The 72,089-nt window shown below is 40.7% G+C and overlaps 3 protein-coding genes across 3 annotated transcripts in view; 1 reads left to right on the top strand and 2 right to left on the bottom strand.

The window, feature by feature from the left end:
- Nucleotides 1–13,582: 13,582 nt before the first annotated feature.
- On the bottom strand, nucleotides 13,583–49,650 carry LOC128743830 (zinc finger protein 177-like). The gene is made up of 5 exons (XM_053840509.1): nucleotides 49,459–49,650; nucleotides 26,945–27,227; nucleotides 26,403–26,863; nucleotides 26,115–26,280; nucleotides 13,583–13,854 (listed from the first exon to the last, which is right to left on the bottom strand). The coding sequence occupies exons 1-5, from the start codon at nucleotides 49,648–49,650 to the stop codon at nucleotides 13,583–13,585; spliced, it is 1,374 nt and encodes a 457-aa protein (XP_053696484.1).
- A 14,615-nt stretch (nucleotides 49,651–64,265) lies between these two features.
- On the bottom strand, nucleotides 64,266–68,505 carry LOC128740863 (very-long-chain 3-oxoacyl-CoA reductase-like). Its single transcript, XM_053836434.1, has 5 exons — nucleotides 68,457–68,505; nucleotides 65,212–65,346; nucleotides 64,923–65,156; nucleotides 64,416–64,864; nucleotides 64,266–64,343 (listed from the first exon to the last, which is right to left on the bottom strand). Exons 1-5 carry the CDS (start codon nucleotides 68,503–68,505, stop codon nucleotides 64,266–64,268), a joined length of 945 nt encoding a protein of 314 aa, XP_053692409.1.
- Nucleotides 68,506–71,034: 2,529 nt separating this feature from the next.
- LOC128740862 (hydroxysteroid dehydrogenase-like protein 1) overlaps nucleotides 71,035–72,089 on the top strand; it is a 1,105-nt gene continuing 50 nt past the window's right edge. Inside the window, exons 1-4 of the mRNA XM_053836433.1 lie at nucleotides 71,035–71,200; nucleotides 71,266–71,499; nucleotides 71,554–72,002; nucleotides 72,053–72,089. The exon at nucleotides 72,053–72,089 is cut by the window's right edge and continues 50 nt beyond it. Of these exons, the coding sequence (XP_053692408.1) occupies nucleotides 71,035–71,200; nucleotides 71,266–71,499; nucleotides 71,554–72,002; nucleotides 72,053–72,089 (886 nt within the window). The remainder of the gene's footprint in view (nucleotides 71,201–71,265; nucleotides 71,500–71,553; nucleotides 72,003–72,052) is intronic.

Raw genomic sequence — 72,089 nt, 5'->3', positions numbered from 1 at the left:
CACAGTCTATACCTTTAGTATAGCCTAATGGATTGCAAAATACAGCCGTTCGCTCCCGATTTTCAAAATTTCGGCGGGGATGCCGTCCTTTCCAGCTGCTTTGCCGTTTTGCAGCTCTCTCGCTGCTTTCCTAACTTTAAAAAAACAATATCAATGTGAAATTACAGAAAAATTGCAGTTATTTTTCTGCATTAAAATTATCAATTTTAACAACCTCAACTTTGAAAATACATTACTTTGTACTTGGGTCGAATATTAGAACACGCTAGGGGTGAAAATTAGCCCAATGGGATATTGAATTGAAACGACAAAATGAGTTCATGTTGTTATTTTTACATTGCAGGAATCCTTGAAAAGATTTACATAAATCCGAAATCGTGTCCATCAATAGTTCTTCACCAGACTTTAGGGCATAATTTAAGCTATCTTTGAAAAAACAATTATGCAAATTTTTATCATGAAAACTTTCGATAAAGTTTGACATTTTGCCAATGTTTGTCACGCAAATTTCTAATTCACTGTATTGTAATAAATGCTCTGAAACATTTCAATAAATTTGATACAAGAAGACAAGTTTAAATTTCCTAAATGCTCGTGCTCTGTATATCAGTTATATCCGTCCTAGAGTTTATAGTTCCACTAACAGCTTCATCAGGCCATAATAACACTTCTTCTGGTGATTGGGGACGATAAAACATTTTGAAAAATTTTTGTGACTCGTATCACTAGATAACTGGCTTGAAACGAATGTTAACTGAGTTGAGGATCTTGCTCAAAGCATAAAATTTTTGTCATTGGACGCACAACTTATGGTTGAACGGAAAAAATAAATAAATAATCTGGTTTATCATTTACAACTGGTCCACTTTCGTCAATTTGCTTGAAAATAGTCGATTTATAGCACCATTTATTGTGACAGGTTGATTTGAAATATGATTGCCTTTCAACTAACATACGAACAACGAGTTCAAATTATGACATTTAAACTTTAAATTTAAATTTGAACTGATCGTCAATTAAAACAACATATTAAACGCCGAAAACCTATTTTCGGATCAGACAGTCGCTAATTCTTCATCACTTTGAAAATTGCTACATCACGTCACCTGCATGAATATTCCGTCAACCCCTTTTTCATTTAAGACATCAGTTTTGAATAAATTCTTTCAGTGTATGGATACAATCGGGCGAAAGATAGGGACGCTCACTTTTTATAACTGTTCACTTTCAGGGCTTCAAATTGGACTAGGTTTATACTAGGACCACGGTCCAAAGAAATCTTGGTGCGATGAGGAGACTTATCACTTTCTCCGGCGTACTTCCTTAACACAGACATCAAATTAATATAGGTCTACAGCGATCCTAAGAAATTTTGTTAGGACGAGTGACGAGAGAACTTTATCATCTTTTATGAAGTCCTTCCCAAGCACAAATATCAAATTAGTATAAGTCTGAACGTCGTTATGAATCTTCGACCTGTTGGGACGAGGGGGCTTTGTCACTTTTATTTATAAAAATAAAAGAAAAATGTAACGAGAATCATTAAATGCAAGTGTAAGTGTAGAAACTAGAATTAGTGTAAATTTAGGTATGATTGTATACAAGATGGTGGTGGGATACTCCCGGAGGGATGTTCCACACTTTCCAACCTCAATGTTGCGGGATTGCTGAAAGTACCCTATGAAGATATAGGCCTTCGGCAGGACCTTCGTATTGTAGGCCCGTAGTTGTGCCCCTTCCCACGGGACGAGAGTAGATGCCGTTTGCTCCAGCCATTTGACCGTGTTCTGGTCAGAACAAGCCTTCTTGTTCTTGATCAAGTAACCGTTCTTGAACTGGCAGCTGCTGAACTTGCGCCTAATATCCCGAGTCTCCTGGTCTGCTACGTGATCTAGAAGAACGGTGCGGACAATCTGGAGCTGATCCGTAGTGAGCAGGGAAACGAGATAATCAGCCGTAGTTATGACTACGCTGAAAGCATCCACTATTTCCCTGTATGTGCACGCCGCGGGTGGTTTTGGTGCCAAAGGACTCGAGCAGGTTCGGTTGCTTAGTCTCTTTTTAGTAGGACCTTTTTTGCTAATATTCGGGAACGCCGTATCACCGGATCGTTGCCTGTTGGTAACGACCAAGTCCCGCTGGTCAGGCTGGCAGGCCGGCAGAAGGGCGAGTTCCTCCGCTTCCTTCTTTGAATAGCCCTAGCTACGATTACACTTCTGCCGTCGCCACTGGAGAATCGCTTGGCCACATCTCCGGAAATCTCAGGTCAGTCCTTGACTTCAGGTAGCGTCGCCGGATCGAGAAGGTTAACCGGGCCACTCTCCGCATTCCCTGTTGGCGAATTCTGGATCAGGAATGAAGCCGAGAGTTCTCCTTCCAGCGACATACTGTCGAGGTTGAAGTCCTCTTCCATCCTTGTATCGATCGCTCCGCCAGAATCGTCCATGCCGATCGGACTGCGCACTTCCGGTCTACCATCGTGCGCCACCTCTACTCCTACTCCAATGTTTAGCATCAATTCTTGGGGGTCTTTGGTTCCCCATCAATTGTTTTTGTTAAGTTTTCCATCGCGATGTTTGTACTCTGCTGGGATGAAAAATCAACTGTCCTTTACCAACTTGGAACAGAGGGAGCAATTTACTACACAGGGTGCTCTGGTACCATGTCGGCTCCGTTCGATCTTGAGATTCTTTATTATACCCCTCAAGCATTCATCGTTAGGCACAGGTCGCATTACACTGAGGATTGGGGTCCTCTTCCGCATTTCGCTCAGAGTGTAACATGCTCCCCAACTGTTTGCTACATTGAGAGCACTAGATTTTTACAAGATTTGCCGCGGAAGAGACTCGATGTGCAGTTCGGTCGGTGAAAATTTGGGTCACCTGATCTTCAAACGAACTTCATAAATATTTTTACCAAAGTTTAAAGAGCACGTGGCCCAGTGCGCCCCATCCTAGGTACGCCAATACAATCCTGAATCATAATTCTAACTGTACGAGCTGTTGTGACAATTACAAAATGACTAGATTGTACATAATAATCGTGTGAACCATTCGTATAGGTATAGATTATTCCATAATCGTTAAAACTTGGGTTTCTACGATCATTCCAAAACCTAAACAATTCGTTAACGTTGAAATTTCAATCCACTTCAATTCTATTATCACGTACATGTGTCGCAAAGTTTAATGTCCAGTCAGTCAACGCCAACAAACTATACACATAGTCCATACTCCACCCTCCAACGACATGCCAAATAACCGCAAACAACAACCTCACAAATATCGATGTCACGAATCAAACATATTTCGGGACACGACAGCTACAGTCATACTCGCTAAAAACCAAAAAAAAAAAGACGGGGGACAGTAAAATTCCGAATTTTAATTGACATATTTCGGCTTTTTTTCTCCTGTCGTTGTTGTTGGTCGCGTTCGATATCGTGCTTGTTGGTACGCCGATTTCATCTGAATCTGACGGTCGGTTCATACAGATTGAGGTTATGCCCGCCGCACAGCTTTCAGCTGCTCGCATATTGCGCTGCGCCGAATCGGAAAGGGGACGGAAATCTATCGAGATTCGATCTCGGATAGTGACCACCGCGTTTCGTCACGCGTCAATTTCCTTCCTCGTCTGCGATCGTGCCGGTATAAAAAAAAAACTTTGTCACACAGTTCTGATTTGAATATCGCATTTTACCTTTCCGTGTATGTTCCACTCTTTCCGAAAACCCACGATCCCCGAGGAGAATATCGAATTTTGACACACGATTGAAACCAGTATATTTCAAAGGTTGATCGATTGGTTTCGTTTGAGGGAATTGGTGAGGAAGTGCGGATGAGGTAAAGGAGCCATCAGAAGAAATCTTACAACGGCTAATTGCTTTCAACTCTCGACCGAGTGGAGGGAGATAAGACACCGTGAAAAATATGCCCCTCGCCGCTCAACCGACAGCAGAAATCCCGTGGAACAATTGTGTGCTCGATCGGGATTGTGGGAACTTCGTTCCATTGATAGTCGATACGATTGAATGGTGGGGATACAAGGTATCACATTTGGTTATCTTTAGTTATGATCTATATAGGTTCAATGCGTCCTGGAGTTGAACTATAGGGCAGGATGGGAAGGGTGGACCGGTGGTGATCTACAACCGATCAAATTCTGAATAACCGAAATAACGAGTCTCGTGAGACTCGTTGGAGCAGCTGAGATGTTGAGTGTGCTGCTGCGATATACATTTCAATCGTCAGTGGTCCAGAAATTGTACGGTTGAAAGGATTAGACGTTTGTGGGCACTCTGGTGACCGTGCGGACTTGTCTCGTTCGGAGCCAAAAAGTGAGTGACAAAATTATGAATCAAGATCAAATTGATTTCAGTATGCCGTGCCGCACTGCTGAACGACTGACATCGAGCGAGTGTGTGCCCCATCCGTGACAATCCGGCTGTGCGGGGTCTGATCGAATCAAACCGCAACCGACGTGTCTCACGCGTTTCGGGAAAAAGGTTTCTTCGGGGCGGGCAGTCAGGTTCGCCAAATGCGGCCGGTGAGGGAGCTTCAGTGTACAGCTTCAGTACACGAGACGCATTTGCGAGACGCGCCGCGGCCCGTAAGCATAACGATCTGACGAAAGAAACATCAGTAATTTCGCATGGTTGTCGAATTAGATTAAGCCGGCCGAATGTAATTGAAACTGATTCCGGCCGGTGAAGCGGACGGTTTTGTTTGAGCTTATCTGGAGCGAGCTTTCGCGGGGGTGAATTTTGGCGCTGTTGAGATCAGAGCAGCACAGTTGATGGTTTGGTTTGCATCAGTTTATATCGAAACATTGCTTATATTAGACACATTGCAATGTTTCCAAAAATCAATGTAAGAAGTGCTAAAGATTGTATAATAGCAACTCTCTTTTTTAAATTTTTCCTCTTTTTAAGTTTAGCTGATTCTTTAAGTAAAGTTTCTTCAAAATTTTCAAGCCGTATATTCTATTGGAAAAAGGCAACTTAGAGACGTAGAAGTGTACATTATCATGGGATTTCGAATATGACATGGTTCGATTTTGGCATGCCTTGATTTTGACAACAAAAGTATTTGTTTTTGGCAACAATATTTTACTTCCAAAAATATGCTTAAATATCAGCCAGTTTCGCATACATGCTTTAAATGACGAAAAAATGATGCCCTGAATGTGTTCATGAAAAAAAGTTTGCGGTTTTAGAATGTTTCGAACAATAAAATTTTTTTGCCATACTACATCTTGCCGCAAACTTACTTGCACCGGACGGATAGCTCTTGGTGGACTTTTTAAACATAAAATGGTTGCAGTCGTTAATTAATATTATTTAGTTAATTTCTAACGCATTTACATTCAATTTTTTCACATAAAAATCGTTTTTGGCAACATTGGCGACACGCTTTTGTTGCCAAATTCGAAATCCCACTGTATTATATAATTCTACTAGCTGAGTGCCCGATCTTACTCGGGGAGCCTTTGTCTCACAGCCTAAAATGCTTATAATGACTTTCGGGCGTTCCATGCTTTAATGCTTTCGGATGTTCCTCCCCATTTGTTACGGAAATCCCTATAAAACCCTATAAAGAAAGCCATTTTTCCTATTTGCACCTTCCACTTTTAACAATGGCCACCCCACCCATAGGAAATGAATAGTTTTGTTATTGTACTTTTCTAAACACAGCTTTTTATTTATTTATTAGTTTAGTATTACATGCTATCCTAATAAAAAAACCCGATTTAATCCACCTAGTGGTGAAAGGAACCTTTGTTATACGGTCTTACTTGCTGTCTTGCGGTCTTACTACTTTGAGATAGAAATCGACACGTCTTCGAAACATAATTCATCTATTGGTTAACGTTGCGTGGTGCGTTGGTTTTCATTAAATTTTTGGAAATTTAATAAGTTTACAAAATTTGAACAAAATAGCAGCACCTATAAATTTTGATAGATCCTTTTTTCATGAAATTACTGAGTAAGGGTAAGCTGGTTGTTTCTAATTTGAGTAAGTGCAAGTAAAAGCAAGTTATAAGAGGAAATATTATTCTTTAACATATACATTGCGTAGTAAAAGTCTAGTTCATAGGGTTTTGAACTACGCATAAATTTCTGTAACGCCATTATTTTTGATTGACATCAATAAAGTTTTCTTGAATAAATTTCATCAATTTCTATTAACCTTCGATTACTCACGCTGTTGCATTTTGTACAACACGTGTAGGTTTTTGAATGCCATATTGTTATAAAGTTACAAATCTCTGCTTAACTAACGTATGTTCTTCAATTACCTTGTTATGAGCAAAATGTCATAATTATGCATTAATACTTTAAATTGTTGGGCAAATAGATCAGCATAAACTGACATCACAGAAACGAAGCAATCAGCATGTGAGTTGTACCGCGATTGGTCCTGGAAGTTTCTCTCGTTTCTTCATTTGTAAAAATGGTGTCTGTATGCAGCAACACAATTAGCAAATATAAAATGTTTAAAATGTATCTGTTGGTAGTCGAGTCATTCGGGGTCAAAATTAAGGTTTTTTTTAATCAAAGTTCTACAGTACCTAAACAAACAAACATAGTATACTATATTAATCAAAGTTGTGTATTTTTACTATTTATACAATTTTGTAATACACGAAAAAGGAATGCAACAATTACAAAAAGAGCTAAAATAGAAAAAAACTGATCTTACAAATTCATATACAATGAATAAGATTTTTCTCTCTTCGCTTAATAGATAGAAGGTTACTGTATTCAACAAAATTTCTTGTAATAATATGTTCTAAAACTTTGCAGAACACATCAATGTGTTATATTGAAACTGAAGAAAAATAATTTTTTTATTTCACTTATAGGGGGATTAATCAAAATTTAAATTGCACCAGACGATAGAACTTTCAATTTCAAGAAATTCTTCCGAAGGTTCCATAAACCTAAAATCAAGTTTTCCCAGTCAAAATTCTAATGCGCATGTCTTTTTGGCTTTGGACCATTGTGCGCACGAGTAACCGAATTACAAAAGTCGGCGCGAGTGTTGGAGGGTTAATATCTTTTGATCGGCAAAACCGATACTTCTGAAATTTTGCAGATATATTTGTAGCATTGAAATCTCTAATTTGATGCCAAAATAATTCAAACTAGATAAATCATCTTAGATGAAATCGTTATAAATTATTGTAAATTTTAATGTGTTGTATTCAATTGATCATAACTCTCAAATTAAACGTGCAATCAAAAAACAAATCAATAGTGATCTATTAGGTTATGTTACCTGTCAAATGAGACTAATAGCGTCTAAATCGCTTTAGTCATTTCTAAGAAACAGGCGATAATTATTACCTTGTCAAAACAGGTTTTTTAAGCATAACTTTTAAACTGTTTGTTTGTTTTCAATAAAATTTATCCGAAAAATTTAGTGTTAACAAGAGCTTTCATTCGATACCAAGATCGTTGAAATCGGTCATTTGGGTACGGAGAAAATCGTGTCACGTAATTTTTACTTTTTTACTTATAACTTTTAAACGAAATGTCGGACCTCGAAACAATTCAATAGTGATATACTAGGCAATAATACCTTTCAAACAAAAGTAATAGCGAACAAATCGGTTCAGCCATCTCCGAGAAACAGGCGATAGAAAAGTTGCGCTCCGCACATACATACACACATACACACACACACACAGACATTGCTCAGTTCGTCGAACCCTGTCGATTGGTATATGTGGCTCGGCCCTCCGGGCCTCGGATCAATTTCGTGTTTTTCGACCAATTCCTAAACCTTTGTTATAGTATAACAAAGGTAAAAAGTAGAAGGTGCAACAGTGTTTCTTCCATGGATACAATAAACCTGTCATTCCTTTTATCTCACTTGAAGACAAAACTTGTTTGTAGACAATGTTTTCAGTGTCATCACCAGGAGCAAATATGCACAAATTATTGGCTGAGCCCACTCTGGAGCATGCCACATAAAGTTTACCATGGGAAAAACATGGTGTTCTCAGATGAACTCCACGCTGTTTGAATGATCGTCCCGGTGATTCAAATAGAGTCGGCCAAAAACAATTAGCACTAATGATCGAACACTGTTTATACAGGTCACTTTGATTCGGTGCATAATTACACTTGACAAATCTACAGCTGCGAGCATTGCAGTTTAGTGTTTCGTATTTTGATTCTTTCTATTGTACGGATAAATTGTTACAGTCATATGGGCGTTACTCCCCCCTTCTCGTCAGCTACCTCCGGTCATCAGCTCCTCCTTTTGTCCTACCGTCACTTATGGGAGAACCGTCTAAATATTTCGGTTCCCCTGTTGTCAACCCCTTTAGTGCTGATTCTCGTATGTCAAAGAACATGTGTACCAAGTTTGACGAAGAACGGTCAAGCCGTTTCGGAGTTATGCGCCCCCTATTAGGGATCCTCCCCCACCTATTAGGGAACCTCTCCCCCCCCTTTTTGTTGACCCCACAGTGCTGATTCTCTTATGTCAAGAAACATGTGTGCCAAGTTTGAAGAAAAACGGTCAAGTCGTTTCAGAATTATGGCCTACCCCCTATTAGGGATCCTCCCCCACCTATTAGTGAACCTCCCCCACCTATTAGTGGACCTCCCCTCCTTTTTTGTTGACCCCCTAGTGCTGATTCCCTTATGTCAAGAAACATGTGTGCCAAGTTTGATGAAGAACGGTCAAGGCGTTTCGGAGTTATGGACTCCGCCCTATTAGGAACCCTCCCCCACCTATTAGGGAACCTCCCCCCCTTTTTGTTTACCCCCAGTGCTGATTCTCTTATGCCAAGGAACATGTGTGCCAAGTTTGAAGAAAAACGGTCAAGTCGTTTCGGAGTTATGGCCTCCCCCCCTCATAGGGAAACCTCCCCCCCCCTATTAGGGAACCTCCCCTCCCTTTTTTTTGACCCCCAGTGCTGATTTTCTTATGCCAAGGAGCATGTGTACCAAGTTTAATGAAGAACGGTCAAGGCATTTCGGAGTTAAGAGCTCCCCCCTCTTCTCTTATATCAAGGAACATGTGTGCCAAGTTTGGTGGAGATCGGTCAAGGCGTTCTGGAGTTATGGTGGAACATACAAACATACAAACATACACAGATACTCGCGCTCACTTTTATATATATATAGATAGATAGATAGATTAGATTTTGTTATTGTTGCGCAATACTTAATTCAACAATATTTTAGGAAATAATTAGCTCCACAATAGCCCCGGACTCTCTCTCTACCTCTCTCTCTCTCTCTCTCTCTCTCTCTCTCTCTCTCTCTCTCTCTCTCTCTCTCTCTCTAAGTCTCTCACTCACTCTCACTTCTCTCTTCTCCCTCTTCCTATCTCTTTTCTTCTCCCTCTTCTTCTCCTTCTCCTTCGCTTCATCTCTCCATCTCTCCATATCTACATCTCTCCATTTTACTTCTCTTCATCTTTCTCTCTCTTTCCACCTCTCCAACTCGGCCTCTCCCTCTCTCTCACACACACTCTTTATCTTTCATTCTTTCCGTCTTTCATAATTTCTCTCTCTTTTTTAACCTCGCTTTTATATTAATTCTGCTAATCTCCTTCTCTTTCATTTTCTCTCTTTAATTCGCTCTCTCTCTCATTTATCATTTCCTCTTACTCTCTTCCATTCTCACCCCCTATCTCTTTCTCACTTTCTGACAGCTACCATCATAATTTAATAAAGATTTTTGTTATAAAGCATACAACTTGCTCTGGTAAAAAGCTAAATCAGGCCGCCAGCTTTGTTAATACACCCGAGAGCAGTTTTACTGTCAGATCATCCTGATCGATTTGGTTTATAGTGACCATAATAAAATATGCCATTGAATAAATAATTAATTTTCAGTAGTTTCCGTAGTTGTAAGGCATATGCGCATTAAACTTTATCGTGCATATTAATATTATAGGTAGATAAAATCAACTCCCAATTTCCAAGGGGAGTAACAAAAACTTTAAAAATTATTTGCAATGGCCTTACTAGCATCTTTTTCGCATGTACCGTCTTGGTCTCTTTCTTGCACTTTCTGTATCTTCTCACTCGCTTTCCTCTTTCTTATTATTACCTATCTTTAGTTGGATTCTCGTTGGTTCTGTAGCTTCTGCTCTCGCTTTGTTCTGATTTTTCTGGTTTTTTTTTCTCATTTTTCGTTATTTTCTTTCATGTTCACATTCTTCCGTCATCTTTTTCGTTCATTGTCTCACGTTTGTTGCTTCACTATTCTCTCGTAGTTGACTTCGTTATTTCATTATTGTTTCATATTTCAATGTCAGTTTCGCTCATTTTCACTAGTTTCATTTCTTCTCTCCCTTTGTACGATTCTCCGGTCTAGTTCCTCCATGTTTTCTCCTATTTTCTTTCGTTTTTTATCGTTTTCTGTCTCATTTTTTCATTTTGCTCTATTTTTGCTCGCATTTTCTTTCTCGCAGTACTGTCTTTTTATTTCGAATTCTTTCTTGTTTTCTTCATGTTTTCTTTATCATTTGTCTGCAATTGTTTCTTTCGTTTGTCTCTTGTTTACTGTGTCGTTTTTTCATATTTTTCCGTTTTTTCTCTCGTCTATTCTGAAGCTTTACTTTTGTGTCCATTTTCGTTTTCATGCCCATCCGCTCTATCCAGAGGCTTTCATTTTCAATTGTTTTCTCTCATGCCTTTTATTTTCTGTCTAGTCTTTTGTTTAGTAAAATGTCTTTTTACATTTTTTCTATCCCTCGATTTTTGCGCACTTTTCTTTTATTATTTCTCTGGTTTACAACTTGTTGTTTGCCTATTTTTTCTAACTATTCCCTTGTTTTTTCATTTACTACTTTATTTTTTTCCCCTTTTTTATCTCATTGTTCTAGTTTTTTCTCTTGTGTTTCTGTCTTATTCTCCTTCACTTTTGCGCTCTTACTTATGTTTCCCCTATATTTTTCTCTCGTTTATCATTCTCATTTCAAACTCTTGCTTCCCTTATCTTTTACTTGTTTCAACCCCGAATCAATTCTTCTTTCTTGGTGGTTTAAGGGCTTCTAAATGAAATAAAATCTCGGGTAATTTTTCAAATAGACCTATGTGACAATGAGAGATTCTCCTCACGTCTCCTCTCTTCCGCTTTTTACGGCTACATAAATGCATAGAAAAGAAAATGTGGGGAATTTTGGAGGCATGAATTTATTTTATGATGGTTTGACACCCCTCATCCCTGTGGTAGGAGGGGAGGACTCTCATACAAATGAAACAGAAATTTTTGCGTAACACAAAAACTAATCGAACTCGAGAAATTTTAGACTCTTCCATCAAACATTAGTCAATAATCAGACCACCAAAAACTACCTATAGTAATACTAGATGATTCAGGGCGAGACGACCGCAAGCCGCGAGTGTTGCCGATGACCCGCCGGCCACTGCGGGGGTGGCAAAAATCTCCTCTGTCTAAGTATTCTTAGGTCTACTGACCTCTATTAGTTTCTTTCAGCTGGGTCCGAACAAGCGGCGGCGAGTTAGGAGGGGATCACATCCGCGAAATGGTACTTTCCGAGAAAAGTTTTTTCGTGAAATAGCATATTCCGCGAACAAGTTTTTCGCGAAATGGCATTCTGCGACACAATATATTCCGCGTTATGGTCAACCGAGAATTCGCGAAATGTTATACAAAAATGGCGAATATTTAAATGCTATCCGCTTTATTTTATCTGGCTAAGCAATGGGGGATTTATTCTCTAACGGGTGGCAACTAAAATTTTGGAATTTTTTTCTCAAGCTGTCAAAAAAGACACGGCCATCATGTCAACTTTGCGAGTGCATCTCTTGATTCTACTAATCAACTGTTTGCAATTCGTGGCTCTCCAGTTATTTTTGTACACCAAGGAACTCAAAAACCAGAAAAAATCTTAGACTGGGCGCACTGAGACAGATTTTCGTTTCGTAGATTTTGGGTAAAAATAGGATCGAACGGGTATTCAGCAACGATTGTGTTTTTTTGGCGTAATGCGATGATGCTCTATCCGGCCAAAACGCGTATTGTCCACCTGCATGATGTTTTTGTAGAAATGGGATCAAAATTTTCGTCAAACAGTCGTCTGGTGCATCTTAATTGATAGTCACACCAGAGGGCTTGTTGTTGAAGAAACGAAAAAGAGAACGATGTCCTTCTGCGCCTATAATTTTGGCTGGTCTTCCACTACCTTGCTTGCGAATTGTTGTTGAATATCTTAAGATATGGTAAACAGTCGAAGCCGCCACATATTTGCTTTTTAAATGTTGTACCGCATACTTTTTGCCGAAATTTCTGTGGCAGTTCGTACAACGCGCTCCCGAAATGCTTCTTATTTCGACGTCATTTTTAGCAAAACTGGGCACGCATAAACAAAACAAAAAATATTAACAACAAGAGGAGTGAGAGAGCTAACACATACATACTCTCATTTCTCTCTAAGCTCGTTTGTTGTTGAGCATAAGCCCTGCAAAAAAATTCCAAAATTTTAGTTGCCACCTGTTACTTTATTGTTTGGAAAAATTGAAAATTTGTATATTAAAATAGCCATGGTTTCATAGTTACGTAACTGCCAAAATGAATCATCTAAGGTTGAACTACTCAGAAACTTGCAAAACTCGAGATTGTGACGAAGGTCATCCGAAATTCACTGACAATATACTTACTCGTAATTTCGAGCTGAATAGGCTAGTACTGTAGCCATTTTTTTTTCAGTGGATCTAATTCTCGTACCACAAAGTCATTCGTCATTAATTCATTAACAAAAATTAAACCAAAATAAGATAAAAGGGCGGGAGCTGCTAGCCCCTTTTTCTCTTCTTGACTGCGGGCTGGGAATAGGTAATCAGCTAAATGTATTTATAGACACCATTTGAACATGTTTTCACATCCGTTTCCAAACCCATTGCCTAGGGCAACCATTGAAGCTCGCTCATTCCTGCTCACCAGTTACTTCCAGTTCCATATAACTTACCATTCGTATATTTTTCCTACGCAGTACGTTGGTCAACTGCCCAGCGTGTGAGGAGTTTCTCAAATATTCCATCAACAAAAAAAGTACATCGGTTAAACATTTCGACAGTAACTGTACAGATTTATTACAAATTCAAGGTTAAAATTCTTTCGCTCTCAGATACTGATACGGAAATTAATCACACAGCTTAGTACTTTTGACGTCGACATTTTCTCTATCTACAGCAGTGCGTCCTGCGACCTAACTATTAAACACAGTGAAAAGAAACAAACAAAATTTGCTTTCTTTCTTGACTCGGAAGAGTAGCCTTTTCGAAGTGAATTTCTTTTTACATTAGAAAATTAATGTACACAAAAAACACGCAAGATTCAGGTGACAAACTATACACTCAGTGCATGACGATAAGTTGTTTTTTACATTACGAGTAAGTAAGATGTACAGTGCTCAAAACCGCGAGCCGAGCGCGAACGTCAGGCGTCAGGCGCGAAGCCAAACCCACTGTCATCGGGGGCCATCCTAGAGTCTGCGGCTCGGCGCGATTCTGCATTTCCCGGCAATCGCCGGGTCGTGTGTTTTGCTTTTAGTTGTTTTATTTACTGCGTCGTCCAGCTCGCTCCCTGAACTCAACCGACCCCGGACAGCATCTGTTTGGTGTAGTTGGAAAACAGCAGATGCTTGGAGAAATTCAGCCGCTCCTCGGCCTTCTCGAACGATAACGGTGGGCTGGACTCTTCGCCCTCGCTGTGACTGCTGCCGGGGCATCCTCGCTGCGATTCGCTCTCGTGTCCGACCGAACCGGAGCCGCCGCCCTCCTCGTGCGTTTTCATGTGCGCCTTTAGGTTGCACGCCAGCGCAAAGGATTTGTTGCACACCTCGCAGACGTGTGGTTTGTCGCCTGAAACGGGAGAAACGAAACGGTTGGAATGTGTTAGAGATATGCTGCTTTTGGCCTAGATTTGCAATTGTAATGTGGCGGACTGGGGGCTTGGGATTTAATGCGGTGGGACAGGGAAGAGGGGCCAACAATAACGACATAATAGAAGCGTAATCATAAATTATCGGTCCTGCGGATGGGACGTAACGGTGTTGGAGCGGACTAGGTTCATGTTTACAAGTGCTAGAACATGATCCGCGATGATAACTACAATCCATCATGCCCGGACAGTGCTGCCGTGGAATTGGATGAATTGTGACAGGCTCAGAGCGGACCAACCAATGCATGGTGGCCATCGGCCAGCTTCTGGCCATTGTGTCAACGGTGGTCAATAGGCGGATCACGGCCGCACTGAAACTGCCAGTCGCCGAGATTCTCATGCTCCACAGCCGGCCGCTCGACCAGGCGTGGAAATGAAGCGGAAATTTATGACCAATGATACGGAAAATGATGGTGATTTATAAGTGTTTTATTAATTCCAGAGCCTCTTTGTGCGCTCACTGTTACGAGGCTCACCCGGGATGGGAACGAGTTCTTTGTGACCGCCATCCAGTCAGCCAGCGAGTCGGAGGCCAGCAGGATGTACCGCCTCTGCGCGATGATGGATGCAGGTTGTAATAATTTAACTTTGGCAAAAGAGGGAATTTTTATGAACTTCTGCAGGGCTGTAAATAGAGAAACGGCTGCAGAGGATGCTGCCCGGCGTCGGCATCGGAATCGGGATGACGACGGTGAACAACTGCACACTGCGCCATGTACGGGTAATTGATAGTGGATCTTTCCGAACGAAAAACCAACCCTAGCGCAGTAACGGATAATTTGAGGAAATGCATTTCCATTAAAACCATTGCAACGATATTAGTAAAGTAAGAGAAACTCATTTTGAAAATATTTCAATCACATTTGTGAAATGCCACAGGTGCACAATCATACAAAATTGTTATTTGGAAATGTCTTAATATTCGACTGATTCAATGCTGTAGATGAAAAATATGCTTTTTGAACACGAAATCATATTACAGAGACATTGTCAACTATGCAAGAAAAATCAGACCCTGTATAATAATATCATAATTATCTATTAACAAACCGTATAGGTTTCCACACGACTGTTCTTGTGGTTGAAATTCATACAAAAAAATTATTACAAAACAGAATCCGCTTTCGATTATCGAATTTTGTGCAAACTTGACAGTTTTACAGTATGCTGACAATCGCAATTCAATACGTCGTTACACCATAACCACAAGATATACAGACACAAAAAAATGTCGTAAATGGAAAAGCGTAACTTCCGCTCTATTATGTCGCACAAATCCATGCTTCTGCCCTAATCACCTTTTCGACTAAATATATTATTTATTATTCATTATATTTTGAATAGTTATAAATGGACATGATGACGAATGATTTCCTTATGTCCCTCTTTAAGGGATGAAAGAATCGTTCGTATTACATCAGTGTAGTTAAATTATCCACTGATTTTGTTTTTCAGTTATCAACTACTAAGCCACTAAACTGCATCAACAGTGCTTACACCATTATGTCTTATTTTGCGACTAAGTATTATATTCAATTCGAAATTTTTTTTTTCGAAAGTTTTCAACCACCTAATTGACATAAACGATGGTTTGTTGTTGGAATAGTAATTTCCCTCCGCGGTCAAAAGTTAATCTTTTGTTCGGTTTTTATCGATTCCTAATGGAGCAGCAAAAATAAACGGTTGATGACGTTCATTGAAAGTATAAACACACACACACATGCGACAGCATCGAACTAGCGTGTTTTATGTTTTTGACCAGCTTAGTGGGTCTGATTGCTTGGGCTTACAAAAGAAACTAGGAACAGCAAGCAGCTTTGTTCAGGGCAAATTTCACAGAATAATTTCTATACGACAAAGAAAGTGTATTTTAAAATTTAATTGCTAAATATTCTGCTTTGTTTCGTTTCCTCTTCCTTAAACGAAAAAAATGTACTAAGTACTATGACCAAATCAATGCAATAATAATGGCAGTAGTCGGATGTTGCAATACTTGACACAAGTCACACGACAGCACTTATCTTTCATAAAATGTAGGTATGAAATACTGCAAAATAATATAAAAGCCTGATGATTCCTGTTACTGTGATAAACTGTTTTCTATATAAATTACACATAAGTGGAAAATTATCAAATACATACTAGAAACTTGAATCAAAGTTGATTTCTATTTCTATTCTAATGTAAATCTATTTACATTTACATCTATTCAAATATGATATTTGTGATGAAAAATAACAACGTAACTGTTATTGTCATTGACACATTGACAAGTTTTAAAACCCGGCATAGTAATAAAATGTTCTAGAGGTACGCCCATTATTACTGGTACATCTTCCCTACTTGTTTTTGAAAGATGACAACATTTTCTAGTGAAATCTCAATCACTCCATCCGAGATGACGTTAACAATCCGGATGTGTCATCTATAATCGTGCATTGAGCTAGATTCTGAGTCAGACTCTCAACTTATTAGATGGTAGAAACTAATTAGGTATATGCAGGTGTGGCACTCGAAATCAACCAATCACGATCAAGCGTGACACCAAACTCCAAAACGAACCCCATTATACGGTGTGCTTTGTTTTTGTACTTTGTCGTCCATTACTGATTTTTTATTGCCAATACTAGTGAATGTCTTCTTCTTTCACACTTCTTTATACCTCATTGGATAGAAAGTGCAAATTTTACAAGACAAGAAGTTCGATTGCGTTGTAGTGGACGACGAAACCTTTTTCAAGGCAGACTTCCAACAGTTTTCCAGGCATAAGTTTCATCAGTCAACCGCAAGTGGAAAGGTACCAGACATTTTCAAGCATATGAAATTGACAAAGTTCACTAATAAATGTTTGGTTTGACAGGTTATCTGTACTTGTGGCTTGAAAAGCGACATGTTCATTACAGCCGGGACTATAAAACAAAACATTTCTGTGAAGGAATACCGAATATCTAACAAAACGCCGGTTACCTTTTCTGAAGGAATACGATTATACGGCTGGATTTGGCATCCTGACATTACGATACAAAGGCCATTGAGTATGCAGTGATATGCCACCTACAACGTGTCCCAAGCAACACAATTTTGGTACTTCCAGTTGTAGCGACTTGTTTATAACCGGAATTAGTCATATAAGCAGTTGCCACAACAACTTCATGACAACCGTGATAGTAGGGGCAGGATGTACCACAGGACAAGAACCCTCCTAGAACATCAGAGTTCCGCCTAATACAGAAATATCGGACCATCGTCAAGCGAAACCTAAAGAAACGCCAAAAAACTGCTAAAAGCGAGCAGAAGATAATACCAAACTATGCAGAATTAGATGGCAAGAGTTAGATAAAAGGAAACGAAAATTTAGATTCGATCAACCGTAAGTTTAACTGAATATTTTTGTCGTATTTTATACTAACTTGAGCTTTCAAAATAATTTGACTTTTTAATAAAATATTGCAATTACAAAGTTTTACTTAAAATTGAATATGAAATTGGCTTTAACATCAGATTCAAATTAACGGGAATTGAAATTAAACTTAGAATTAAACATGAAATTATGCCTAAAATTGGGCTTGAAATTGGCATGGAATTGCACTTAAGCTTAGACCAATTTGAGTTTAAAGCTAATTTAATTGAACTGGCTGATGGACTTTACATTAAACTCGAAGTTGGAGTTGAATTTGGACTTTAAATTAGACGTTAAGTTAGAGATGAAATTGGACTTGAAATAGGACTTAACTTGGACTTGCAATTGCACTTGAAATTAGACACAAAATTTTATTTGGAATTGGACTTGAACTTAGACTGAAATTGGTTTTGTAATGGGCCATGAAATTGGACTTGAAATAGGGCTCAAACTTGAATATTTTACTTAAAACTAGACTTGAATTGGACGTTAAATTTGATTTGAAATTAAATTTGAAATTGAATTTGAAATCGGATATGAAATTTCGCATGAAATTGGACTTCAAATTCAGTTTACAATTGAATTTGAATTTTTACTTGATTTGATCTTTGTAGTTTTACCCTAACGTTCAACGATAACCGAACGAATTGCGTGAAATGTCTATAATTCCGTATGAAAATAAGTTTCTTTTTGAAGAAAAAAAAAATCGATCTTATCTCATCGAACTACAGAGATGTTCGCCTATTTACATCGAGAAAAGTAAAATTGTTGCAATTGGCAATTATCGTGGAATTTCCGCCCTGAGCTCAGTTGTTCAGTTGTTTGAACTCGTTGAGTGGGACCATATTTTTGGATTTTGCCAACAATATATTGTTAAGAACCAGCAAAGATTCATGTCAAAGCGTTCTACTGTGACCAACTTTTTATCGTTTACTTCCTACATAATTAATAATAGTAATCACACTAAGTAAACCGATGCAATTTTTTCCACCTGACAGCACGCTTCAATAGCATCAACCACGAAATCGCCTTACCCAAATTGAGAAAGTTAGGCTTTTGCGGCAGAGCTATCAGCTGGTTACGTTCATATCATACTTCGTAGGTCACTAACTAACTGCTAACATCTCTCAAGGTATCCACCTTGGACCATTGGTTTTCTTTACATACTTCAATGATGTGAATTTTAAACTGAAAGTTCCGCGTTTGTCTTTCGCCGACGATATGAATCTCTTGAGCCAAATTAGCTCTATCGCTGATGCCCGTATGCTACAATAGCAATTGGACAGTTTTACAGATTGGTGTGCACAAACCGTGAGAAGGCAATCCAAGCAAGTGTACCATCATCATTTTTTCGAGAAAGAAAGAACTGATCACGTTTGAATACAAGCTTTTGGGAATCGTTATTGGAAGAACAGAGTGTATCAAAGATCTAGGCATGTTACTGAATAATAAATTATAATTCCACCAGCATACATCTTACGCAGTCGGTAAGGCCTCTAAAAATCTCGGCTTCATGTTCCGAACCGCTAAGGATTTCTACAACATTTACTGTCTAGAGTCCTTATACTGCGCATTGGTGCGTTCAATTCTCGAATATTGCTGTCAAGTTTGGAATCCTTACACTTACAATGAATTCAACAGAATCGAAACTGTACAGCGAGGATTTGTGCGCTTTGCCCTACGACGCCTTCCAAGGAGAGACATATTCCGGCTACCCTCCTAGGTAAGTCGCTGCCAACTCGGAATCTGAACACTTGAGCTGTCCGCCGCAACGTTTCCGTGCTGTTTTCGTGTCCGACGTGCTTACTGCTAGAACGGAATCTCCAGCCGTGAATTTTTACTCTCTCTTGAAGTAGAGTAATCTCTTTAAATAGAGAGAGACCTCTGCCAAATATAGATCGTAAATAAACACCATACCAATGTAGTCCTCATAAATAATATACTACCGAAAAGTTGGTACAATGGTTGGATTTCCAACAATTAGTTAGAAAAGAGCTGGTTTTTATGAAGCGTGACGTTTCGTAGCGCAAAGAGTATTTGGGTCTACCATGCTCCTCTTGAGCTTAGAGCCAGGCAAAAAACTAATTCTTACTGCGTGCCGCATTTGAAAAATCCGGCGAAGTTTATATGAATTGGTACGCTGTGCTACTGTGCCTGATGAAATGCACTGAACGCTCAAAATAAGGCAACCGCGACCAGTTTCGGTGTTGTATTTTAAGCACCGATTTTTAATACTTCGGAAACACCCGGTATCGCGTACGCTAACTTCGTAAAAGTAGCTCGGAGTTATGCTGGGGTATTTTGTGAGTGTTAGTTTTTCGTATTCGTATTTCGCCTTTTCAATTTCATTTACTCACACGTCCAATTGGAATAAATATGAGGTGCCGCTATGAGTGTTTTTGCAAACTTGAGAATACTTGTCTACGGTAGATGCTGATGCCAGTTAAGACTTGGAAATGTGTTAACCGACCGCATAGAACTGCAACCGAGTGCGTCGTTTTAGGCAATGGTAGCGACACTAGAATGTCGGATCGGGTTTTTGCCTATGGTTGGCTTAGAGCCGAAGTTTCTCGTACTGTCCCAAGAGCTTGTCTCCATCGTATTCGATTCTAGGCTGCTCAACCCAATTTTTTGATTGTCTCGTCACCCGCAAGTCTTTATTCCTCGTGCTGGTGTGGTTGAATCTATAACAAAACTTTTGATCGATTAATTCAAATTTCTTGCTAATTCGTCAAGAAATGAAATAGTCCGTTTGAGTCCGTTTATAACCTGACCATACCCTGATTTTTGCTTTACAGCCTTAATATGCTGTAAGACGTAGTCCTACGTTAACAAACTGCCGGTTGGCGACATTTCTTCTCTTATCTTATCTCACACTAACGCAGCCAATACTTGAAGGCATCCTGGAAGCCTTAAGCCGATTGCTTAAATCGGTCATTTTTCTGCCGGTTGGCGACATTTCTTCTTAAAAATAACTCAAATATAGGTTTGCAACGATCGGAAAAATTAACAAACTTTAAACGTTCATATGTTTGTCTCAAGATTGAATCGCTAAATAGCACTAGGGAAGTCGTTATAATTTCACTTACCATACCATTTGCGATGCTATTTGCGTGAAATTCCGTACTTTAACTAAAATACCCGTGAATGTTTCTTCTAGCATTTATTCTCAGCTCTCAAGATGAGATTGAAATTATTATCGACTGGTTCCCTTGTGGAGAAAGGCAATTTTCTGATAAAATTCCATACGGCGTTCAAAAAAATGTTCACTTAATTTATAATACAAACAAACACACGTGTTCCATTTTCTGCTTGCTGTACCATTGACACCCAAGTCGCTTTTTACGCGAACCCAGGTAACCAATAAGCATTAACATAAGCAATAAATTAACTAGGGTAATTTGCCAATTATTGCACACCACCCTATTATTGCACACTGCGTAGTGTTTGCACCGTTTCACGACGGTTTATTATGTTAAATGTAATTTGACAACAACATCGGCTAGATAATTTCATTATCCATCATAATGTTACTATTTTCTCAGTAAATCAATGTAGTTTTAGAGCGTAATAACAAATTTTCTTACATGTGTCCCAGTTTCGCTTTCACCAAACGATAAATTCGTAAGGGCAATAATTAGAACTATCATAATGCCCCTTTTATGACTATTTAGACTACTGTGATAATCATTTAATAAGACATACCGCATTCTGCACTGTTAATCTGACACTAAAAAGAGTTTTAGTTTAATCAACTTATGAGTTTGACTTCATTTTCCTTCTTACCCTTCTTTTTCACTTCATTTTCCTTGAGCGAAATCATGTGCGAGAATCGACTGTGATAATCGTGCAAATCGGGGTAATCTATATAGGGGCAAATGTCGCAATATGACTCTCCTTCCAATTTTATTGCACACCTATTTTGCTTGTCTTAACCCCTGTGTTTCTGCAACGCCGATTTGACAGTCCACTTCCTGCGGTGTTGCTTTTTGTTTATCAACGCAAGCGGTGCGAGTCGTATAGTTTTACCCGTTTTCACCGTTTATTGCGAGGTTTCTAGGTCTTAATGGATGCTAAGGTAATCCTAAAGTATGTTAATGTAAGTGACTTTGTCCACAAACAAAATAAAATCAAAACAAAAGCTGTGCAACAATTGAGCGTGTACAATAATAAAATTTGAAGGTTATTTTGGTGTGCAATAATTGGGTGCAGAGTTGCTATGCAAAAAACGCGTTTTAGACGATTTTTGTAAGAAATTCCACACAGATGACTATGAAAACATATTCTAGGGCATGTTGCTGTTTCGTCGTAATTGTCTATTCCCGTCCTATCCAACACAAATTATTAAAAATATCAGCGATTTTTATGACACACAATGCAAAATTAGTTATTCCCTAATATTTTAGTTTGTTGCCTCTCATACGCGATCAATCAAAGTGAGCTGAGATCTATTTAAATGCTTTTTTTCATTAAAGAATTCCTAGCAGCCAAATTTCCAACGTTTTCTCGTGCGACGAAGAAGAAAATGTCGTCTAATCGTTTTAATTTCCGTCATTCATAAATGAAAATAACTCACGCAACGCATTGTTGTTATTCTGCAGCCGGGAAAACTTGCATAACCTACAGAAATTTTGCAGAATAACATTGAACATGCTATCCTACACAAATGCATGCGCGTTAGCTTCGTAAACATTATTGTGATTTTTAGTTCGGACGATGAAAAATTTTGATGGACGGATTTTAAAACGGTACGTCGAATTTAAGATATAAAGTCAGTTGCGTAATTTCAACCAAATGCCTTATTAATCGCTTTTTAGTGAATTCAAAGGGTACGGATCGGAAGGTAAGTGTGTTTGAGTCAAACCAGCAACAGAGTTTTTCATTAAATGTATTCATTAAATCCACATAAGAAATGATGACAATTAGAGTGGCTTTCCTTACTACGACGGGAATTAGAAATAAACCCTATATTAGTTTATCGGCACACTAAGCGGGTTTGCCAAATAAAATTTGCTTTCATTTGTTCAAAATCATCAAATTGCTGTAGACGAGTGCTTAGCTGTGCAACAATTGGCAATTTGCCCTAGTTATTGGCATACCTGGCTTTTTTTACTGTACCTGGCTGTGTATCAGCTTTCTGACTGCTTAGTTGTTCTAAATTGGTATCCAACATTCTATTCAAATTCTTCTTGTCAATAATCTACTGCAAATAAGCATTGTCAGCATGAAATTGAATGAAAAAAAAAGAAAACTTTCCAATTAAGCTCCTATAAAAACTGTGAAATTGCTTTGGCTAATTTAGTTCGAATTGAATTCGAAATTTCAAATTTAATTGCGGTTACGAACATCTCCGTCGTCGTCAAAATGACGTTTTCTAACGAAAGAAGAGGAAACCCGTACTCATAATATTTGCTTGTTCAAGAGTCTGTGTTTTAAAGTTTTATCATTTCTCTGTGTCGTTCGATATTTATTTTAAAATAACTTTAAGACATATCACATGATAGAGATCCCAAATATTGCTAAAAAATAATCTTTTTTGTTACCTTTGTGGTCCTTGGCGAGCAAGGAGTCCACTTTTCCGAGGTATTGAAATCGCAATTATTAATTGGGGTTCTTTTCTGTTGACGTAGGAAATTCGGAAAAGGCGAACCACCGATAAATAACATGCTAAAGTTATTGAAATTTCATCAAAGTTAATAAAAATATTTGATTTTTGTACTTATATGGTCATTGTTTTATGGAATCACTTCTTTTCATACATCCTTCGATTTTCAGCGGCGACTCAACATGCCCTTACTTGACAGCAATTTTTCTCTTTTTATAAATTATCATTCATATTACACGCAATCGGTTACTTTAGCGATAAACCGTTGGAGTGACACTTAGATTACTAGAATTCCTTTTTTAATGGAAGTTATGGTTAAATACCGAAAGTTGGCCCAACCATGAAAGCATTCCACTACGTCTTATAATATTAGTACAAAAATATTTCCTGTAACATTTTTGGCAGACTCGGTCTCATAAAAAGGAATACAAAATTAATCATCTCTAGTGACACGGTCGTCATCTTTATTGGTCAGATTCAAGAGAAAATTATTGAACTGTTGAACATTAAAAAAAGTGAATTCTACGTGGCAACTCACTAGCTCAGATCAATAACGGAGGTTATAATTGTGTTCTAATTTGCGTAATAGGTAAACTAATTGAGATTAGGTATTAGCAGTGAATGTGTTTCTATTCAAAATAAAATAAAAACCGTGACGGAATTTAACCATTTTAGTACTGATTGAATAGGTCTATTTAGTCATGAACAAAAAAGCATATAAATTTCTAAATAAAAGCAAAAATTTGTCACTCATTTTCCTCCTCATTTGCTATAAAACGCCTCAGTAATAACTTTTAAACTTTAAAAAACACTTGACACATATTGGCGTTTGGATTAAAACTATTTACCGTCCAATGTTGCTGATTTAATCAATTAAAAGTGCAATGCGCAGCTTATTTTCAACTTTGTTTAAAACAATCAACCAATACAATCTAATTGAAAGGTATTAAAATTACCTTTCTAATCAGTCCTGGAGCAGTAACATCAGCCAACAGGGTGTTGTGCTCTGGAAGAGGAAACAGTGGTTTGGAATGAGAGTAACTAATTTTATTTTCAATCAATTAATCGAGAAGAAGATCGAGAAATATAAAAACTTGCAAGTCGAACAAAGTAGCTTCGATTTTCTACATGCACGGTAATGAATAAAAATAATAATCTTGTATCTCAGATCGAACCAAAGTGTTGAATGGAAAAACCTATTACAAAAGGGCACCTTTGTAAAAGTCAAATTAAATTCCCACCGCACAGTGACTCTACGCCGCGCACGACAGGGACTCTGGGCCCGAGCCCGAGCTTGCCTATGTGTGTCTCGAGAGGGGCCGCCTGCCGAGTGATGCAGATGATTCCGCACGGCGCAGGATCCCATTCAGCGTGTGTGTCGTGATGATCGGTAGATCGTCTCGCAGCAAGAGATAAATTGCTACCGATTTTTACAGACCCCACCGCCCGCCCGGCGACGGGACGCCACCGATTGCAAAAGTGCACTGTCATATTTTTGAAGCATCATTGATTCAGTCCCGATCGAATTCAAATTGCACCTATCATCCATCTTTCGAGACGGGCGAAAAGCGAAAAGTGATCACCCAGCTGGACGAACATCGCCACCAAGTAGGATAGAAGCGAATCATATCGCGCTCGGCGCGCTGCTGTTGGTTGGCGAGGTTGAGGAGTCGCAGCGATCGTGATTGGAAAATAAACCGTGAAATTCCAGTGCCCAAAAATTCCACTACCAGACTCGAATAACGTTCGGCTTGGCCGATATAACAGCAGAAGCACCAATAGCAATAACATCTAATAACATAATGGCTTGGCGTCTTCTTTCATACCATCATCGGGGAATTCGTTCAGGAATCGATATTCTGTCTGTCTGTCTTAGCCGGTCGTCGGTTCGGTTATTGAAATTTGAACGGAAATGGGTTTAGATTCGCACATTTTCTATGGAGTGTTTTTTAGATATTCGATAAACTGTAACTCGACTCGGAGGTACGTTCCACTGTTTAAATCGGTGAGCAGAGCAAAATTGATTCGAACTAGTGGTAATCGATTGATTTTGCGATTCCAATTAGCAAATCGGTTAGAGGAACTTTTTTATTTCTTTAATTTTTGTAATAGTTATAAAACTTTACAGAGAATAGTTACAACACCGTTTAGAACTCTAACAGCAATAAGGAAACCATAAATTGACTCATCAAAGTAACATTCCCACGCAGTCGAGATTTTCTAACTGCTGCAGATCAATCACTGAAACCTTTTCCCATGTCACGATCGTCGGAATCGAAGTCAAGCCCGGTCAAAAGCCGTTCATTTCTACTTCCTCAATTAACGATGGTATAAAAATTGGGAACACTTATCATACCTCTACATGGCAGTAAAAATATTTTCGTTGTAAACTACTGCCCTGCCGTTTATCTGATCCGAACCGCTTTTTGGATCCCGATCTAAACGGAATACAAAAAGAAAAACACCCCGACAGAAGAAGAACAAAGATCAAAAGGATACGATAAATTCGAAACCACTTGACTTGACATGACTCAGGGATCCTTTCCGAGTTGCGGTCCACCTTACCTTCGCACGGTACCATTGTACGTACAGCTCCTCGGCCTCGCACACAATCAACAGGCACAGCCCCTGGATGGCAGGTTGCATATGCCTTTTCACCCTCAATAAATTGGTTTATTGGTTTTATATTTCTGTTTCGTCCCAATATCTTCCTGCGCTGCATATAGAAATAAATTATCGAAACGGACCTTATCGAAAGCCAAATGTTCGTTTACACGCAATATTTTCCCCTCGGCACCGGCGGAGTGCGCACTGCAAAGCCGATCGATCGTGGCCGGTAGGCCCAACATGTGCATGTCCTTCAAAAGGAACCTGCTGACGGTGGCGGCGGCGGCCGAGCTGTACCTTTTCCGTTGTTGTAGCATTTCACTTTTGTGCCTTTTAATTGGAAGGATCTTCGGGAACAGGTGATTCCGTGGTGATCCGAAATTAACGAACGAACAAAAAAATCTCCCTTTTTTGAGTCCTCGTACTTGAAGACGTACAACAGAAAAAACGGGGAAAAAAGGCGCGAAATTGTTGACTCCCTACCGTTACATTTGTTTTTTTTTTTTTTTTTTTTGTGGGTTAAGTAGTGGGGGAGCATGTGGGATCGTTACGCACTAACGGAAACTTACCAGTGTGTAGGAAGAGGTGATTTTTCAGATTCGTCTGTTTGGAGAAGCCTCGCGAGCAGATGTGACATTTGAAAGGCCACGAGCCGTTGTGCACGTACATGTGCGATTTGAGATCACCGGGCGTCGGGAAGGATTTGGAGCACAAACTGCACTTGTGTGGTTTGTCCTGTGGAATAATAAAGGAACAGAAGCAAAACGAAGCATAAATTTCTTATTCAATCATTGTTCATGTAATTAGCAGCAGCAGGTTCGTTACTTCATTCATTGAAGTCGCCACCATTCACTCACCTTGATATGCGTCATTCGGTGATAGTAAAGATTAGAGCTGGCGGTGAAGCGCTTGCCACACACCTGACACTGGTGTGGCTTCTCGCCGCTGTGAATTCGCACATGCGTATTCAACGAACTGGAGGTACTGAATCCTTTCCCGCACACACCACAAACGTGCGGTTTTTCGCCGGTGTGGGTTCGCATGTGCCTTTTCAGCAGACTAGGACGGTCGAAAGCTTTGCCACACACCTCGCACGGTAGCATCGCCCGTTCACCCCGCGATGGCCGTGCTTTCGGTGAACTTCGAGGCGGAGGAATGGAGTGGCTGTCCAGATCGCCGCCACTAGTGCTGGCACCGGACGAGATCGAAATCGAACTGTCACCGGAGACGGACTTCCGTTCGTCCTCCGCACCGGATGGTGGCGAGATCGGGAGCATCACCCGCGATAACAGCGATGTCGACAGGTCTAGAGGGGAGTCTGTTAATTATAGAACCGTAACAAGAAAATCGATTAATTATATGAAATTTGCTAATCACTTATGATGAAAAAAAAACCTACCTTCAAGTATCGAATCCATCGTTTGCCTGTACAGCTGATTGCGCATGCGGATGAAAAACAGTTCCTCCGGTCCTTCGGGCAAATAGTACACCACCAGTTCCTGGTGCGAGGGTATTGGCTTTACAATCTCGTATATTGGCTCCCCTTTCACCTTGGCACAAACAACATTAACCTGCGGTCCGTAGGTTTCCGACACCCGCAGAAAGCGGATCCAGTTACAGTGCCGCACGCGTCTGCCGTTGACGGTGGTGATTTCGTCGTACAACCCGAAGCGGTGACGAATCTGACAGAAAAAAAACGAACAAACAATCAGATTAGAAAAACAGTCTGCTGTGTGCCAATCCTACGACAGCCAGTTGCTGCGCGTGTTTTATTGAGTTCATCTCGAACGAACGCAAAAAAAACATGCAACCTAATGGGAGCTCATAAATTGAGATGTACTTCTCCAGCGGACCGACTGCCTAACTTTTGCGCCTGTCATCTAGGACTAGCAATCGTACCGGCTCACGGTACTAAATTTATTGCCCAATACCATTTCGAGAAACCGATTCACCTCGTTTGCATGTTCTGTTGCCTGCACTGGAAAGAAAGCACGCGAACCAAACCAACCCACCCTACCTGCCCAAGGTGCCGGCTTACATTCAATTCAAATGATCCTGTTCGTGTATTGTCGCGCTATCTCCGCGTCACCACCCAGCACGCGCCAAAGAAACACGCGAATATGCTAATCCTTGGGGCCCATTGCTGCAGCCGCCAGCAGCGGGACTAGAAAAATGGATCATTCAACGAGGTGACACCTTGCAGCGAATGAATCACTGCCCCACACATACACACACGCCCAGCACCCTCCCCCGATTCGGTCGGCGACTGCGACACCTCGATCAACACCCATCGAACGTAGTAACACTTCAATTTAACGGCTTGTTGAGCAACACTTGTTTTTTTTACAGTCGTACTCCGACTCAGTTTCTAACCAGTATTGTACCCCTCCCCCAAACGTCACGGACACGGTGGGTGACTTATGAAAAATTACCAAACCGTGAAACCTTTCCACTCACACTGCATGCAGCCAACATGCGGCCACAACAAGTATCCGGCATGCAGAACAATATTGTTCAACCCAACAGAGAGGAGGGTAACTTTTCCGGTGATAAATGGGTGTGAAATTATGTGGAAGCTTGTAATTAGATCAGGAAAGGGAGAAAAAAGGGTGGTGACAGCTCTAGCGGTGCTCGTGTTACAACAATTATTCAATTAGTCAATTAGTTACGGTGCGGTGGGTGGGGACCGCCGGTCAAGTGTGTCAGGTGAACCTTACTGAAACTGAAACGTAGTAAGTGAAAATGTTTAATAAATGTGTTCCAGAAAACGATTAAAGCTCGACGACTGGCTCAGTATTGCGTTTAAATTTAAATAGAGGTCACATTAATATTATAATAAGCAGAAAATAAAATTGAGTCACATTACCGAGCCAACTGTCAGGCATGTTCATATCTGTTATTAGGAGAACTAAACTCTTATCCGCTATGGTAAAATATCTTTGAACGGTTTTGTTCAACTATATCAAGGCACTCAATAATAACATGTGTAAAACACAGAAGCGAATGCCAAAATAGGTAAATTCTCTATATAAATAAATGTGTAAAGCCCGGACGCTTTAAAACATGAAAAATGATTCCTACGAGTTTCAAATTAAACTGCGAACTTGCCTGGAAATTCCCACCAGCATTTGTTGCACAAAATGTTGATCAACTTCAGTGATTAGTCTTTTCTAATATTATGCAAAACCGTTTTTAGAGAAAGGTATTTTCAGTGCAAATTTATCAGTCACCCGAGATTTTCGTCTCGCGATACGGCGAAGAAGATGGATATTACCGTTTGGTTCATCCAAAGACGATAAAACGTGCCGGCTTCCATATTTTCTAGTTCCGGAAGCCACCGAACCGGAACGACAAACAAAGCAAAGTAAAGAATAAGCACTACATTCCGTTTTCGAAACTTGATCTTCTGTTTTTGTTCAACATACTTTGCAATCAGCTGTTAGAGTACATAACAATTGTGGGGCTAAAGCTGCGGTCCTATTTACTCTAACAACCTATCCCAACCGAGATTCGAACATGCGACGACTGCCTTCTCGAAGTCAAATGGAAGATATAACAGAACACGGTGGCCAGAACCCGCACCAGGAAGCAGTATCGAGATTGGCTACCGAAACCGAGGTGCATCGTGACGGACGACGAGACTTACAACAAGGTGAAAACAAAGCAGTTGCCGGAGCAGGAATTTTACGTTACCGCGTCATGATTGGGGTCATTCCTGAGGAGGTAAGCAAGAAAATGGTGTATGCATTCGTCAAAAAGTGTTTACTTTGGCAACCCACGTAACAATTCTAAAGCAGCTTGTTTTATTTGAATTTTATAAAGGTTTTATTGTGGTAGGAATCATTACCACTGGTTCTGTCATGGTGTGGCGCAATACCAAGATGATACAAGTGAAAAACTTTCTGTAGCTTGCTTTAAACCCATAATAAAACTGTTAATAAAGCAAATTTATTGTTACTGCTTACGCTACCACGATAAAACAGCGCAGCGACACAACTCTCATAAATTTAATATAAGTGGGTCGTAGGCGTAGCAATACAATATGTCGCACTAATATAATTTGACCCCAATACGGTTGCTTGTTAAACCACAATAGAACTGTTCGTTTTATGATGCCTTAACTCTCTAACGGGCATCACCGTAAAAACGATGCGATCAAGCTAATGACTAATTTATCATGAAAGTACACACAAAAAAACCTTACGTTCTGATTTTCAAGCAAAAATAATTAACTGGAGGAGCGCCAGGTAAGAAAAAGTCCAATTTCTCCTTTTCTTTTTTCATGTCTAACTCTCTGCCCAGAAATTTTTTCAATTCAGATATATTACAAAATTTAAATAATGCATGAGATTTACTCAAGGAAAAATTGTTTAGGTCAATCATTTTCTTCTAGATGTCCTTTTCCTTCAAAAGTAAAAAAAGGAATATTCGGGCATTAATTATTTTCGGAATTTTTGTTTTTGAAAAATGATAACTTTTGAATGCATGGTCAGAATGTTATGATATTAGTATCAAAATGTCAAGAAATCTGTTCTGAATTCTGGTCTGGTTCTGACATTTGGTATATTGCCAATTAAAAACAAATTTCGTATGCGGCTCTGGAGCTCCAAAAGCGAAGGCAGTCTCTAGACGGTCTTACCCGTTAGAGGGTTAAGTATGGTAGCTCCCTGACCAAACAGATTTATTGTTGCTATTCTGAAGATTAATAGAATTCAACACCGAAATCTAATTTTTATGCGTGGACAAATTGCCGTTTCCTAGCATTTTGTGCTTTTTAACAATTTATACAAAGTAAACAGTGAGTTGCAGAAAGCAAGTTATTATTCGGTTTTTACCTCAGAATGCAACTAGAATGATTTTGTTGGAATATTTTCCAGCTTGGCTAATCAAATATAGGTTTATTTTGTTTAAAAAACTGTTTTTCAGAAATCGCAAAATGTTGATGGCGTGGCGTGTTAATTTTAGCCACAATATGCACGGTAACATTTAATGCGCATATGCTGCACAGCTAGGGAAACGGCTGAAAATATAATTATATATATTGAATAGAATTATATATTGTTTCGGATATTTTCTGCTCACGGCTATAGATTTTCAAGTTAATAGAGCTGTCTAGGTGATTTAGCTTTTAACGCAGCAAGCTTTATGGTTTATAGCTTTGTCGAACAAAGCGAAAAGCTTCATTAGATTATGGCGGTTGCCGCCAAGCAGCGAAAAGCATAATCGGTTTTATTACTGCTTTTTTACAGTCTTTATGACCAAATAGAATCTAAGCCATTATTCTCTTAAAGAAAAATTTACAAAAAATCGTATAAATTTATAGTTGACTTAACCACTGGGTCGTTCCACTTGAAGTACTCAAACAACGCGAATTGTTCCATAGTTGGCGATAATTAAAAAGAAGAGACTGTCCGTTATCTAGAATGGCACAAAAATCACAAATGTGGCAAACGCATTACCACAAATGTTCTACCACGTCGTACTTAAATATGACGGGCTTGCTTTTTTCGGTTAAGGACACGACGAAGCACTTTCGAGATAATGACGATAAGCATGTTACTCGAGTATCAATTTTTAAATTGGCTTATTACCCATTGAAATTCCACATAGTCGGTGTACGTTTCGATCATTTCAAATGTTTTTACATCGACAGCATAGAGTGACACAGTTAGGTGGCAAGAGGACTGATAGTTCGTTTACAAAAAATGAAAAAAGCAGTTGGTCCTAGGCTGCTTCCCTGCGGCCCGCCAGAGAATGTTTCAAAATGAGTCAAAAAAGTTAGATATAATTTCCACGCATAGGCCGTGGTATTAAAAGCATCCGTGGGAGATCGGCAAGGAAAGTACCAGATCTAGCAAGTGATTTTTCTTATTTAGTACCGGAATAATTGGCATAAGGATCGTAGCAAGTGACCCTGCAATTGTCCTGCACTCTAACAGCTGGCTGCGAAGACTGACGTATAAAAACAGAAGGTCAAGTTTCGATAACGGAATGTAGCACCTAGGCTTTGCTTTTCGTTATAATTTGCATAAGACCATGGAAACAACCCCCGCTTAAAAGCACTGCACAAACTGCAGGAGTGTAAGAGGGTTGGTATTCGTGGCTACAAACGTTTATAGGAACATTCTAAGCCTACGCTTAAAGTCACTTGAAATTTTACTAAGGTTCGAACCTACGACCTATCGCTCTTTAAAGCAGACTCTGTAACCGTCCGGCAACAGAACTTCCCCCCTCCCGTCCCCAGTGTCGGGCTTGACAGCTTTGTACCGCCAATGAAGGCTCCATGTTTCAAGAAAATCAATTTACTCTTAATTTTACAAGAGGAACTGGTAGTTGTTTGCATCGAAACGCTTTTATATAAATCTGGGGAACGCGTTGGAATTTTTGAGATAAAATTGTACTCATTGAAGAAAATCACCTTTCACCTAAAGCACAGTATTTCGTAGGGAATTATCAGGCGAGCTTCATGGGGGCTCGCGCAACTGCGGACTAGATTTTTACCATCCGACAGATATTACAGAAATGTCGAGGGTACAACGTGCCCACGCATCACATCTTTAATGATTTCAAAGCAGCATACGATACAGTCGATCGAAACTAGCCATGGCAGATAATGCACGAACACGGTTTCCGAATAAACTGATGCGACTGATCGAGTGATGTGTTTCGTGCGCATTTCGGGGAAACTCTCGAGTTCCTTCGAGGCGCGGCAAGGGTTGAGACAAGGTAACGGCTTATCCTGCATGCTATTCATCATCGCTCTAGAGGGGGTGATCCGACGAACGGGCAGCGAAATGAGAGGCACGATTTTCACCAAGGGTAGCCAACTCCTAGGCTCTGTATATTACTTTGATATCATAGCCAGGCGGCTAAGACAATCTACACCAGATTGAAAGCAGAGTCTAGGAGGATTGGGTTCGAAATAAATGCGTCGAAGACCAAATACATGAAAGGACAAGGCTCAAAGAAAACAAAGGCGTGACACTCACGGACGGTAACCGTGAACGGCGACGAACTAGATCACTGGTGAACGCGTACAACAACCCTAATAAGGAGATCCAGCGGTACATTCCAGCGGGAAATTGGGCCTACTTTACTTCTCTACTACCGCTGAGGCCATACGCGCCTTTCCCGTGCTCGAACGGAAGGTACTGCGGACGATATTTGGCGGAACACAAACTGAAAGCGGAGAGTGGTGGTGGCGTAAAAATCACGAGCTAGGAGAGATTCCCATCGTACATCTGGTGAAAGTCGATAGGCTACGGAATGCCGGACGACAGTGATACGGAAATGGTTCTCATCAACAACCTCACCGGCTCACTGCTTAAAGATTTTGTAACCGAAACGTTCACCGATTGAAAATATTCACTTCGTCTTTTCACTATTTCACATAAATTTCACTTCTACAGTCAAGAAAAAATTCTTTATTTTTCCTGCAACTCTCTATGACATGATATTTTGTGAAAAGCAGCATTTTTCAAACAAATTTCAAGCGATACATATATTAGAGCATGACGCAGTGAGAAGTTTTGAAAAGGATCAGGTAAACTTGTCACTTTCATTATAAAATTGACGAATAACCAAAAAAAATATAATTCAGACCTTTTAGAAAACTCTGAAAAATGAAGTCGGAAACTCCATAAAAGTATTTATTTTTTGATGGCATATTTCATTTTTGAAGAATAATTCAATCTTTACCCACAACACAGGTGCAGGTGTATATAATAAATACTTATGTTACATATTGTTTAATTTCATCATAAAAAACAAAATTGCATCCCCAATTCAGAAAGCAATAATATTTAGTACAAAAAAACTGAGCATTCGAATAAACCTGTCCAACAGCTGTCCAAATCTACAAAACGACGACAACAACAGCAACCGTCCAAAGCCAACCAACCAACAAAGAAAGCACCATAAAAATAAAACAAAATCATTACAATACGATCCGTCCCGTCCCGGCTCGGCCCAATCCGGCTGCCGTTGAATTTTCAATCCAGATTCATGCAAATCAACATGCAAACCTTCACCCGCCACAGGGCAGCCGGGCCGAATTAAGTTGTACCCTGGCTGTTTTGAACCGAGCAACAACGCAGGGAACCGTCGATGGAACGAAACGAGCGGCAGCACACCGGGCTTCAGGCCGGTTCTTTCTTCGACCCATCCACGGGTCTTTCTTCTCCACCTTATAACCACCACGCCGCTGCCGAACAAGACGAGAGCAGCAACGCCGGAATCCATTTGCTGTGCATAATTAAGTAATTGTTTAATTATGGCACCAAAGCGTAGCGAATCAGAAGGGTAATTGCACCTTTTTGGGATGCCAATTTACGGAATTGGATTAAATAATTGAATCGAATCCGTCGAGGACCGAAATTCGATTAGAACCTTCATGCTGCGGGCATTTGCTGTACGGATCACGAGTCCATCGATAAGGGATTAATATCCGTTTCGGTTGGAATCAGCTTCATGTCCTTGCGTCACTTGCTTAATGGATCGATTTCGTTTACTGCCCTGTCTGGCCGATGGATGCAATGGCAGGTGAACACGCAGCTTTGTGCTGTTCGAATTTCTTCTCACGCTGCTCGGATCGATGACGACACGTCAATATAAGCAAGATATCAACTTTCGTAGGGTAGAAGGAATTTCTTTCCTTTTATCCCTTTTCCCAGTTGGTTGTCTGTCCGACTTAAGCCAAAAATTTACGAGGATCACTTTCTTGTCGCTTGTTCTGGTGTAAGGCGATCAGTAAAGCACCTGACCGATCCGTCCCGTGACAACGATATACGAGATCCCTTTTCACCCGTTGTTGCTGTCACCGTTGCGTTACTTTGCTACAGCGGGTGTAAGGAAATTTATGTTATGAGAAAAAATGAACTTTCCCGAGCAGGACCCTCTGTGTGCACACCAGCTGACGAGGGTCTGTATCGCACTACAGTACTTGATCCGATTTATAGGTTTTATGTTTCGTTCGATCGCGTAACGATGAATCGGAATCAATTTGTAGCTTCGATTTAGCTGGAAGCCGCTTCGTTAGCAAAGCCAAATATTTCATTAATCAAAGCTGCTCGGGCAGCGTTGGCTGGTAGCGAACTTTGCCAGCCCAAAGCCGAAAGGAGAAAAGTGTAATTAAAAATCAATCAAGCCCCGAAGGGAGAGATTTGTTTTCCCTTCTTCTTTAGTTTTTTTTTTTTTGGCAGATAAGTGAGTCTCCCTGATTAATATTTCTTTTAGCGCTACCAAAAATGGCACCCCCGGCAGTTTGAACCGTGCTGCGGGATCGTAATTATCATTCACTACAGCCGGGGGTCATTCGTTATGTCGCGGTCGATTGCGCGATTTCGAGAGTGTTTGAAATTTTCAAACACCGCTGCTGTTGCGTCAGTTTCGCAACTCGTGATAGATAGCAGTCGGCTCCAGTCCCTATCAACGTTGGCTTGGACCCACGCGGCGGCCTGCCACGACAACTCGAGTTTGGAACGTTTGCTGCTCGCTATATATCATACGGACGGACGGACGGCAAGTGTTCTAGTCCGTACAGCTGCGTACGGGACCCTCGTCGTAAACATACGCTCGTATCACCTGTCGTCCTCAATGTTGTGTGATTAGATTCGAGCTACAAGACAGCCCTGCCAATGGTGGTGGCCTTCTTACAGGTTATATTGATCGTTTTTCATTTCCTGGCTAGACTGGAATGAGACTGTGCACTTAAGCTGCCCTCCCTCGGATGAAAACGACTCATTTCCGAGGGCGTGATTAAGATATGTTCCGAGTGTGTTGTACAGACAATGAGAATTTGAAAGTCGGTCATTGTAAGCAACCCACCTATCACCGGTTCTGATTTCTGAGTAGTTATATGATCCAGAATCTAGATCAGATCCACGGTCACGGCTTCCCAGCGGAGAGTTATTCCCATGAAACCCAAGCCCCATTTGTCCGCACCAAATCAATCGATTCCCACCGAATTTGAAAGTCAAATTAGTCCCCGGTCCAGATCGGTTCTAAAACCGCACTCTCCCGCCGTGGAACTTCGAACAGCACCCGAATCGAATTCACGGTGATTTACAACCGCCGCTCTTGATTGACACATCCATTCAATCAGCTCCGAACACAACTTGATCTTCCAAAAGTAACCAACAACGGGGGGAAAGAAATAAAACCTGCTCCAGAAAGACCAGTTTCCTGGCTTCCCTTTTTTGAGAAAAAAAAAAAGTACGGCAAGCCGCCGCATGAGCGCCAATCCGATCATTTGGGAGCTAATCTGCTGCTTCGCTTGAGCAGACTTTCGGAATTCGGCCGACCAATATCGCTCGCTCGCCCGCCCGCCGGTCGTTCGTTACCGAATATGAGTCAGCGCAAATCGTGTGGGTTAATCCCGCTTAAGTTCCTCACACCGCCGTGCCGCGCCGATCCGGTGCGGTGGCTGCGGCTAGATTGAGATTGAAGCTCAAAACTCATTAGTGGGACCATCACATCATCCGGGGGTCCATCGACCTTCGACCTGACGGAGCCGGTGAGCGGTTTACCGATTCCTGGAACGGCGTAAGATCCATACTTCACCGTTGGAGACGGTCACATTCCGACGGTGGTGACGGCGTTCGACAAAATAACAAAGCAATTATAAGCTTTTATTGATTTATTTCTTTAGTGTCCGTCGGCAATCTATCGATGCTCAACTATATGGCTTCTCGGGCTCCGGTCTCGAGCTGATCCGTAGGTGCTGATTAGTCGGAACCTGACGCACCCGATCGGCACGCAGACGCAGGTGGGTGAGGTCAACAAACTAGCTTTTCTTTCGGGAAATTCCGAATTAATGAGCTGGTTGCTTGATTTATTACCCACCGGTGATGGATGTGCTGTTATTTTCCAATATCAAGACAGAGTAGACAGAGATAGAGAGCAGAACATCAAAAAGCGGACCAGATTGCCTAAAACTCATTACTCATAGATTGCCGACTGCGGCTAGACAATGTAGAAGAGGGCTCTGTTCTATATGAAATTTTCGACTTTTTTGTACTGCGATGCAGTACAAAACGATCAATTAGAAACAATGACCTGTCGGGAAAGTGGCAATCATCAATCTCCGTTTCGTTCGGTACAAAAACCGGAGCTTCAATGCCTGACTGATTGAACCACACACATTGAGATTCCACTTGGAATTGTTCATTCAAAAATCTGAACCCATTCAGAACTAGTGAGCTTCGAGTAGCCCCATTGCTCGGTATTTCCAAACATAAACCGTTCGGCTCCCATCAAATCATAACAGAGAAGAGTTTCCTTCTAGGGAAACCACTACACAACCTGCACTGCAATCACACATCCTACGAGCAAATGAAAAGAAAAACCGAACAATCTCATCTCCGGTACGGATTGCAAACAGCCCGGAACCGGTTCCGCAATCAATCAATGTAACGATCATCAGTTCATTTACACCCGCCGTGCCCACAAATCACACACTCTCACACAGATCAATTAGAAATGCAGCAATCCGGCTGCAAAGACAGCTGGAACGTGAATCTATTGCACTTTCAATTTTTCCCCCAGCCCCGGTCTCTCGGGCCTGGTCCCACTGACACGGACGCACGGTGCGAGGAGCGAGGAAGTTAGTCAGAGTCCGGTGGCGTCAATTAAAACATACAAAAAGTACCAACAGTAGTAGTTTTATCTCATCTTCCATCGTCTTGTTTACTCGCAAAAGGTTACACGAACAGCAAACAACGCGCTTGCTGACGATTACAAGTTTTTGCCCACTTTGGGATAGATGATTATGATGATGGCAATTGAATAACACCAGCTGCTGCCGGCCACCGTGCCATGCCGTGCCGTTACCGGTACGGTAAGGTGCCGGAGGGGGAAATTCCATTCTTCTGGTAAAGTTACTCGGAATGGAAATTATCGCTGCGTAGCAGCGCCGCAACCGCGAGCACGTGTCCTAGCGAATCCAGCTGATAAACGGCCGTTGAACCGAACCGACGAATCAAAATCCTATCGCGGATGGGCTGCACCCATCCCAGAAAGAAAAATAAAACGAGTTTATCATCGACTCTCGGACGGCTAATGGAATAATTTCCTCGCAAACGATTGGCTAATTTTCGTCGATGAACTTTCACTGCGTAGGTATGTGGATCCCGAGAGTCGGATCGCAAAACGCCGTTCGGTCGGTCGGTCGGTTGCCCGGTGCATTAATTATGTCAAACTCGACTGCACTGCACCACTCACTGCCGATACTGGTGGATGCATTTGTTGAATGTGGCTTCTGCGAAGCAGAGAGGTAGCAGGATACTAGCGGGACGAAAAATAAGTCACATAATTAAAACAATTAAGTCTCCAAACGCGGACGGGGTGGTGGTAAGCAACCACGGACGAGTGAGCGAGCGGTACGACACCGTCGAGACCGTCGAGTGTCTCCGTCCAAATAAGAGGAAGCGATGCCATATTAGCATAGCAATTTGCAGCTCGTTTAGCGGGAACTTGAACTTGCGTCGGTCGGCGCCGCGATTGCGTTTGGCTTTTCTTCGGCTTTTTCGATTGTTACGTTAGGCTTACTTTATGGTTCTGCTGGTGGTGGATGCTGTACTGGTGGAAATAGAATCTCATGACTGGTTACTGGTTGTGTGACATCGATGACAAGTAGACGACGAACCCCTGTTGTCTTTTATGAGACGGAAAACAGATACTCATCCTTCGGTTACTGCTTGTAATCAACCCCAGAGTTCATGAAGACTCTGAAAGGCATGCTTTTCATATTCACCAGGTAAATGTTCATATTGAAAGCGAAGTGGGACATTCTGGCTCGTTTTCATCGTTAATCAATATTTTGAAACCAAAAAGACCTTTCTCTTTACTGCTATTCAATTGAAGATGTATGTGAAAATAATTATGACAAAAACAGATCAATTCCATCAGATTAATCAACAGTATCGGAATTATTATCTTAGGACCCATATTCGAGCAATCAGCTATTCCCATTCCAATCCTTATAAGGTGCGTGGCACTCCCAAGAAACACGAAATATACTATCTTCCAAATACCAAATGAAAGAGCTCCAGTATTTCTAATAAAATTTGACTGAAACATCAATTATAACATCACTTCAATATGCCACTAAAACAAAAAACGGATTGTTCCTTCAAGTCTTTTTAAATTACCATACTTTAAATTCACTTTCAGAACACACTTCTTGAACCTCTTATGATTTTTTCGTACGCATTTCGTTATTTTTAGCTAACAACAGTTTTAGCCAAATTGCACTATTTCTCTGTGTTTGGTCTTTGGTGTTAATTTAAATCGAGAAAATCGAGTGATTTTCAAATTATAAACAAAATTTTTTTTCAGAATAAATTATGGATTACAGTAATGTTCCGATTTTGTCAGCTCCCAATTTTGTCTACCACCGATTTTACCTGCTTTTTATCCCGATTTTGTCAGCCTACACACTTGAAAAACTCAGCAAAATTTGCCGAGATTTGGACAGCCGAGCGTTCGGTAAAAATTTCAGTTTTGCAATTCGACGTTTACGGATCTTTACTAATGTTTGGCATCATAAAAAATTTTACCGAACGCTCGGCTGTCCAAATCTCGGCAAAATTTTGCTGACTTCGGCACTTTTTTTTAAGTGTGTATACATTTTGTTTTAGCTTTTGTGCTTTTAGACATGATTTATAAAACTTTTCAGCCTGCTTGAAACTATTCCGATTCTCTGGAGAGACTTTTTGAATAAAATTATGCCATCTTGCGAGTAATTCGGGGTCAAAATTAGGGTATTTTTATAGTAAAAGTTCTATAGTTCCTAAATAAGCAAAGATAGAGGTGTTCTATGTTCAGCTATGTTGTGTATTTTTACTATTTGTATAACTCTGTAAAATAGGAAAAAGTCATACAACAACTACAAAAACAGCGAAAATAGAAAAACTGATTTTAACGATTTTTCATTTATGAGAAATAGGATTTTTCTATCTTTGCTGAAGAGATAGAAGAATACTGTCTTCAGCAAAATTTCTTGTAATAATTTGCTGTAAAACTTTGCAGAACACATCAATGTGTTATATTGAAACTGAAGAAAAATAAATTTTGTATTGCACTTTTAGGAAGATTAATCCAAATTTCTCTTCCAAAGGTTCCATGAACCTAAAATCAAGTTTTCCCGCTCAAAACCAATGCGCACCAAAAAAGATTCTGGACCAGTGTGCTTGTGCCGGTTCATTGAGCCTTCGATTGACCAACTGAGGGTTAAAATTTAATTTTTAGTAAAAGTCTTCGATATTGCAAGGTCTTAAGTCTTGAATTTTGAAAAAAATTCGAAAAAAAATTTCCCGATTTTGTCAGTTTCTCCATTTTGTCATCCCAAAATTCAACATGGGGCTGATAAAATCGGAACATTACTGTATTATCATGCCGCTTAGTGGAATTCCAGAATCAACGAGAAAATTAGGAGAAAATTCAATTTAATTCTACTATATTATTCATACTGCTATTTACAGATACCAGCATTTCGTTTGCCACTTGAAATCCTCTTCAGTGTTGATAGTTTCGACGACGTACTTTCTCGTTGAAAATTGTATTATTTTATTGATAATGTTTATGGTATATCTTTGATTTGAACAGTTTCAAAGGGTTCAAAGGATTTGCAGTAGCCATATGCGTAGGGGATTGTCCCCGGTTGTATGTGTTGTTATTGATTTTTTTGTGACCAGCTCGAATAAAAAACATCAATAAAATGCATATAATGTTAATTTTGGACCTCCATTCCATCACGCCAATACATTTCAAGTGCAAGCATAATGCATGCATAGTATAATGGCATCTATCCCGATACAAAAACATCCAGAAAATAAATTATTTAAAATTTCAAAGATGTTTCAATTGTTCAATTGGGGCGTTATTATTATTGGTTTTTATGGCAAAAAGAATTTATTTTATTGAACCTTTCTTGCCAACCAACCAACTCTTGAATCATATATCTCATGTATTTTGTAATAAATAATTGTATTTTCGCATAGAATTGACAATAATAAAAACTTTATTAAAAGTATTTGGTCTCCATAAATTTATAGTGAGCTGGGAAAAACCAACTTCAGGTGAAATCCTCCTCGAGAGAGCATAAATACCCCATCATCTTTTAGCTTTCGATAATAAACTTTTAGTTCTACAATACTAATAATCACGGCTTACAAACGCTAATATTGCTTACACATTGTCAATCTGACAATCTAAATGTTACAACTAAACAAAGGACATTCAATGCATTAGTCTTCTTGTACGGTTTTTAAAAATATCACATGAAATATTAAAGTTAAAACGTTACACGCAGCCCGAATGGGTTCGTTCTGACAGTATTCAGTGCGCAGGAATTTAAGACTCATAAAGTCCCATGATCTCAAACCTCTGGTGGGGGTATTGATGTGGACTTGCACAAGAAGATGAGGAGCATCAATTTTGCCAGTTACAAGTCTTCGAATGAACACGGCATTTCATGTTAAGTAGTTGACAACGCTTCCCATATGGGGGTAATTGAATTGACCAGTAAAACTGAGTCCTATGAAATGGATGTTTTTCTTCGTGTGAACGACATTACGTAGCATTCAGGTATATTGAATATCAGCTGATTTTAGGAGCACCATTCAAACAAATCATCGCGATATCCTTGGCAGCTCAATACAGTCTGCAATGGATCGTATCACAAGAAACAGTTTGAGGTCGTCCGCATATAGTAGTCTACAACCTGGCGGGATGACGAAACAAACATCGATGAAAAATATAGAGAATAGCAGTGGTCCTAGATTGCTTCCTTGAGGAACACCTGATGAGCTGACAAAGCTATATGATTCATTATTTCCGTTCTTCACAGTGAGAGAACGGTTAGTGAGGTTTGATTTAAGCCACTCAACGCAACTAAACGAAGCACCCAGCCGAGCAATCTTCGCAACCAGAATGATCAACTCGCAACCTCAACATATCTATACAGAGGGTATCTACTTGAGCGCCATTTTCCATATATTTATTGCAGTGTGAGGTAAACTGAGCCAAATTAGTAGTCGTCGATCACCCTGGGAATAAACCATGTTGGTCGATGGACATATAAGATTTAGCTACGAGTAACATAATTTAAGCCGGCTGTGAAGTCTGTCCATAAAGAGACAGAGTCTTAGAAAAGACGTTTAAGCCCAAGCCCTTGCATTTTTTATGAAATAAGAATCCTCTGGATTTTAAAACCAAAAATCGTCCTCAAGTGTTAGTACGCGAGTTAGTCATAGCTCGATAGTTTGCAATGTTCTGCTTATCGCCCTTTTCGAAGACCGGAGATATGACAAAAAAAATTTCAACTTATCGGGAACACAGCTAGCGATAACGATTCATTGAATATTCTTAACGGCGGAAAATAAAACTACGGATTTTAAATTTTCAGCAAAGAAACAAGTATACAAGGTTTGACCAGAATCAGAGTACTTTTTATCACGAAATTATTAAGTGGGTGCACATGTACCAGGTTGGTCAAAATCGGGGTATAAATTTTACGATTAAAAACTCAAAAAAAAAATTTGTAAATTTGCATAAGAACGATTGAATTGGCTTCAATTTGTCTGAATAACTAGGATCTAAAGCCTTTTGTGAGTAAGAGAAACATACCGAACTCAGAGCACAACGGGAGACATTTTTTGCCCGAAAGCACAATTTTTCGAAACAAAACAAATATCCTTTCTTCAGCGAAACAATAGGCATGCGTTTAAACTTTCTAATACTTCAAAGAGGTTTAGAAATGGATGATCAAAAGATGAGGCCAAAGAAACCTATTTGGCAATTGGAAACACTCCCCTAGTGATGCTTCTTAAAGGCCTCTACTCCAGAAATTACAAATTACACGGGCATAATAACTTGGTTCAATCCACGGATCCCCCAGCTTGGGTAAAAAAGGGCGTTATTCGAACTTAATAAACGTTGTTTGAATGATTCTCCCGTGCTACTTTCGCCTTCACGCCTTGTCACCCCTAAGATACTATCAACACCTTTGTTTCGTTACTATCGTTCCCTCCGTCATTATAAAGGTCGAGACAACAAAACATGAGGTTGGTCTGGATAAGAAATGTCATGATTTTGTAAAAAAGATTCACAGAACTTTTAAACAAAGGGAAATATTTTTGGCAGCCATCTTGAGTTTGGCCGCCATGTTAAATTTAACCAGAAAATCGGCTTTTTCTTTCGTTATGAGCGCACCAACCAAGGTTTGCTGCAAATTCAACTTCTTTCATAACTTTCATAACTTTCTTTCATAACTGTCCGACCCCTTGATCCACTGTTTTAAGGTATTAAAAGTGTAATTCTCATTTTTCGACCTAGATTTTCAACCCATCAAGAACATTAGTTTTAAACCAGTAGTGGCCCCGTTTGAATTCTCGGAATTCTCGTATTCCTTAGTCTAAATTTTAAGTTGAAAGCAATTATATTTTGAAAAGCATCCCAACAATCGGTAGGTACCCAAAAAATATAATGGGACGTTCAATGGCAGGTGGGACGCCAACCCACACTCTTTCAGTTGGTACCCAAATGTTTTTTCCAACAAACTACTGCCGCACCCTTATATTAGATAGTACTTCTGACTTCTACGAGAGCTGGAGTTGCACTTGCCGTATCAAAAGTTCCTGTCCGAATCAACTGTGTGTGGGAGGCAAATGTTGCTTTCTCTTGAGCCTCTTGCTACCATGTACAGGAATACCTCGATATAACACAACCTCGTTATAAAACAACCTTGATATAAGACAATTCGACAGAAGTCAATTTTTACCTCGATATAAGACAAATCCCTTTGACATGTCTGGTAACGATAGCACGGCGAATTTTCCATTCTAAAATCGGCACCATGAAGATGTTCATTATTTCAAAATAACCCTAAAAATTGTAAAAAGAGTATAGTTCAAACAATAATAAATAGTTCAAAAAACATCATAACAAAAAACACATAACACAGACCAAATTGGCGAGCACTAATGCAATTTTTTTTGAAAAAATCATGTTTCGATGTAAGACAATTTCGATATAAGACAACTTTTTGAAATTATAAATTGTCTTATATCGAGGTATCCCTGTGTTTGGTTTACGACTCTAATTTTGCCTTTCCAGTGTTAACCATTCAACACACGCACACATACGCTCCCCCGCCGACGGTTATTATTTTTGAATGATTGCCCGTTTGCAATCTACCACCGAGAAGATGAACAGTTATCAACTGTAATGCGGTAGAAGCGAGCAGTTAGTTGCCGACTAGCTATGCGGCAAGTTCAGTATACACCGCACCGGGTTTGTTTTTTCTATTTTACTTATCTTTGGCTCTGACTCTCTGAGCAAAGAGTATCAATAATTATAAAAAAAATAATTACCGTGGACGAGGGAGCACATGTATACGTGTATGGAATGGTTGAAACTGGATTAGATATGATACTATCTGTTATAAAGGTGTGGCAGTAGTTTAATCGCAAAAACAATTGGGTACCAACCAAAAGAGTGTGGGTTGGAGGCTGACCTGCCATTGAACGACCCAATATAGTTTTGGCTTACATATCGAAATTTCCCAGTTAATCTTGTTTATCATTCTACTACCAGAAACTCCTTCACTTTACAAAATAAAGTTTACGCTGGACCACGACAGAGTCAGAGAAAGCGTCACGTCGAGAAAAAATAACTATAATGCAACTCAAATATTGACTGAAGTTTTTGGAGCGTCTTAGTAGAATACGAAACCTAAAAATAAAAAACTGAGGAAGCCTGCAAGTCGTAGGCGAAATACGTATCTGTCATTGAATAAAATACACATAGTAGAATTAAATTGGATAAGTTTTCATATTTTTACATACGAAATTTATTCCTATTCGAACGAAACTGATTGCAAATGATAAGGGGTCCTTTCAAACCGTTAACCTTCAAATTTTATGATAATTGGTCTTCTAGTTTGAAAGATACATTAAGAAATGCGAAGAAACGAAGAGTGTGTAAAGATTTTGTTAATTGAAATTTGAAAATCTAAATAACGCAATTGCATTCTAACTTACAAAATTTTAAAAATAAAAGTGATTTTCGCACAGTAGCAATACGAGGTCACACCACAATGAAAGTTATTTCAGTTGTTTGTATTGCTTTTAAAAAAATACGTTATATCCAGGTGAAAGTTATGTTATATCGAGTTACATTATATCGATGTTGCTTAGAATCGAGGTATTGCTATATTTTAGGGTGTACATTACATTTTAGACTTTATACAATTCAAGTGTTAATTAAAAAGTCAAATCAAATATGAATTTTCAATCATTTTTTTTAAATGTGTAAAATATAGAGATTTGCAACACAAATTGATATTTTTTTAGGCTTAATCGAAAGTTACTCGTATTGTAAATGCCATCACTCGCGTTTTTAGCGTTACCAGTTTAAAATAATTCGTGGAAGACAATCACTCAAGTATTAAATGGTGCACTAATGGTTAATTTACTCTATTCATATGACTTTTTCAAAGTTTCCAAAATTGTTTAATATCATTTTCTTCAAAGATCTTGTCTTGCTAGAATGCATAGTTGACAAGTATAAGATATTTCAATAAAACACATATGAAAACTACTAACATTGTACCACTATCTGTATGATAAAACACGATCCTAATGATAGAATCATAATTGTTTCATCACAATAAAAAAAACTCTGGGATGGGCTGGGATCAACGTATTAATGTCAAAAGAGATTTTATAAGGGTTCTAGTGTCATGATATTCCCACATGGTACGTATATTCTCTGATAGTTTTGGTCAAATAAAGGGCATTCTGCCTTATGTTTCTATATAAAGACTAAAGAGACATAAAGACATATCTCTGGATTCCTAAACCATTTTTTTTTCATGTCCATAACATAATCACTGCGACCAGTATTTTCTTGCATGTGATATCGTCCAGGTATTTTTCTGTATACAGCACTTCGTTCTTTTTGCAGTATCGCAATAGAGTGGGTGAACCACTTGTTGTGTTAAGCTTAACCGTAAGCTTAAGTGTCGGTGTTTTCACCATTTGTTTCCTTTTACTATTTTTCAACCAATCTCACGCACTGAAGTCAGGAGGGACAAAGACTAGCCATAATTTGCTCATGGACAGGAGGTTTCACTCATTGACAGGGCACCAAGAGCCAGCACCATTCTTCAAACTTTCCCTGGGAAGAGGCTTCATTATTTGTAAAATGCATTATAAATGCAGAATTCAGTATGAAGGAAAAATGTGAAAGGGCCTGAGAATAAGCCCATGCTTAAAACACTTAACATCAAATGGCCCGATTCTGCTAAGTTTATCAAGGTAACCTGACGGTTGTAGCCAACCGTATTTAAACAACCCCCATCGGATTTTAGATCAAAATAATTTTTTTTACTGAAAAAACATCATAATATTCAGATGGATTCCATTTCATTATTTTATACTGAGGAAAGCAGTAGGGTAAGATACCTATCATTTGGCCAAAACTGCCAAAAACAGACAATGTGGAAAAACTTGGAATGTTATTATACAAAATTATTTTATTGACATTAAAAGATTGAATCTGGTTCAGCTGTGTTTCAAAATAATGAGATAAGTTATATTTCCCGTAAAAACAAATCTCACTGTACAACAAAATTACCCATAATCGTCATTGAGATCTTCTTTCTTTTAATATAAAGTCAGTCGTCGTATCTTTGAGCCTCGGCTAGCCGGTGCTTCTTGCTAAATAGTGTCAGTAGGACCATTGCACTAGCCCTGTAATTGTCTGGTACTCTAACAGCCAATTGCGAAGTATGACGATAAAGAAGGGTCAAGTCTTAGAAATAAGTTTAAGCCCAAGGCTTTGCCTTGTTTTTGTTTCGTTTTATATGTCTTCTGAAATTTAAAATTAATCGTTAAAAATAAAAAAAATTAAGTCGTAAGTTTACGGTACGAAATATTTTCCGAATCGTTATTTTTGCTCTTAGTAGTTATTTTGTAAACAAAACTCACTCGTAAAACAAGAAATGAATATCCTAAACTGAATATAACTAGATAAATTTGTCAAATGACATGGGTGTTAATTTTTTCAATTAACATACCTACCAAACTTCATTAAACCAAGAGTAACTTATGAAATCATGCTTTAACGACGTACCAAATGGCTTTGCAGCTGTGAGATTGTCGAAGTACAGTCCCCTTGAAAAATGTGGATCTCTCTCATTCCACCGGGTGCAATTGCATTAATCATTACATTAATGCATTAAAAAGCTTATGAGCACTCAAGTTAATAAAAAAATTGAAAGCACAGCTTTCTCAACATCACCGCTTCATTCGAATGGGACTCGTATAACTTGTTCCCTTAGACATTCTTTATAGCTTCTTTATAGGAGGCATCCTCTTTCATTTGGATTTTTGTACCTTGTTTTTGAAAAGAAAACTTCCCTTTCATTTTCAACTGATAATAGACAAGCTGCAGCCAGGACGACAGATCAAAGGGAGTGTTTTCGGAAGCTTTGAGACTTTGCCGACTTCCATGAAAATTATGTGACTGGCAAAATGTGACTGAATTACACAGGTTTTTTCTTAGCCGCTTCATGCTATTTTTAAAATCAATTTACATAATACAGATGTTTGTTGTCAGCCTGATAGATATAGTTTGTTCACCGGTAACTGACCCCGGCTCTGTTGTGGATCTACTCATATAACCTTATCGATTATTCAACTGAACTGCAATTTGAACTGTTGAGTTCAACTGAGTTCAAAATTCAATAGCCATTAGCAGTAATGCAATATGCAATTAAAACGACAAACCAACAATTCTGAAACAATTTAAAAATTTTACCCAAAGGGTAAGAAAAAAATCACAAACAAACCTTGTTTTCTCCACAGACTCTCCACAGGAGGGAGATGGGCTCTCTAGACAGGTAAGTAATATCGAGCCACTGAGGCAATAAAATGTAAATTATTTCATAATGACGCGTGTTCGATGGCGAGACAGTTATGAATTTTTTTGCTAATAATGCTAATAACGCTTGATAACTATCGTTAAGAAGTTCTCTAATCATTTTGTTTCATTTTTCTTCGAAGATCTAGATTGGAAACTTACTTTTGCAGCCGTATGGTTAGTGTTAGCGTAATTTTCGCAAAGTTGTTTTGTTCTAACCCGTTTGCGTTTTATGTGAAACCAGATGCTAAGCTTCCGATTGGATCGTAAACGCATCACAGGTTCTAACTTTTTTTCATATAGAAGAGAGAGTGTAGGCTGTTTCTGCACGGTATAATTATATGGTAGGGAATCGCTGTAAAAGTTAGCCATAAAACTTTGAAAGAAATTTTAATAAATAATTTCCCGTGTGCAAACAAGAAATTATAATTTAACTATCGGTATGCATATTCTTTGAAGAACTGGTTAAGTAAAAATCTTCTGTATAAACTGATAGATGCAGGTTGTTCATATTTTGCTAAAATCATCGGAACCCTGTTGAATGACTTGCGATATTCCCAAAATCACTTTTAAAGAACATAATTAATTTCGAAGCCAACGCGAAAAATATCCTCCAAAATCATAATACGTGTCAATGCATTTTTTTCGTGCATTCCATTTCGTAATTCTCCCGAAACAACACTCGATCCTATTCAGCCCATCCTGACTGACTGACACATTCGTCGCTCAGAACCGTCCTCACCATGATAAAGCCCAGCGAAGCCAAACCGATGGCGCCGATAATTGCCGGTTGGAATGATTGATCATAGTTCGGTCCCGTATCCTCCCTTACAAGCTCGCTCTTCAGAGCCAAAAGTTTCCGGAATTCGGAGGCACCTGCCTCATAGTGCACACTAATTGGGATGAAATGCGCTTCAACCGTCCGTCGAAATCGAGGAGGACTGTGATGCAACTTTTCGGTTCGGTATTCTTCACCGTCATCGTTTACGATTTTTTGGACTTTTCTACCGGCTATTGTCGGGTGTGTCTATTCTCGTCTAGAGCACTTAAAAGATCATCTCGCAAGAGTCAAGTTCAAAGGCGTGTGAATTTTTGAACTACATTTTGAATTGGTCTGCAGCAGCGTAGCGAAGCAAACCGGAGCAAAGCAAAACGAAATGATCTATTAATTGCACCATGGCTACGGTAAAGTGGTGCTGTAAGATTTTATGGCATTTTATGATGAATTGAGATGAAAATTGTGAGATAGCTTCTATTTCTCTGTGGCTCGCTAAAAGGTCTTTGCACCTTTTCTTCCTGTCATATTTCGGTTGACCCAGGTAGAAATGTGGCCAAGTTATCTAGATGGACTTCTTCCAATCGGCTTGATGGATCGGTTCGGTGCGATATCACAGATTAGTGAGAATTGAATGACATGTCCGAAAATATAGACATTGAGCATCAAAAAAGACCGAATCTCTAAGCGAAACAAGTGACGAACCTCTTTTTATCATCACACTGAAAATTACATGAATAACGTCGTAGTTATAAACGTTCATAAACTGCTCCAATTACCATCACCGTCCCCGCCAGACTTCCCACATATGTCTTCCCGGAGTTCCCTCTTGTCTACTAACATGCAAGCCCTCGGACAACTTCTACGTGAATCTAGAACAATCATCGCAGCCACAGACCCTAGTTCGTCTTAAGACGTTCCGTTTCCCACGGTCACGCTAGGCTGGCCACCCGTCCACTTCCTTGGGGTGAAGTTTTCCTTCACACCCGGCTAACTTTACTCCCAAGAAAAAGCAACCAACTCACACGCTGCTTACGAGAGCGCATCTTTCTTCGTTCGAGCAAGAAGCTCGAAAATCACAAGCAGTCATCAACCCTTCTTTTGCGTGCGATTGGAAAATTGAAATTTGAGCTCCCCTTTGGTTACCACAGAGCCTCAACCAACAGAACACGTGAGGAAAAACGACAACAATAACAAATGACATTGATACTCACATCATCTTCATCCACGTAGCTGTAGACGTCCAGATTGTCGATCCGAACCGTTCCTTGGAAGGGATAACAGAGCGTTCCCTGTGAGATGGCCGAATTGGACCAAACCGTAGCCGTTTGATCCCTGGAGTTGCGGGCACCGACACCTGTCACGGCCAGTGCAAACTCCTGCGGAATCAGTACACACGTTTCCATAACTGCTCACTTAATCGGTCATACCAACTATATCGTAAAGTCACTGAATGAGAGCTCTTCTGCTTTCTATTGCGCTTTCACAGATACACTATCGAACTCACTAACCAGTTTTCTGCTAACAACGTTCTCGAAACCGCAAAGTCTACCGCAGAGGATGATCTTCGATCAGAACCATAAATCGCTATTCTTTCAGTATCAACAAACTCTTCAAAACGTTCAGGTACCGGAAGGATGTTATTGCACAGTTTTTCACAAGTACCGACGGGGGAACAATGTTCCAACAATGTCGCGATCAACACAACACTTGAACACTTACGCGACACCACGAGAGAGACAACCGCAAACCCGCACGACAAGACACAGAAGAGAAAAAAACAACAAAGTCCCGCAGAATCCTTCCAGGGGGAATATACAACGCGGAAGGGATGGAGAGAGCCCTGTTAGAAAGCCAACCCGCTTAGCTCGACGTTTGCACAAACACTGTTCACTGGAGATCACCGCGATCTAACCGTGACCTTCTTGGAGCGGACCCGTATGCGCGCGCTGATCGATACAGTTTCTGTTGTTGTTTTCCGATGCTGCTCTCCGCGAGAGCATAAAGCTCGCCCTAACTAAGGCAGCAGTCAGCCACCAACACACGAAACTTGCGCAAGTCCCAGGAACCTGTCCCGCTAAAGCCGACGAACTGTAACAAAAACGACGCAAGCGAGAGAGCAAGTCTCGGAACCTGAACCTGTTGCGTACCAGCGCGCGTAAGGTGCTTCTGGGCTTCTGATCTCCTTCATTCCACACCTTTTCCCAACCGACCGATCGACCGACCAGCCGACCGGTCACCAACACAACCCCACATGCGCACGGATCACTATGAACCATGCGAGGGAAACCACTCTGCGGTAAAGTACCTTCTTCTTTCGCTATCCCTTTTGTTCGTGTCATTTCTTGGTTTCTTTGCGTTGCATCTTCTGTCTCCGCCTTGGTTTTTAGTTCAAAAACAGAATTTGATCGATTCTCTCGCACCGACCTGTGCAAGCTCGCTCTCTCGCACCCCACCAGGCGATCGGCGGTGATCGACTCGCGCATCCGTTAAAACAAAATTTTACTCTACATTCTGACGGTGAAGAGCGAAAGCTCGCTTCCACGCTCTCTTGCCTACTTCGATTCTTTGTTTCCGATCGCAACAACCTCGTTGGGCATCAGCGCATAAAACTCATTGAATATGTTACTACGAGATTCCGTATTGCCTCTCTCGCCGGCACACAGTCCACCGGCATAAATGCGTTTCACTCTAACCACATCGCACCGTACCAGCAATATCGAACCGTGCTCTGATTGGCTCAAATCAGCGTTCCCTCACTGATTTAGGGAGGGACCATAACGTTCGTCACTATCCCTCTCTCTTATACTTGTGCTTGCCATGCACAATCCGGTTTATTGAACACTCTTCGATTCGGTGATCGTTGAACACGATCGTTTTGCGCTCTCCCTCTCCCCTCCACATCATACAGACCATAACCGCACAACTCCACCAGGGGAACAACAATCTCATTAAAAAAAACTACTCTCAACCCTTCGCCCACGAACTTCAATACACCCCGCTTGGTTGGTTTCCCCGCAACCAGATAACGAACCGAAACGAAAGCGCACACTCTACTTTAGTGCTTTTGTTTTCGGGAGACACCACAGGCGTAAGCCGACGAACGCAAAACTGGCTCCTTGACTTACGCTTTGATGGGACCGTACTCTTCTTCTACTTCTTCTTCTTCTTGATCTTTCTCGTCATCGGTGCACATCTGTGGCTGAGGCTGTCGATTCTGGCTCTTTGCTGCTGCTCATCTACACCGACCGCTGCGCTGCTGCGAGACAGACAGATGCGAACGAACGTACACAAACTTCGGTTCGGTCAGGCTAAACAAGACAGAACAAGGAGCAATCCGGACCGCGGCGAACCAACCGGTTCGGCTAAGCCACCCCGTCGTCGGCCACGTCCGTAAGGGCAGCCGGCCGGGGCGAACGACGCGGGTCAATGCGCGTATATAACTTGAAGAAGTCAATTGAAATTACATCAATGGAAGCGCATTGATGGAGGAAAATCCGCTCATTCTTCTGGGGCGAAACTTCATTCATGGTTCGGACGGTTCGGGCGGTTCGGGCATCCTGACAGCGGACGACGATGCCAGGAAGTCGTAACCACGCCGCTCATTGATGCCGGGTTTTGTTTTTCTCTCCGAACGTGGTTTTTTGGCTGACCACTGGCTGATCAGATTCAAACAAACTTTTACAGAAACTTTCTAGGATGAATTTTCTCTTTGTGTCATGAAAAAATCAAAAGGTTTTACATGTATGAAAATGGTTTATTGTTTTATGACAACATAGATTCGACCACAATGTTGATAAAAAAAAGAGCTGAACCTGCCGCAGGCTAAAAATAAACAATCTATTCAATTCAAATTAAGTTGCAGAGCACCCCTGGATCAGTTTTCGCTATTTTTTTCTCCGTAATTACTTTATTCGTTTACTAAGTTAATTAATAAAATGCTTTTCGCGTAACTTTCAACGTAACGTACAAACAGGGGCGGACTGGCCCACCGGGCAACCGGGCAAATGCCCGGTGGGCCCCAGTAAAAATTTCGTCGTTACACAAAATGAGATTTTCCAAAATTTTTATTTCAGTTAAACTCTTTCTACGACTCACGAATGTTCAATTGCTGGGGCCCCATGATTTATGAAATCAACCGATTTGATGATTGAAAACTCAGCTTCAAATGGAACTGTTGGGGCCCCGAACTTTAAACCAAAATTTCTCTTTCAATCAAACTTTTTCTATGACTCACGAATGTTCGATCGCTGGGGCCCCATGATTCATGAAATGAACCGATTTGATGATTGAAAATTCAGCTTCAAATGCAACTGTTGGGGCCCCGAACTTCAAACCAAAATTTCTCTTTCAATCAAACTTTTTCTATGACTCACGAATGTTCGATCGCCGGGGCCCCATGATTCATGAAATGAACCGATTTGATGATTGAAAATTCAGCTTCAAATGGAACTGTTGGGGCCCCGAACTTTAAACCATAATTTCTCTTTCAATTAAACTTTTTCTATGACTCACGAATGTTCGATCGCTGGGGCCCCATGATCAAATGGGACTATTGGGGCCCCGAACTTTAAACCAAAGTTTCTCTTTCAATCAAACTTTTTCTATGACTCACGAATGTTCGATCGCTGGGGCCCCATGATTTATGAAATCAACCGATTTGATGATTGAAAATTCAGCTCCAAATGGGACTATTGGGGCCCCGAACTTTAAACCAAAGTTTCTCTTTCAATTAAACTTTTTCTATGACTCACGAATGTTCGATCGCTGGGGCCCCATGATTTATGAAATCAACCGATTTGATGATTGAAAATTCAGCTTCAAATGGGACTATTGGGGCCCCGAACTTTAAACCAAAGTTTCTCTTTCAATCAAACTTTTTCTATGACTCACGAATGTTCGATCGCTGGGGCCCCATGATCAAATGGGACTATTGGGGCCCCGAACTTTAAACCAAAGTTTCTCTTTCAATTAAACTTTTTCTATGACTCACGAATGTTCGATTCTATGACTCACGAATGTTCGAATCAACCGATTTGATGATTGAAAATTCAGCTTCAAATGGAACTGTTGGAGCCCCAAACTTTAAACCAAAGTTTCTCTTTCAATTAAACTTTTTCTATGACTCACGAATGTTCGATCGCTGAGGCCCCATGATTCATGAAATGAACCGATTTGATGATTGAAAATTCAGCTTCAAATGGAACTGTTGGGGACCCGAACTTTAAACCAAAATTTCTCTTTCAATTGAACTTTTTCTACGACTCACGAATGTTCAATTGCTGGGGCCCCGTGATTCATGAAACCATTTAAGTTGAGCTGTTGGGGTCCAAGCTCAGAAAATATTACTAGCTTCAATTCTGAGTATTTAAAAGTAGAATTAGTATTTCATCCGCAGTTATTTGACTACTTATAAATATCGAACTGTCGGGTTAAGCTCCATACTTAGTTTACTTCAGTGGCGATGTCTTCTCTGAAGTCTACGGTCTCTTCTTGATTCTATGATTAAAATAATTTTGGTTACTCTTTCGTCGGGCATTCTAGACACGTGACAATCCCAGCGCAGACTGTCACACTGTACTATCTTCATTATAACAGCATATTTACATTCTCAATACAGCTCGTGGTTCATGCATCTGCGCTACACGCCATTTTGGATTTTGCTAAACTTTACGCTAAAACCCCAAGCATTCGTCGATCAGCTTCATGTCCGTAAAGGGCCACCGAGAGGATTAGTGTTCTCTAGAGCATCAGTTTATGCGAATTTGCAAGCTACAGGACTTCAGCTACAAAATGTAATGCCTCCGTAAAGGCCAATTCGCAGCTGCAATTAGTCGTTTTATTTTGCGACTTACATCGTTGTCACATATCACGAGCATATCAAAATATATTCAGTTCCTCTTCGACACCAACACCATTTGGATTTCCACGCCATGTACTTCGTTTTGGCGGTGTTAATGGTAAGTCCCAATTTCTCAATAAATGACCTAAAGGCTTCTTTCGCTGCTGTACTTTTGATTTCGGTAATATCGACGTCATCCGCAAAATCAAGAAGCACGTGAGGTCTCATCTGCTATTCTGACTTATAATTTTTACTCATCCAGCGTCACACGAATCAACGTAACTAGTTCTGTGAGAAAACCATGTCCTAGCGTTAACTGTCACAGCTCATTTCGTTTTACTGAATCGTATGCCGCCTTGAAATCCATAAAAATATGATGAATCTGCAAGTTGTATTCCCGGAACTCGTCAGTTACTAGACGCAGAGTAAATACCTGATCCATCGTGAAGCGACCCTCATGAAAACCAGCTTGAAACTCGCCGACGAAGAACTCAGCTAACGGACTCAGCCACACACGATAGGGAGAGCACCTTATAGGCAAAATTGAGCAACGTAATGTCTCGATAGTTTGTACTCTCAAGTCGATGTCCGTTTTTAAAATTATGGGAAATGAGGCCAATCAACCACTCCTCCGATATTTATTTTCGTCCCATATTCTATTCCTGACAATGAGGTGGCGAATTGTTTCGTACAGCTGCTCGCTCCTCGTTTTTAGAAGTACAGTACAGTACAGTACAGTACAGTACAGCCAGGATACCATCCTTTACAGCAACCTTACCGTTTTTCAGCTCACTGATTGCTTTTTTGACCTCCTCCTGTGTTAATGGCTCCACAGTTTGGCCGTCGCTCAAAATTCTTATCCTGTACCTGCTGATCTTCCTGTTTACTTCTCTATTCAACAGCGTCTGGAAATACTCTTCCACCTGGCTGCTACCGTCGTTTTGTCAGTAAGCAGGTTGCCAGCACTATCATTGCACATCACAGGCATGGCAAAATTCTTGCATCTGACTGCTTTGTAGAAACTCCGTGTGTTGTTGTTGGTGAACCTATCCTCTGGACTGACGAGCACGTGCTCTTCGTACTGACATTTTTAGACGGTGGGTTCTTTTTTCCGCAGCTCTATCAGGACGAACCAAAAAGATTCGCGCAGAGTATCGGGCATTCCTCACATTGGAATCGTGAGAAGAAATTTTGCAGAGGATTCGCACAGAATACCTTACTTATAGAAGCAGAATTCTTATAGGAGAATCCAAGAGTTTAATCCCAGGGATAGCTATAACTCGGCACGGGAATCGCCTGCACTATGAACTGTTTTGTTCTGATGTGAAGACGCAGTAAGCTACTTATCTATATTGAACTGTTGACATCCTATCATTTATAAAATCCGCTTATTTGGTACTTTGATACTTAATTTGATTTGATACGCTTATTTGAAATATGAATGGGTGATAGATGAGGAAAACGTTGCATTGCTGGCAAAAATGCGCAGTGGCACTTATCAGAATGTGGAAAGTTCTCTTCCGGGTTCGCTGAAGCACGGTCAATAAAGAATCAAATATTTACGCTGCGGCAGATCCTCCAAGAAGTTCATGAATACAGAATTCTACGCACAATTATTTCATTGATTTCAAAGTTGCGTATGTTACCATCGACCGTAAAATCATGGCCATTCTAACCTCGCAGTGGACTTTATTAACGTGATGGTCCCTCAGGTGGGCTGTACAACATGTCGTTACAGGATGTTATGAAAGGAGCAACACACAGGCACAATCGTCAGCAAATCTAGTTAGTTCGTCTGCTTTGCCAATGAAATGGATATTGTCGATAGAACAACATCTGTGGTGGTGGCTGCAAAAACTAAAACTCAAAGTAGCGAAGATTGGGTTGAAGAAAAATGCGTCCAAACTAAAGTACCGTGAACCGCTAATATGACGCACACGCTAAAAGCTGATAACTCGGTCCTAATAACGACTGAGTTTGTTTTGTTTCGAGCATCGAGCCGCTATGCTGTCCGTTCTCCCGATACTCGACACTCGACGTGCCTGAGTCGAGTCAAGTTGCACGGGGCCCCTAATCTCAAAGGCCCGGTGGGCGCTTTGGCTCCCAGTCCGCCCCTGCGTACAAATTCAATAAACTAAAACAGCTGTTCATATTAATATTGCCCTAATAAGGCTATTTGTTTGTATGTAAGAGGTAAATAATTTGGGAGTCGGGTCAAGAACCACGTAGCCAGAGAGGGGCCTATTTCGTCATCAATTGTTTTATATGCATATTTTGCTGCTAAGAACTACAGTCTACAATACATTACATCTAATGTATTGTAGTTCAAAATGAAAAAATACGCATAAAAGACATTTGGAGTTAAAATAGGACCCCTGTCCCTTTTGGCTGCTATGCTCCCTGTCAGCCACCTCGAATAACAATTTTCAATGCTAAGAACAGTAGATGTTCAGGCCATGTTCCTAAGAACAGTAGATGTTCAGACCATGTTCAGGCATACTTCGCAATAACTAATTTCGTTTTGCTGTATCGTATGCTGCTTGGAAATCTTCAGGCAGATGGAGGATGTGCAAGAATTATCATAAATGTTGTCGAGTAACTGTCGAAAGGTGGACATTTGATTCGTTGTGGAGCGACCCGTTAGAAATTCAAATTGGATTCACCAGCTTGATTCTTGTAGCGACCTCGCATCATGGAATAAGATGTAGGAGAGAATTTTGTACGCCCAGTTGAGGAGAATTATACCTCGATAATTGCTTGTTTTCGAGTTGGTTCTTCTTGTAAATCAGGCATATGAGACATTCCAACTAGTTCGCCGGTAATTGCTCCTCGGATCACACCAGCGGTAAGCCCCTGCTATGAGTGTCATAAATACACTAGCTGAGTGCCCGATCTTGCTCAAGGCCCTACAAAGGCTAGCGTGTAATTTAATTACCGGTGCAGTCAAAAGCTCACCATCAAAAGTCTTAGACGCAATCTTGCACCTCTTACCCCTCCATCAGGTAATACAGTTGGAGGCGGAGAAACATGCACTAAAAATAACACGTCACAAACTAGTTAGTGATGGAGATATAAGTGGCCAGCTGTCAATCCTCAAAAACTTTCAGCTGAGCAAGCTTATAATCAACAACGAAGATTGGATGGAAACAAAGACAAACTTCGTAAAGCCTTTCAAAATAATAGAAACCGGACGGGATACTTGGGAACAAGGAGGCCCGAGTATCCGCCAGGGCTCTGTCGTTTTCTATACAGATGGGTCAAAAATGAATAGCTCTACTGGAGCTGGCATCACAGGCCCAGGTATAAATATTTCAATACCAATGGGACACTGGCCCACAGTATTCCAGGCTGAAATATATGCAATCTACGAATGTACACGTGTCTGCCTGGTTAGAAACTATAGATATGCTAACATATGTATATTTTCTGACAGCCAAGCAGAGCTTAAAGCACTTAAAGCTTGTACTTGTAATTCAAAGCTAGTATGGGAGTGTATCCTCTCACTGATGCAACTGACGGAAAAGAATCAAGTAAACCTTTACTGGGTTCCTGGCCATTGCGGAGTGGAAGGAAATGAAAAAGCCGATACTTTAGCGAGGCAAGGTTCATCTACGGACTTTATCGGTCCAGAACCGTTCTGTGGTGTGTCTCCAAGCGCGCTTAAATCCGAACTTCGGGCATGGGAACACAAAACAATAGAGGAAAATTGGAAATCCTCTACAGGACTAAGACAGTCTAAGCGCTTTATACAGCCAGACCGCAAAAAAAGCCTATCATTGCTTAATTTGAAGAAAACCGAACTAAGCATAATAATAGGACTATTTACCGGTCACTGTCCGAGCAAACGCCATCTCAAAACAATTGGTAGGCTGGACAATGATACTTGCCAACTCTGCGAATTCGAAAGCGAAACCGCAGAACATCTGCTCTGCCAGTGCAGTGCACTAACTCTTCGCAGACTAAGAATCTTCGGTAAAGGAACAATGGAGCCTTTCGAAGTCTGGTCTGCAAATCCCAATCAGGTAATAAACTTCATAAGAAGTTCAATGCCGGACTGGGAGAAGAGGTATGAATTGACAATGACAAACACTTCCATCAATAGTGTTATGTCGGCAACTAATACCTAGACAAAAGAAGAAGTATACCACAATAGATCAAAATAATGGTCGCAGTGGTCAAATCTTCCGACAAAAAAAAGGCCCTATTTGTATCCCAGGCGCTTGTTTTTGTTTGGAAAATTTCCATAATGCAAAAAACAAAGCCATTTTGACCAAACTTGTGTTTTTAGTCTTTGACCTTGACATCAATTTGGCATTAATTTTAATATTTTTTTTTTGAAACGATGGTTTTACAATTGATGGAGGGACGGTATGGGAAAGTAAAGACTTTTTTTTGGGAATGGAGGGTAATGAGATCCAGCGACGCACTCAAGTAGAAAATCGGGCCTACATTGCCGTACGTACGAAGCTGACAATGTACAATACCCTTATGAGGGATTACCTACGAATGGCCGAAACACAAATGGCCGAATCACGAATGGCCGAAACACAAATGGCCATATCACGAATGTCCGAAACACAAAAGGCCGAAACACGAATGGCCGAATGTCATATTTGGCCGAAAATTTTCACGGCCTTCAACCTGCACAAACGTTGGGTGCATGCTGTGCTAAGGGATAATCCCTACTAGTCAGTAAACCTAGGAAAATGCATGCATCTACATAGTAGTGCCGTGATTCTGCCCTTTGTGGTTCGGCCTTCTGTGACTGTTGTTGAAATTCGGCCATTTGAATTTCGGCCATTCGTGATTCGGCCATTTGTGTTTCGGCCATTCGGTACCAGCCCCTTATAAGACCGGTAGTTCTTTATGGACTTGAAACTGTGACGCTGCCCACAGCGGACATACCATTGAGCACGAATGTGATTAGGTATGTTCTAACACCAACATGGAACCCCTTCGTTTTGGGTGCTCGCACCCAATGAAATACATACAGGTGTGACGATAACGTGGTATAGGCGGAATCGAAAAACGACCAATCACGGCGCGATGTGATGTCAAACTGTCGATGTGATTCGAAACCATGTGAAACCGTGTCTCAGTCTTGCTGCCACTTGGCCAACTTGGAGCTTCTTCGTCCCTAACACTCGTTGTCTTCCACAAACATAATTCCGATGGTAGTAATTTCAGATAATTGCAGCGATAACATATATTACCTTCGCTGATATTGTTCTGTACGCACTGGCTACTTTTACTGCCATGAGCTGTAACGTACTATAATTCAGCTTCGCGCAGTTTCGCTTAAATCGTAGAGTCACGATCCTTCTGGATCCTCCTCGCTGAACCTCCATACCGCAGTATCGACGATGATACACTAGCCAGCAGCGCTACTACTTGGCCCGTATCGCATTGATAATCTTTGCTACCGTCTCACAGGCCTAGTGGACCTGTCGTCTATCACTGACCGCACGCGTTAAAGTAATGACGTGCTCTCCGACGGCCTGCTGTACTGCTTTAAGTTACTTATCAACAGGACCTCCTTTTTATGGTTAGTAATTTATAGCTTTGCCCCCCGTTACCAGTTCTCGATCTTTCCAATCGTTTCTGTCACTAGCATTTCTACCTCTTCTAGTGACTCGCCTCTTACCGATAACACGATATTATCCGCAAGGCAGACGATCACCGCACCTCTTGACAACTTCAACGGCAGTACACCGTTGTACATCAACCAATTTTACGTGGGCTTTCCTGGTTTCGATAACAGCACTAGCTACTGGATCTTCTATTGGTCCGGGGAGCGACTATGTCCTAGGTATTTTCATAGCACTGCCCTGAACATGTCCGGGCACGCTTGCATCGCAGCCTTCAGAGATTCAATCCGAACCGGGTGCCTTCTTAATTTTCTTGCCGCTTAATCACTACTAGTATTTAGTTTAGCGTTAGACACTTGTACACCGTCAACGTTCGCCCTCTCTTCTACACTGTACGGAGTGTCGGAAAAGTCTTTCCACGATGGGCTTCAATTCATCCGTGCACATCTCTCTGGCAGCCTCACAGCCTATGACTTTCGCCATACGACACGATACGACCATACGACACGCGTCAGCTTGTCGGTAGAGCTCCTTGTAGTAGTAGCGTTTGCTCTGTCTTATCTCCTGTTTCAGTGCAGCCCTCGTCAATCTGAACACCATGTTACGCTCAGTACCTACTCTCAGTCCGCTACAGTTCTGGCTCTCTGGACACGTCTTCTGGCTCTAAGACAACCAGCGCGAGGTTGCAAACTATTTCATTCCAGCAGTAAGTTGGACGCCGGGCGTTTCTCGTGTTCAGTTTCCTCGCCAAGGTAGCACTGCATGCCCAAAATATAGCGTTGGACAGCGAACCCAGTCTACCATTCTTCTCACCAAAAGCTCCTCCACCCAATTATGCAATTTTTAGGTCACGCTTGCCCCGCGGTACCATGTATTTATTATTCGTTAAGTACCTGGAGAAATGAAATGAACTAACCAACTTAGCGTTGAACCAACACTTGAATTGAGTTCTGAAAACGTGTTGTTGATTTCTATCTCAAAGAACAAGTAAGATTGTATAACAAAAGTTTCTTTCACCGATAGGTTGATTATATCGGGTTTTAACTCTCAATTAGATATTGTAACTATAATAATACAGGAAGTGTGTGGTGTGTAAGTTCCACATTTTCTTCATTCCCTTTGATTTTGAGAGGATGATAAGATTGAGACTGGATAAGTATGATACTAGATTAGAATATAATTTCAACTTACTATTTTTTACTTATTTTATCTGGAAATACTGTAGATACTCTATACTGTAGATACTCTGGAAAATACTGTAGGTAACGGTGATCTGGGGGTATGAAATGGAAAGAGTTACCTGGAAGGACCGTCAAATATAGCTCTGGCTCTCTCAAGCTTCCACCTAGCACCTCCACGCAGATCTAAGTCAAATGATGATGATGGCCTTACCCGGAAATGCTTCATGTACTTACTGGAGCAGCTAAGCTAGGAGGTGCGAACTAGAGCGCCTGTTCTTCAGGTGAGGGGCGGCTCACAAAGCGTCTATCTCGGAACGGGCGGCTGAATATGAAATGTTGTATCCCGCAAGGTATACCTAAGATGGCAGACCCATCAACGGGATGTAAGTACTGCCACCCCGGTGAGGTAGTATACCGAAAACTCAATTACCACGAATAACGAAGAAGGAAATTCAGGACGGAAGAATTGGTATAGGACACGGCAAGGGACAAGGAAACGATTAAGGGATAACGATTGGAAACTTGGTACCTGGAATGTCCAAACTCTCCATGAGCCGGCACAGACTGGCTTGCTTGCTCGAGAGCTGCGTCAACTCGGAGTGGAGATCGCTGCTATTCAGGAAGTTCGGTGGCCAAATTCCGGAGAAAGGGAGTTCTGTGCAGTAGACCCTATTGCAGGCACTTCTTTCAAGTACCTCATCTACTACAGTAGCGGCAAAAAAGCAGAACATGGAGTCGGTTTCGTAGTGTTGGGAAACAACGAGTTATCCGGTGTAGGCCCGTAGATGACCGTAGACAATCAGTGAGCTGAAAAATAGTAAGGCTGCTGGGAAGGACGGTATCCCGGCTGAACTTCTAAAAGCGGGGAGCGAGCGGCTATACGAAGCAATCCACCGGATCATTGTCAGGATCTGGGAGGAAGAAAAAATGCCGGAGGAGTGGTTGGATGACCTCATTTGCCCAATTATCAAAAAGGGACATCGACTGGAGTGTAAAAACTATCGAGGAATCACATTGCTCAATTCTGCCTACAAGGTGCTTTCCCGTATCCTGTTCTGCAGGCTACGGAGTCCTTCGTCGGCGAGTACCAAGCTATTTTTCGTGAGGGTCGCTCCACGACGGATCAGATGCTTACCCTGCGTCAATTGCTAGACAAGTTCCGGTAGTACAACTTGCAGACACACCATCTGTTTGTGGACTTTAAAGCGGCGTACGATTCAGTTAAACGAAATGAGCTGTGGCAGATAATGCTAGAACATGGTTTTCCGACGAAACTAGTTACGCTGATTCGTGCGACGCTGGACGGATCCAAATCATGCGTTAGAATAGCGGGTGAGACCTCAACTGCTTTCGTAACGTTGGATGGACTGAAGCAAGGGGATGCACTTTCTAACCTACTATTTAACATTGCCTTGGAAGGTGCATTACGAAGGGCAGACGTGGAAAGGAATGGAACTATCATCACGAAATATCACATGCTTCTTGGGTTTGCGGATGACGTCGATAACATCGAAATCAACCGTAGAGCAGTGGAAGAGGCCTTCAGGCCCTTTAAAAGGGAAGCTGCAAGATTGGGACTTACCATTAATACCGCCAAAACGAAGTACATGGTTGCTGGTAGGAAACGTGGGAGCCCAAGTTGGTGGAGGTAGAGTTAGATGGGGAACGATATGAAATAGTGGAGGAATTTTTATACCTTGGTACACTCGTGACATGTGATAACGATGTAAGCCGCGAAGTGAAACGATGAGTTGCAGCCGCGACTTTCTACGGATTACGTAGCCAGGTGAAGTCCCGTAGTTTGCAAATTCGCACAAAACTGGCGCTCTACAGAACAATAATCCTCCCGGTGGCCCTTTACGGACACGAATTATAGACGCTAAATCACGCATGAATCACGAGCTACACCAAGTATACAAGTATTCTGATATAGTGAAGGTAGTGCAATGTGGCAGGCTGTGATGCGGTGGGCTGGACATGTGGCCAGAATGCCCGACAAAAGAGTAGCCAAAATTATTTTCAGCAGAGACCCAGGAAGAGGCCGTAGACTCCGAGGCAGACCCCGCACCCGGTGGGTGTGTGCTATCGAAGACGATGCACGTTCAGCTGGTGTTCGTGGGGATTGGAGAACGGCAGCCCAAGACCGATGGTACTGGAGTAAGTAAGTAACGGTGTTCTATGAATAAATTTCCGGAGATCGAAATTACTGGTCACAGTGATAAGGAAAAGAATTATTTATTCGTTATTGATTTTTTCAGTTGGAATAAATTTTTCATCTAATAAAAGTAAGTAGCTGGTTTACATTAGGTTTCAACAATATTTAATTTTTGGTTTTGGTTTTGGTTTCTGGTTATTACGGTAGGTTGATCACCGGCACTTACGTATGCGAGCAGCGAGTATGGCACCGTAATTTCTCACTTAATTTTCCCCACCACCAAATTTAACAGATTTGCAAATTAAACAACGAAGTTTTAACTGTACTATACTGACGATCATGACAAAATCATGAAATTTAAATGTGCATATATCCAGAATTTTTTTGTTTTCTGTCACACGATTCACCTTCTTTTCGTTTGAAGTCGAGAATAAATTGGATTTCCTCTACTAATTTTCTATCGTTCCGACAAAAAGTGTCTGCACAACCTGGCAAATTTTACAGTATTTACACATTTCACCCAAAATTACTATTAGAAAACTTTTGTGGTAAATACTAAATACTAATCATATAAAAATATAGTAAATACAAACATGAATTATTTGGAACTCAACATAATTCCTGCGACTAAATAAATGCCCTGCTGCGAGTAGTTGTCAACTTGACCTGGCAACACTGATAGTGGATTATGTTATGCCCTCGCCGATTTGGTATTGGGTATGTTGACATAAATTACTGCTTCACCAATACGTAAATTAATTTTTAAGACGGATTTTTTTCTACGGCAAATAAGTTTAACATTGAATATGCGGTTAGTAATTATTTGTGAAGATTCCTGCTACTAGCAATTCTTCTAGTTTTTATGACCACATTTTAGAATGGTTTCCGAAAACCTTCACCTTAAGTTTCACGAATAAACCCTACCACTAATCTATAATGTACATTAAATACAAACTTTTGTAATACTTTTTCTCTGCAGAAGTGTATTCTGATTTGTCGTTTTCCTCACGAAAGCAGATGCCTTAGCATATTATACCTCTTAACTCGCTGCATATAAATAAGAGACTTCAACAACGGCAAGTTGCGAACCCTCCTTTTAAAAATATTCCGTCAAAAAAAATATTAACCCTAATTTAATTAGTATCAAACATATTACAAAAACATGCCTATTTTTGGTTGATGAAATGGTTTTCGCCGATTTTGCCGACTAGTGTTATTATTTGCCACACCTGACGTTCATTGTTTCAAGTTCTGCTTATTCGTATCTTGGACTTTCTTCAATTTTCTGAATATCGCCGTCTGTATGGTTAGGAATAACGAATACGGAATAATTCTATGGAAAGGTTGCTAGAAACGGAAGAACCAGTCAGTGATAAGGTTAAATTGTTGCAAATTTACGACATACCTGTAGCGAATGGTACCAATGACCTGATGTATGATTAGTTTTTCCAATGGTCCACGTGGCCCAGCGACCATAGCTGTTTCCATCCGGAACTATTTTACCGCCGAACAGTGACAGATCCAGAAAATCTGTCATGTTCGTTCTAACGAATTGCGGAACAACCAACTGACATTCCACACCAGTTCCACGTAGCTCTTGCTGTAGCGCAAGTGTTAAGTTATGTCCGAATACTTTCGTTGCCGAGTAAGTTGCCAAATAACAAGCAGGAAAATATGCCGTATTAGACGACACGTTGATGATAATTCCGCGGCGAACTTGCTTCATGTGGGGCAGCACCATGTAAGTCATCAACAACACCGATAGTATGTTGATGTTTATCATTCGCAAATAATCCTGATCAGAATGTGCATCGAAGACCTCCAGTCGGTCTGGCGTATAACCGACATTATTGACTAAAATCAATGACTGAATGTATAAAACTGTTAACTGATGAATCTCGTCCACTCTTACCAAGAATTCCAACGTCAACAAACTTGAGCTCCTTCCAGATGTGAGGGTAAATACTCGGACCAGTGGAGAAATCCGCTACGATCCATTTGACCTGCACTCCGGAATTGTTTTGAATTTCTCGCGCCACTTTAATCAGCTTAGCTTCGTTGCGAGAAATCAACACCAGATTCATACCGCGCCGAGCCAAATGCACTGCGTAACTCTTGCCAATACCATCGGTAGCTCCGGTAACAACTACAACGAGAGGCCATAGAACCAGCTTGTACAGTTTAATAACATAAACTAATACCTGCCCATGACCCATAGCTTTCCGAAAGTGTTTGTCGACCGCAAATCAGCTGTTTCCAGTAGTACCAAACGACGCCAATGAGAAAGGAAAGCACATTCTCGTAAAGCCACCAGCTGAAGGTGTAGATCCCGATTGCTGCCCAGAAGTATAAAATCATTCTAACTCAGAGTCACAACTAGCCATCAAAAGGTTAATTTGGATACTAACCAGTAGTAAATTAGCCGGAGTGAAAAAGTTTACTCAATGCAAATGATCGATGTATGCGTCTGCGTCAGCTCCGTTCAGGTGGGAAAGATAATTACGATACTAAGCTTTGCGTAACGAACGAGAATAGCGTGATGTACTCGAATCAATTGAAAACAAGCAACTGCAGATACACAAACAAACAATGCCCTTTGGGGTAGGGTAAGGGATGCACTTTATCTTTCTTAAAGAAAATCATTCATAACAATCACAGTACAAAATAACGCATAGATGTACACTAAAAAAAAGGTCAAGTTGTTGCTCAGTTTCTCTAACAAACTGAAGGAGTCATTAATTTTAATTGTAAAAACCTTATATTTGAGTGTCATAAAACCAAACAGATCTCATTCGGTTTGGCACCGTTATTCAGTGATGATTTCTTTCACGACCCTAACAGCAGCTTTTAAATCGCCGCGTGCAACCGACTTGCAAGTGTTGCATTCTCCTCAGACAAGTAAATTTGCAATATGCGTAACCTTTGATTCTTCACTCAGTTGCTCTGAAAGTGAATGCACGTTCTTTCCCTCTCAACGAGGTTTATTATCAACACCAGTGCACATGGCATGGTTGTGTGCATTTTCTTTGCTAGATCAAGAAATTTACAAAATGCACCGTAAGTAATAATAAACGTTGCACGAGACACAATATTTGTTGTACCGCTTATTTTGTATCTAATGAGGGCAAATGCTAATCAGTTCAAATTACTACGGACAGAACCATAGCTTATCTCAAATTTTTGTTCGAAGTTTATCATTCGAACAATAAATTTTGTTTAGTCTTGTCCAGAACATTGCATCATTTATTGCTGCCTTGCAAAGGTTTTCGAAGCTGATCTCGTCAACCAACGGCTACAGCCCTGGCTATGAAATTTCAAACCACTTAGAATAGTTGCGACACTCTTCTGTAAATGACATTGGCCGCTGTCGTTTACTAGACTCAGCGATCGAAGCCGTCAGTCAGATCCGGACAATTCAACGTGCCTGCGACACGTGCTGTGGTGATGCAGTTCGACTTCGAGAGTTTTGTACTTTACTTGCTGGCGGCAATAGGAGTGTACGCGAGTGTCATATATTTCTACGAATGTGCTAGATCACCCTTAGTTACTTTGTGGAGTTTAATTTTCCCGAATCGCAAACCGCTAAGTGAGCGGTACGGACCTTGGGCTAGTAACCATAACAGAACGGATCTTATTTTACCAAATTTTCAACACTGTTTGTCAAATCTTCCCTAGTTATCACCGGATCTTCCGATGGCATCGGGAAACAGTACGCAATCAATTTGGCCAGTAAAGGTATGAATGTGTTTCTGATCTCAAGAACCGAATCGAAGCTGGCTGAGCTTGCCGAACAAATACGGTCACAATATTCCGTTGATGTTCAGTGGATGGCAATTGACTTTTCACAGGGCGTGGAAATTTTTGAAACCATTAAACAGTCAATATCTGGACTCACAATAGGAATACTGGGTGAGTTACGAAAAACCATCGGAATTCAATTAAATTAATTGATCTCCATTAGTCAACAACGTCGCCGTAGGTCAAGACTGCCCAGTAGAATTTGAACGTTTCTGTACCCAGGATGTACAACAAACAATATCTGTCAACATGACGGCTGCCGTAATGATGACTCACATGCTCTTACCGGAAATGAAGCAACGAAGACGAGGACTAATTGTCAACGTATCATCTGTCGCCGCATTAGCTCCAGGGCCATATATTACACTTTATGCAGCTTCCAAGGCATTTCTAGATAGTTTCACAACGGGTCTTTCTCAAGAACTTCGTGGCTCCGGAGTCGAATCGCAACTGGTAACTCCGCTATTTGTGCGTACCAATATCAATAAACATTTCCACGCCGTAAAATTTTGGACATTGCTCTTGGCTGACGTAGAACGATTCGGAAAATATGCTGTCTTCATGATCGGGCGGTCGGATTGTACCACTGGATATTGGGCCCACGGAATACAGGTAATTTCAATCCATAGCCAGTACAAGATTTAATGGCTTCTTTCTTCCAGATGGCCCTTATACGACTTCTTCCTGTGAGAGCTCGAACAACCGTTTGGTATTACGCGGCTGGACTTATGAAAAACAAAGAAGTTTAAAAGTAAATAAAAGATTTTCGAGTTCCAGTTTCGGACGGTTCGTTTTGAAATATCGCCAAAAGAGTCCAGATACTTGCTATTTCCATAATTTCCATAATAACTAAATGGGCTGCTCGAATTTTGTCAGATTTTCGGTCAAGCAATCTAGGGTTAACCTTAAAGTTACAAGTGCCATACCTCAGTGGAATTCAACTTTTTAAATATTTTGAAATAGTAATTTAATGAACTAAATAAAAAAATGAATGGCCTCTTGGAAGAGCCATTTTGTCAAAAGGGATTGAGATAAAATTAGATCGAATAAATGAAATGATTTACTGTTGTGACGTTTGTATCACGAAATACCATTTAAAACGATGTTTCTTTCTACAGAAATGCTACATACATTAGCAGTTTTATGAACTTGAAAACAATCTGAATAAAACTAAGCGAACTATACCACAACAGTTCTGTACGAATTGAATCCGTCCTTCGTCGCTTCCTGCATTTTGCTCTTCGTCGGTTACCCTGGCGAAATCTTTACCACTTACTGGGCTACGAAAACCGATGTCTGTTGATCCTCCAAAAGCTATGCTAAGGGTGTCACACCACCGTACAAATGACAGCTAAGATGTAGCCCTCTGCAATTTACAGGGGACGTTTGACAAAGAAGCATCCATATTCGATGTCCACCTTCGCGCCAAACCCTACGAGAGCGATTCAACTCCTTCTTCAGCCGGTCCAATTAATTTATTTGCCCATTTTTATTTATATTTATGTTAATTTTTTACTATTTATACATTTGATTAGATGATAAACCATCCCATGCAAGTCCAAAATTGTCCAAAATTCAATCGACAGTTCGTACAATATTAAGAATTCCTTCGAATTTTGCGCTTCTATCAACAGTGCTCCACTATTACCTGCATACTCGTTGATGTCACTAGTTGTAGTGTCATCATTTACCTGCATTCTTAAAGACTTTTAGTATGAAATGATATGTTGTTGAGAACAAACCAAACCACACACATCAAAAACATTTGTTTAGATTTGTTTCTTGAGACAGCGAAATTCTGCATCGGCGCTAGTTTCTTCCATTTTGATGACCGATTTTACAAACAAACTTTTGGTACAGCTATGGGAAATCAACTATCAGCTACAATAGTAGATCTTGTCACTGAGGTTCTGCTGACTTGCTAGACTGCCTACAGTCATAAAGTATGTAGACGACTTGGTTGCTGCCATTCCGCTGGATCAACTGGATCGTGTGGACCTTCAATAGTTATACTCCAAATATTCAGTTCACTTGTGAAATTCAGGAGAACAACCGATTACTCTTCCTGGGCATACTGTAAGTGAGACACAACGCCCAGCATATCTCTACCAAATGGTATCAAAAACCCATTGAAAAAGGCCTAAATTTTCGAGTTTTCTAAATTATTTGTCAGTACATCCTCCACATCAAAACGTAAATATGACCATCAAGTTCATTAATAGAATCAACAGACTGTGCCCCGGTCTGTCAGAAGCAGAGTAGTTGGACATAATGCACCGGTATTTGAAGTGAAAGGAAGGTTTGGTTTGTCCCATCGGCTTAATTGCTGTAATGCCCGCAGCATCCAGATTTGTTGATCTTTCTCCCGTAGAGGTCACGAAGTTCCGGGACCATAACCTTCTCCAGAACCACGGTCTTATAGTACGCGGTGTTGATTTTCACATTTTACTCGATAAACACCAGTGGAAACTTCCCACGCTTGCATACGGCTCCCCAAATCATCACCGACGCGGCACTCTGGAACCGCGGGATGTTTATGTGGGACGGGGGTCGGCGCCCACAGCCGATCATTTTGGACATTGTCCGGCTGTTGCAAGATGAAGAGTTTCTCATGAGAAAACACGAACTCCTGACCAGCGTGCTGCGAAAGTATCAGTTATGCTCTGTCCAGCCTCCTCTTCGTTGTAACCTCCGTTACCCCGTGAACCTTACGTTTCTTGTACGGCTTGCATCCCAGGTCCTTCGCCATGATGGTGTGGGCAGTCCCGATCGACACATCCAGGTCAACAGCGGTCTTCCGGATCGAGCGGGTCATTTTTCGACGAACCCGCTCCCTCACCACTTTGATGGCTGCTGGCGTCCTCGCCGAACGCGGCCGTCCGGATCTAGCACGGTTATTGACCGAGCCCGTTTCCCGGTACCGACGGATGGTGTTATAGATGAAATTCCGCTTCATACCGTGGGATTTCACCGGCCAAAATATGTCGCCGGGTCGTTCACTTCTCGCAAACAACTTTACTACGACGTTGCGGTACTCCTCCATCGCGCGCGGTAAACAAATAACAAATGACATCAAGTCGACACCTTGCGCGTCGGTTAGCCTATATATAACACCAATTCCAATACACAGAATGCGCATGATGCGAAAAGTTGTATTTGAACTTATTGAACAGCCTGTACGTGCACTTGCCGTATTCGAACGAAAGGTGTTGCGGACTATTTTTGGCGGAGTATGAACGAAAAGCGGAAAGATTCCCATCGTCCACCTGTCGAGATTTGAGAGGCTACGATGGCTTGGCCACGTCGCAAGGATGCTGGACGATTGTGCAGTGAAATCCGTTCTCTTCAAGAATCCCACTGGCACTAGGAATAGAGAAGCCCAGCGTACTAGATGGCTTGCCTGTGTCGAGACGCTCAGTGAATTGGCAACGAGTAATCCAAGACCGAGTACAGTGAAGTAAAATTCCTGATATTGCAAGATACACCTCTATAAAGAGATTGCAATTTACAGTAATACAGATATTTTTGTTTTTGTTGCTGTTCATATTGTTAGTTCTTTGCATGTTCAATGTAAATAATGCAAATTTTTAACTATAGATTTAAAAAACTTCTATACGTAAGTCTGTTCAGTGCATAATTACGGGGTCGGTGGTTGAAGAACAATATTCTTTCTTGTGTTAGATGTTCTTATGTTGTGTTAAGTTTTAGTGATGTGATGATCGGCTTGAATTCTTGGAATAGGGTTGCTGAAGACCAATAAAACCGCTGGTAAAGATCGCTACCGAAAGAGCTTCAGTAACATGTCCGAGAAACGCTGGCAACGGCTCCACACTGGGTTATTTTCAAGATTTGGGAGGAGGAGAAGCTATCGGATTGAAGAAGAAATATGTCCCTTCTACAAAAAGCGTGATTATCTCAATAGTACTAACAAAGAGTCTAGTCATACAAATAATATTGTCGCATGGAAAATTGTGTGACGCGTATACGGTATGAAATATCTGCACTAAGCTACCTAACACCCGCTATATACTCTTTTCTGCTCCGGTAATGAGGGCAAATGCTAATCGTTCTAATTTTCAACTACATTATTAAGCTGTTCAGTACAGTGACGACACGCTTCAATAGAAATGACTGTTGAGATTTATTAGACTTGTCCGGGGCATGCAGCAATCGAAGCCATCAGTCGGTTCACAGAATTCACAGTATCTGCAACACGTGCTGCAGTGATGCAGTTCGACGTAGACGGATTTGTGCTTTACCTGTTGGCGGCAGTAGGAGTGTACGCAAGTGTCATATATTTTTACGAATGTGCTAGATCACCCTTAGCTATTTTGTGGAGTGTAATTTTCCCGAATCGCAAACCGTTAAGCGAGCGGTACGGACCTTGGGCTGGTAGCGACGAGAATGCGGATATTATTTTATCAAAATATCAACATTCTTTCTTAAATCTTCCGCAGTAATCACCGGATCTTCCGATGGCATCGGGAAACAGTATGCAATCAATTTGGCCAGTAAAGGTATGAATGTGTTTCTGATCTCAAGAACCGAATCGAAGCTGGCGGAGCTTGCCGAACAAATACGGTCACAATATTCCGTTGATGTCCAGTGGATGGCAATTGACTTTTCACAGGGCGTGCAAATTTTTGAAACCATTAGAAAATCAATATCTGGACTCACAATCGGAATACTGGGTGAGTTACGAAAAAAAATTAGGAAACTAAATTACATTAATTGATCTCCATCAGTCAACAATGTCGCCGTGGGTCAAGATTACCTACTGGAATTTGAACGTTTCTGTACCCAGGATGTACAGCAAACAATATCGGTCAACGTAACGGCTGCCGTAATGATGACCCATATGCTCTTACCGGAAATGAAGCAACGAAGACGAGGACTAATTGTCAACGTATCATCCGTCGCCGGATTAGCTCCGGGGCCTTACATCACACTTTATGCAGCTTCCAAGGCATTTCTAGATAGTTTTACAACGGCTTTGTCTCAAGAACTTCATGGCTCCGGAGTCGAATCGCAACTGGTAACTCCGCTATTTGTGCGTACCAATATCAATAAACGTTATCACGCCGTAAAATTTTCGACACAATTTTTTACTGACGTGAAACGATTCGGCAAACATGCTGTCTTCACGATCGGGCGGTCTGATTCTACCACTGGCTATTGGGCCCACGGAATACAGGTAATTTCAATCCATGGTAATTACAAGATTTAATCGCATCTTTATTACAGATATCCCTTTTTCGACTTCTTCCGGTAAGAGTTCGTA

Source organism: Sabethes cyaneus, chromosome 3 (assembly GCF_943734655.1).
Source record: "Sabethes cyaneus chromosome 3, idSabCyanKW18_F2, whole genome shotgun sequence".
NCBI classification, from domain to species: domain Eukaryota; kingdom Metazoa; phylum Arthropoda; class Insecta; order Diptera; family Culicidae; genus Sabethes; species Sabethes cyaneus.
The sequence above is the reverse complement of the archived record's forward strand: the minus strand, read 5'-3'. Positions and strand labels throughout refer to the sequence as shown.

What these genes read in the sequence shown, in the direction of transcription:
- LOC128740863 (XM_053836434.1), bottom strand. Translation starts at nt 68,505, where the DNA reads ATGCAGGTAAATGATGACACTACAACTAGTGACATCAACGAGTATGCA. An exon ending in AAGCTATGGGTCATGGGCAG is followed by an intron (nt 65,157 to 65,211) that starts GTATTAGTTTAT and finishes CTCTCGTTGTAG; the next exon opens with TTGTTACCGGAGCTACCGAT. An exon ending in TGTTGACGTTGGAATTCTTG is followed by an intron (nt 64,865 to 64,922) that starts GTAAGAGTGGAC and finishes CATTGATTTTAG; the next exon opens with TCAATAATGTCGGTTATACG.
- LOC128743830 (XM_053840509.1), bottom strand. Translation starts at nt 49,650, where the DNA reads ATGGAAACGTGTGTACTGATTCCGCAGGAGTTTGCACTGGCCGTGACA. An exon ending in GATGGATTCGATACTTGAAG is followed by an intron (nt 26,864 to 26,944) that starts GTAGGTTTTTTT and finishes TATAATTAACAG; the next exon opens with ACTCCCCTCTAGACCTGTCG. An exon ending in ACCGAATGACGCATATCAAG is followed by an intron (nt 26,281 to 26,402) that starts GTGAGTGAATGG and finishes ATTATTCCACAG; the next exon opens with GACAAACCACACAAGTGCAG.